The sequence below is a fragment of the Podarcis liolepis genome (assembly GCF_965112155.1).
Source record: "Podarcis liolepis genome assembly, chromosome: 7".
NCBI lineage: Eukaryota > Metazoa > Chordata > Lepidosauria > Squamata > Lacertidae > Podarcis > Podarcis liolepis.
In genome coordinates this window covers 37812887-37884975 of record NC_139561.1, presented here as the reverse complement: position 1 = coordinate 37884975, position 72089 = coordinate 37812887, and the positions used below count along the sequence as shown (strand labels likewise).

Genomic DNA, 72089 nt, shown 5'->3' with positions numbered 1-72089 from the left:
ACCTTATGACTCAATATAAGTCAGGTTTGCATGCCCATCTTTTATTACACCCTTTATTCAGAACCACATCTGCCTTGCATGCAGAAGGTCCCAGGTTCAATCCTCAGCATCTCCAGGTAGGATTTGGAAATATTCCTTGCCTGAAACCCTGGTGATCCACTGCCAGTATAAACAGTACTGACCTAGCTGGACCAAATGCTCTGACTCAGTAGGCAGCTTCTGATAGTCCTAAACCTGTTTTATGTTTTCATTGTTTTGCAAAATCGCTTCGAGCTGCTACCAATGAAGCAGTTCACAAATGAAATAAATATTAACAAATAATAGATTGTGGGGTAGATCAGACTTTAAACACCAGTAGTTATTATTTTTCTTGTTGTTCTTTATAATTTCATTTCATTTATGATTCACTTTCTATGATGCACCTTGCAGGGATTTCACAAAACAGTTAACACAGTCACATAAACAGAGGCAGTACTCTGATATTTATTTTTATTTTTATTTTCTAACAGCAGATAAAAGCTCCAGGAGCATCGGCCAATTCTGTGCAGGAGATGGGAGTTCAAGCCTGGGCTGGCTGCAAATATTTAACTTCCACCCCCCCAATACACACACACACACACACACACACACACTTTCTGCTTCCTCTGCATCCAGCCACCAAATAAAATACAAATCTCCAATGCTGAAAAGTCCTTCCTTAAGCTAATAAAATCTGTCAGCTTCCATAACGGCTGACGCGACGAAAGTCCACAGGTGCGCAGCATTCTGCTCTTTGCGGCTCGGGGAGCCGCGGCTTATAATAAAAAGCTTTCCGTGTTACGGCCCTCCTTCCCCATCAATTCACATCAAGCATTATTAGAGTCATCTGCCACCTCCGTGGTGCTTCCACTGTGCTCAGAGCTGCAGAGGCAACAATGACATTTCACCGCTCTGCAGGTGCTGCCGTGTGTGGTCGAGAGAGTGTAAGTGTGGCCCTCTTTTCTTTCCCACCAGCACTTTGATCTCCATCACAAAAAGCTGCCTAGCTGGATGCCCTGATTCATTTCCCACTGATATTCAGAGAGCAGGGGTGTGGGGTGAAGGCGGATGTGGTGGGGCTGGGGGTGGGGGAATGGGCCAATCCATAATATTTATTTCAACGCCTGCTCCAAATCTCTTTAAACATCATAAGAACATGGCTCATTAAACTACAACAGCCCTGAAATTGCGTTATAAAACCGCAAAACAAAAAATCAATACATCTGCTGGGGGAAGGAAGGAATGGCTATATGAGAAAAGTGGCTTGCATGAATCAAAAGAATATTATGGGGCATCACATCTCATTCCCATACTTAAAAGTTAACCAGCTTGGGGAGGGGAGGGGAGGCCACTTAAGCAGGTGCTACAAGGTAGAGCTTAGCAAATAGTCAGCATCAACTCGCATACATAAACACAAACACACACACACCCTTCTCCTATAAATAATGTCAGCAGGAGCAAGGGAAAGGGCAGAGGGCTGCGTCAAAGGAGATCAATTCAACACATATTTGCTACCTGAGATTTAGCTGTTGTATTCCTTCAAAGTCTAATCAATACACTGGTCCATAAGAGCTCAGTGGAAAGTGACAACATCACTGCGATGGCTCGCCGTGAGTTTATTACTAGGCTAAAAGCATGTAGCTATTTCTAATTTGAAATAAAGATTAATGCTAGGAACCAGCAATTCTGGCGCTGTGCAGTGGCTTTTTTCTTTTTAAGTCACCAACAACTAAGTTATTTGTCTCCATCCGTTGGATCTTTTCCAGACTGACATTTCTGGAAAGTGGGCCCAATGGTTTTTGGGGGGTGGGGGGGAGAGGATTCTCACCCCACCACCAAATTGACTTTCAATACGGCTTATCACTCTGTGAATGAAACCGAATCACCAAGACAATGGGTAATATTGGAGAAGGCCAAATATTTGGGACCAATGTGCTCAGCCCAACTCAGGACCGAATGAGACTGAGATGGCAAATACCTTGTTGGGAACCATATCTGTGATGTGCTAAAAAATTAAATTATAGCAGACATTTGGGGGGACGGGCAACATATTTTGAGAGGACCAATTCCTGAAGGATAAGGTGACCAGTGGCCATTAGCCATTTTGGCTAAGCTCTACATCCATTGTCCGAGGCAGGTTTCTGAACACCAGTAGCTCGGAATCACAGGAAGGGAGAGCTCCACTTCTGCTCAGGTCCTGTTTGCAGGTTTCCCTCGGACATCTGGTAGGCCTCTGTGATAATAGGATGCCAGAATAGATGGGCCTTTGGCCTGACCCAACAGGGTTCTTCTTGTGTACAGTTTGTCAACAAGAGAAGGCCAGCCATTTTCTCCCCTTCTATTGGCCTGGTAAAGACTACCTCCCTCAACTGCTGTGACCCCAGCACAAAAACGTCTGCTGGCTCAGTGGAAACCTGTGTCTCTGTGTGTATGTGAGAGAGAGAGATTCATGCAAGAAAGGTTTCCTTTCCTTGCATGCTGTGCTCCCGACAAAACTCTCTTCTCTCGCAGCTCTACCTGCACCTTCTGCCTGCTCTACTCTGACCGTTTCCCTCCTTTGGCAAGCCTCGGTGCTCACCCAAGACTGCCAGTGCCTTGATGTGCATTGCTATGGTGTCCATAAGGACCGGACTTGGCTGGTGGATAGAACACCATCTCTTAGATTCTACGGCTTAGAATGGCATTCAGAGGATGCTTGAATCAGGGCCCGGGAACCTGTCTTACCCCCCAGTAATGGACAGTAATAGGGAGGTCCTCGCCAGAGGATGGATAACCGTACAATTACATTATCTGACTCAGCAAGGGGCTCTTGAATAAATCATGACTCTGGGAGCCAAGAGCATCTCACCTCACGCAGACATCCATTCACACACACTCAACTCCACTGGCCCACTCAGCAAGATAAATCGGCGTCAGTAATGAGGCCAGGCAGCTGAAGGAAGGGTTAAGACATTTAATTACATCCCTGAAGATCGCTTTCCTAACATTCTGATTACACCCAGGAAATGTGCCCAGGCCATTTTACGCTCTGGGGAATCTAAAGTAAAGGGTTGGGGCGGGGGATAGGGGCAGCATTTCGCTTCTCTCATCTTTCATTTCAGGATGCGCAGGGTTCTAGCCCTCATGACGAATTTGGGAAGGAAGGTCAGAATATGCTCTCTGAGGAAGGACAGCATCAGGCAAGGCTTCCAGATGTTTGGGGGCTTATATGAAGCACATAGCCCTCTCTCCTCTTTGGGTCAAGAGGTCAGGAGCAGCCCAGACCCTGAGATTTCAGGGGCCCAACCTGAAAACTAGGGGCAGTTCCTGGCGATGTTACAGGGATGGGCCCTGGAGACAGAAGTTAATTGGGAGAGGGGAGGACAGCAGACCCCTGACACACACCCCACCACCTCAGCATGTCTGTACTATAATTTGCAGCCACTTTGTGTTGGGCTGAAGCTTGCACACTTTCTAAAATACATATATATCAGTGATGGTCAAACTTGACCCTCCAGCTGTTTTGGGACTACAGTTCCCATCATCCCTGACCACTGGTCCTGTTAGCTAGGGATGATGGGAGTTGTAGTCCCAAAACAGCTGGAGGGCCAAGTTTGGCCATCACTGGTATATATTAAAGGCACTCTCACCCACCTGCAGATTCCAGTCCTCCACCTGGAGGGAGCCAGGAAACCTGGAGACTTCAGGTCAGACTTGAAGGTCTGCCAACCCTAGCAGCAGCTCAAGGCTTGCATTATGATGGGAAATTGGGGGGCTGGGGTGCAATTTTAGCCAAATCCATACTTCTCCAAACCCTAATGAAAACAGTATAGGGACCCTCTGCCCGCCCTCACCCCATAATTAAAACACTTCAGGGGGTTCCCCTAACACCACCAGCTTTTATTTACTTTTTAAAAGTGAAAAGCAGCTGTACTGTGGTTGCAAAAGTCCTAAGAGGAGCCATGGAATGCCTGCTTAATCTGTTTTTTTGGGGGGTTTTTTGCCCCAGCTGTTTACCCATTCCATCCTCTTCCTGGACCTCCCCCCCACCCCCGAGAAAGAAAGGGTCTGAAAATGATTTCAAAATATGCAAATGATGTTTTGAAAGAAAAGAACTGAGCAAGTTACACGGGTTTGCTGTGGGCCCACTGAGTCGGCCTTCAGATGGCAACAGTAAATGGAGATGACAGCGCAGACAGGGCAGCAGTGAAGAATGATGGTAGTCCAGAAGGAATTGGGGGAGCAGATGGCCATTACTGTAGGCAGTAGGATGGTGTGTTCACCTTAACACCTTAGAGGGCAATACATTTCGCAGCTCTTCCTCCAACTGTTCACATCAGCACAGCTTCATTAGTGTCAGATTCATTGGAGAAGGATGTCTTGAGGCTCTGCAAAAACACTTAGGACATCTCAGAGAAAAAGTGAGTTAGAGGTGGCCTGACATATATAAAATTTTGCATGACATGGAGAAAGTGGATAGAGCAAAGTTTCTCTCCCTCTCATAACACTAGAACCCATGGACTTCCAAAGAAGCTGAATGGCAGAAAATTCAGGATAGAGTGGGAAATGCATTGTTAAACTATGGAACTCCCTCCCAAAAGGCTGTCAACGGCTGCTATCCATGATGGCTCTGTTCTGCCTCCATGGTCAAAGACTGCAATGCTTCTGAATACCAGTTGCTGGAAACCACTAAGAGGGCTCTTGTGCTCGGGTCCCACTTGCAGGTTTCCCACAAACATCTGGCTGGCCCCTGTGAGAACAGGATCCTGCACAAAATGAACCACTGGCCCAATCCTGCAGGCACTTCTCATGGCCACACCTTGTCTAGAGCCAAATAAGGAATGGCTCCAGTCAATGGGAAGCTGATTTGAGTGCAATGCATCAAGCAGTAGGATTTTATCAGCCTACCCAGGTGTTTAGCTAGTTGGTGTGAGCTTTAGTCCATTTTAACTTTTTGAAAACTTTGCTTTAGGAATGAGGAACCTGTAACCTTTCAGAGGTTCACGGACTCCAATTCCCATCAGCTTCAGTGGTTAGCATGACGAATGACCATACGAGTTGAAGGTGGGAGTTGTAACTCAGCAACAAAAGAAGGGCCAAAGCTTCTCCATACTGACATAGATTCAGGAGAGTTAGAAGGAGGCTTGGAAGCTATCCAGTCCAACCATCCAGTCCATGGAAGAAACCAGAGCTACAGAAGGCTGCCTGGCCTCTGGCTGGAGTCCTCTGGGATCCTGGCTTGCAACAGCGGTCTGGCGTGTGCTTCAAGCAAGGGTCTTGCAGTTGGAGCCTGAAAGGGTCTTCCCCTTACAACTTAGTAGATTAGAGTGTGGTACTGATAACACCAAGGTCTCAGGTTCGATTCCCATAAGGAGCAGTTGCATATTCCTACATTGCAGGGGGTTGGACTAAGCAAACTTCAAGGTCTCTTCCAACTCTACAATTCTGCCTCTCAGCAGAACTCCAATGAACCAAGTCAGGAGTTTATAACACCACTAAAACCAAGAACTGCACACATACACCAGAGGGGAAAGTTACATGTTTTGTTTTTTAAAAAAAACTTTTAAAAGCATTTGGGCTGAAAAGACTTTAGGTAACCGAATCCCCCTCCCCAATGCCTTTTGCCTTTATTTTATCCATTTGACAAACACCGATTGATTTACCCCCTCTGCTTAAAGGCCTTCGAAGGCTCCTTGAATGTGTTGTTTGCTTTCTTCTATGCACGCTGGCTTTTATTGATGGTGCCAGCACGAATATGCACAGCTCCAGGGAGAGAAGGTTGGTTAATTACTGCTTTGACAAAGCCAGCAGAGAGAGCACAGCCCATTGTTGTGCATAGGTCAGCCCAGGAATAGAGAGCAGCCCTGCGCTGTGGGTGAAATTCTGGCACTGTTTATAGCAAAGCAACACTCTGGCCTGGTTCACGAGACTCCCTACCTCTCTCTCTTTTCTTTTCTTTTAAAAAAGGGAAAGAATTTGGGATAAAAATAAATATAATTAATGATTCCCAAACTGTGTGGTGTGCTCTGTGTGGTTGAAGTGCTTTTTAAAAGCCATGCAGAATAAAACAGAGAGCACAGAAATCACAGGGGCTAGAAGCTTAGCTATTGGTTCATACATGCATGGGCACTGATCTTCCCCATCACTTGATTTTTATTGCACCCATTTCCTAAGAAGTGGAGAGTGACATATACTCTGTTCTTCTGTCCTGCCCTTTTGCTCACACACAACAAGCCTATGTGGTAGGTTCATCTGAAAGATGCTGACTGGAGGTCCAGTTTGTGAAATTTCCCTCCATTTGAAAAGGAGGAGGAGTTGCATTTGCACAGAAGTGGCGCAAGAACTCCATGCTCAGAAGTGACAGCGCTTGCAGCAGGGGAGGCCCACAACCCTGGATCTCCATAGGGGAAAGGCCCACTGCCCACCCAGGATGCCTTCCTGCTCCTCAGTGAGCTCTTTCTCTCTTACCCAGGCCAGGTGCGGACCTAGACCACGCCTGACCAGCTCCCACAGTTCAGGTGCTCTTGGGACACTCGCCGTGCCAAAAATAATCGAGAAGGATCCGGCTGAAATGGGAACGGCTGCCACCTGATACTTCCAGGTACAAAAGCACAGGCCGGTTGAGCCTGGAGTTATTTCACGACCTTCCACATTCTTCGCGTTGGGTGTCATTTGTTTGTGTTTCCTGCCCTTCTCACAGATGCTTCACTCGAGGGAGCAGCACCTGATCACTGTGTCCAAAAAGTAGCTGCAGGCGCTTTTGTGCTCAAGCCCAGCTGGCATCCTGTGCCAAGGATTTCAATAGAGCAAGGTTTTAAGAAGCAAAGGAACAAAACAAAACAGCTGCTCTCGGAGCAGAGTCTCCTCTACATGTGAATTGTAGAGAGCCACTGGTGGAGCAGCACCCATCATTTAAAGGCAGGAGACGTAGGAAGCTCCCTTGGACCCCAAAATCTATGTAGCCCAGGATTTCAGACAGGGGAGCTTCCCAGCTCACCAGGCACAGCCTAGAGCCTAGGACCTTCCGCATGCAGAGCAAGTGCCACTGAGATACAGGCTCACAGAACTACAATTCTCAGAGTGGTTTAAGCAACTCCAGGTCTCTTTCCAGGGAACTTTGGGAATGGGAACGGGGCCTCCTAACAACTCTCAGCATGTGTAACTACGACTCCCAGGATTTTCTGGAGAAAGTGACATCATAGTTCTTTAAACGTATGTTGTAAATGTGGCCTCTATTTAAAAACCTCCCCCCCCCCAACTTCCACATTTAAAACAATTCAAACTAAGGGTGCTTAAAGATGGTTGTGTATTGCAAGACAGGAGTTCCTAATGCATGTCGGGGTTTGGGGTTTGGGGTGGTACAGAGCCCACAAGATGCCACTGGCATCCAGACACAAATGGATTTTCCTTCCATTTAATCCATTTCTGGGGTAAATCCAGTAAGTCCTTTATTTATTTATTTTGTTACCAATAGACCCAGCTGAATACACATTTACCAGCTTAAAATGCAGCTGAATTTCTCTTCTGCTCAGTTCAGATCGAAGCTGGTTTGTGGGGAAACACAGTGTTTCCAAAGAACAACAGAATAGATTTGGATTGTGGCTGCTGACATGCTGCTTCCCAAACCAGCAGTGGGAGCACACTGGATGCAGAGTAAATGGCAGTGTGTAGTCACAGCCCCATATCTGAATGACCTGTTGCCAGCATTAAGTCCCCACCTGGAAGCCCCCAATCGCACTTTGAGTACATCTTCTAGGAAGTGGGGGCAAGGGGAGCAGAAGCTAAGTGGTGGACCTTTCCCCCAAATACTTGCCTATTTTAAATAAATAAATAAGCAGAGTCACCAGTTACCTCTTTTTGCATCACCCCAAAATGCATTGTCCGTTCATTTCATTATGTCGTCTTCCTAGTGAGAAAAGGGATCAAAAAGCCATCTAGAACTATCAAGCACCCTAAGCCTGTAGAGAGAGCAACTTATGCAATTCACAGGACAGAGAGAGCAGGCAGGGTTCAAAAAAAGGAGCATGGAGATCAAAGAGCTTCAGATGACTCAGGACAATGAGCCAGGCTTTGTGGGAGAGATAGGCAAAACCAAAACAAAACCACACACAGAAAGCCAAAACCCAGAAAGCATCTGGGCAAGAGTCACCCTTCTCTAAAGCTCTACAACATATTCCCCCCCCCTCCAGTAAAAGCAGTTGGTGGGAAGCCACAAGTCTGTCCCTTTCGAAGAATTCAGAAAATAAGTTGGAAATGCCTTGTGTCTGATGTCATATATGATAGCCAAAATAGCCCTACAGGGCGCGGAGCCAAGGATTGCCCCATACTTTATTTAGACAGTATTAGTAGATTATAAAGTGTCTCTGGAAATAAATGATCAGGAGACAAATGCAGTTTTACTTATCAAGGAGGCTCTGAAGTCATGTAAGCACTTTGCACCCCTTAGAGAAGCCATCCCAGTTTCTCATTTGATCCCGGAATGTTCCGCTTTTCCTTAGAATGTCCCTATTTTCATTAGAGAAATGTTGGAGGGTATGGAGTTATCCGACCCCCGAGCCATTTGAAGGCAATCCTGTATAGGGAAGGGGTTTTTTAATGTTTAATGTTTTATTATGTTATTATATATGATGGAAGCTGCCCAGAGTGGCTGGGGCAACTTAGTGGGGTATAAATAGTAAAATTATCGTTATAGAATAGGATGTCCCTATTTTCATCAGAGAAATGTTGGAGGGCATGCGTATGCAGCTGCTTCTGAGGGATGTGGGTACCCTTAGGCGATATCTAGGGGAAGTGGGGCAGGAAACTGCAGTGGGATCCAGCTTTAGCAAGGGGGGAGCTCCACCCACTCCCAAGTTGCCTCATTTTCCTCAGTTTCCCCATTTATAACTGCAGCTTTTCCCCACCCAGAAGTACCTTAATTCAACAAGTGCTTCTGGCCAATTTGTATAAATAAGGCATCCTCACAACTGCATCAGCTCATATTGCAAATAGTTTGTGCCCCCCACATAAATACAGTGGTACCTCAGATTACATATGCTTCAGGTTACATACGCTTCAGGTTACAGACTTCGCTAACCCAGAAATAGTGCTTCAGGTTAAGAACTTTGCTTCAGGATGAGAAGAGAAATTGTGCTCCGCTGGCGCAGCAGCAGCGGGAGGCCCCATTAGCTAAAGTGGTGCTTCAGGTTAAGAACAGTTTCAGGTTAAGAACGGACCTCCGGAACGAATTAAGTACTTAACCCGAGGTACCACTGTATTATATTTTGATCCTAATCAAACTGATGGACTAAAGGTTTGATTCACAATTTCAAAAAGTACAATTTGATCCAGATTCAAATAGGAAGAGTAAGAGCAGGCATTTTCTGCTTTCCATTTCCCTTTTTAGCATTTGGTAATTGTTTCCATATCATAGGATTTAAACCTTTAAAGAAAGAAAGAAAAACACCCACACGTCATAGAGCAGAGAAGGCAATCCTCAACACTTGCCAAAGCCTGACACAAAGGTGGAGGATTTACCACCAATTCTTTAGCACATCTGTGACAAGTGTTCTATCTCCGCTGGCTCACAAGAGCTCCTTCGGCAGCCAGATTTGCAAACTGGAGAGCCAAAACCTCTTCAGAGCTATTAACACATGTGAAAAGCAGTCAGCTCAACATTTCACTTTGCTCAGGCCAGGTATAGTAAACAGAGGGCCAATGCATTGAGTACGGAACTTTTCTTTTACAGTGGTACCTTGGGTTACATACGCTTCAGGTTACATACGCTTCAGGTTACAGACTCTGCTAACCCAGAAATAGTGCTTCAGGTTAAGAACTTTGCTTCAGGATAAGAACAGAAATTGTGCTCCGGCGGCACAGTGGCAGCAGGAGGCCCCATTAGCTACAGTGGTGCTAACCTGTTTCTCTGTGCCCAGCATAGAAACTTAAACTTACTAGCCTCTTACATAAAGGTAAAGGGACCCCAGACCATTAGGTCCAGTCATGGCAGACTCTGGGGTTGCGGCGTTCATCTCGCTTTATTGGCCGAGGGAGCCGGCGTACAACTTCCGGGTCATGTAGCCAGCATGACTAAGCCGCTTCTGGTGAACCAGAGCAATGCACAGAAATGCTGTTTACCTTCCCGCCGGAGTGGTACCTATTTATCTACCTGCACTTCGTGCTTTCGAACTGCTAGGTTGGCAGGAGCAGGGACCGAGCAACTAGCCTCTTAGCAAGCATGTAAAAAGGTAATTTAATCAAATAGTGTACATAAGAAGAGCCTTGCTACATCAGGCCAAAGGCCCATCTATCTAATCCAGTATTCTGTTCACACAGTGGCCAACCTGATACTGCTGGGAAGACTGCAAATAGGACCAGAGCACAGAAGCATTCTCTCAATCTGTGATCCTCAGCAACTTGAATTCAGAAGCACCCTGCCTCCAACAGTGGAAGTAGAATTTAGCCATTATGGCTAGAGGCGCCTGATAGCCTTATCCTCCATGAAGATCCCAATATACAGTATCTGAGGACAAGGGCTGGGAGATATCTGGTTTTCGGCATCATGATATATCACCAGCTAAATATCACAATATACCAATATATCACAATGTCTGAAATAAGGATGGAGCTATGTAGAGCCATTGGCTGGCTTCACGGTTTCTTCCTGCATTGTGACTTTTGCATAGCACACATACACACACGTACTAGGGCTGGGCAATGTATTGATACATTGTCCAAAATCGGTTTGACATTCACATTGTGGTAACTGTTTCATAATATTCAACACTGCGATATATTGCAAATCATGATGCTTGGGTGTGCTATGTAAAAAAAAGTGTGATGTGGAAATAGCCGTGAAGCCAGTCATTACTTCTCTCATGATTCCTTCTGTCCCTGTTCCTCTGTTCTATAAAATAACAGTTGTAACGATATGTTAAAGGTAAGTAATAATGTATCAGTTTTAGACCCCTAGTAGTAGCAGTTTCCAGGACATTACCCCATTTACCTCTGCATAGTTACATCCTTATTTCAGACATCATGATATATTGGTATATTGTGATGTTTAACTGGTGATATATCACAATGTTGAAAGACATCGCTCAGCCCTAACATACATCATGATTCGCAATATATTGCCAGGTCAAAAATTACAAAACAAGAATCACGATATGGACTTCAAACTGTTTTTAGATGATATCCCTATTGAGGTCATTCAAACATCCATCAAATACATCAATGTTTGTATTCTTAGGAAGGCTAAGAATCTGTTAAAGTTCTTGTATGCTCTATGGAAAGTTCCAAACTACTTTCTGCTCTAGAGAAGCCTTGTAAAAATGTCTATTCAAGTTAGTAGCCCTTTCAACACAATGCCTGCTTTGGTCATTTGTAGCAGATTGACTGCCCAGGTGAAAAACAATCCAATCAACTTTGGTTGTCCTGAAGGAAATTCTGACTAGCCACAAGTAGTCATTTACAAGCCTACTCAAGAGCAGTGTTTTTCTCATTGAGGACTGGGGCCTGCTAGGGAACCTTCGCTTACTTTCAGATGGAACTCAGCTTTGTGGTCCCATCTGCATAGCTTTTGGGTGGGCCAATGCAAGCCATCACAGCTTCCGATATATGGGTCAAATAGGTGGAAGCTGGAGAGGGTGGTTGCAGCTTACCAAATTGAAGGGGAGTAAAGGGGAAAAGGTAGAGGAGACAAGAAAGGCAACGGAGGGAAGATCCACATAAGTGGAAGGGAAGGAAGAGAATTAACTGGAAGGAGAGAGACAAGGGACGGATGGATTGAAGGAGAAGAAAACGGAGAAGCCAGTCCCAGAACGGGATTAGACATAAATAGAAAAAGGTGGGTTCTATCCAACCAAATTCACTAGACCGAAAGAAATTAACAGACTTAAGTGAGTCATCTCTCAGACTCCAACTCCCATCATCCTTCCTGAACATTGGCCATGAAGGGGTTTTTTTTGGGGGGGGGGTAGTATACTTGCACGTACACCTCTCTGTGTAATGTCATATACCACATCCCCTTATTTTCTTAAAAGGAACATACAACCCAAAGGGCCACATCCAGAGCCGTTCTGGAAGAAAAGCCCCTCACTTTTAAACACAAACACAGAGAAAATTACCAACGTCATCTGTTGAAAAAAAAATGTATTTGATTACTCGCGTAAAATTACAGTATCTCTGCTGTTAGTTAAGTATTAAATGTTAGAAGAAACTGGACCTATTTCCTTTCAGTTATCCAAGAAAGTGCATGTAACAGTCCAAAGGATTCTTCCCACTCACCCCCCCCCCCAGACCTAATACAAAATAAAACAAACACTATTCTTGTTCTCTCGGTCAAGAAGCTGGGTTTGAGCTCACGGGGAACATATGTACATTTTAATGAACTCGAGATTTCTCATCGTATATACAGGAGCATCTGAATTTGTCCATGGAAGGTTGATCAAGATGCTTTTTATAGCAGCACAATGTCCAGCACTTTCCACCCCATTCTCTCTGTCTCTCCCTCTATGTGAATATACCTACAAGGCAAAATGTTTCAAACTACCAAAAACATTTTTGGACCTCCTCTAATCATCTGCTTGCTTGTTTACTGTACAGAAACTTATTAACATCTAAGACAACTTCAGTAAAAAAACAAAACAAACCAAAAACCTCAAGCACAGTATGAAGGACAATTCAAAAAGGAGGGAGAAAGTTAAGTCTTAACGCACACACCCTCCCCACAAAAAAAAAAACTGTTTTAATTTTAGAATAAAAATTTCAAAACCAAAAAACAAATCGAGCCTGTTGTGGAGGATGCATATAGTTGAATTTTATATTGTCCATTTTCAAATCCTGTGCGCAAATCTGTTTGGAGAATTAAACAACGTATTTGCCGATAAATCTCTTTTCCCCATCGGGATCGAAGTATACACATATACAGACTTTTTGTTACGAGGGGGAGGGGTGATGGGTGGGTGGGAGAAATGGATTACGGAGGCACTGTGTCGCCCCCACAAAAAGTTCATGTTAAACTGGATATAGAAAATAAGTTAAATGCCAGAACGAGACCACCTAGCTGAACAGACTTGCATTGCCATAAATGTTACAGCACTCTAGTCAATTAGTATTTAGTTCAAAATACAGAAGACCAAAGTTAATGCTTGCATGTGTTTGCAAAGCAAAAAAAAAAAAAAAAAAAAAGTTATATCACTAATAAATAAGCTGTTTTTAGAACTCTAGATGTCGAACAGGGTACAAAAGAATGTCTTTTTTTAATGTCACTTTGTCAATTCGCCCCCACCCCCCAACTTCCAAAGAAAACAAAAACCTGAACAACCTTAGGTTGCAATATCTGCCGGAATGTTCGTAACACGTGTCCTAATTGGTTACAATCTCTTTGCCGTCTTCCACAAAGCGCGTGAAGCGGAAATTAGTCCCATTATCGCTGCCTGCCATTTTCTCCAGACCAGCTAGAGGCGCGTTAGGTTCCGAGTTCTGGAGCTTCTCCAGACTGCCCGTCAAGCCGCTAATCGGGGAGCTGCTCCCATTGCCCAGGCTCCCAGGAATTGGAGGGATGCCACCATTCTGAATGACCGAGATCTCATTCGTCTTCATCGCCAAGCCGTTAGAGAGAGCCGCGGCGTACTGATTCCAGAAGCTGGATGGGTCTCCATTTCCCGACCTCACAGCCAACTCTTTTGGAAAGATGTCTGGGAACTTTACAGGGTTGCTTCCGAGAAAAGTCATGGGGCCATCCACAGAAAGCCGTCTGCCTCGCCGGGCAGGTGTGCTGTTCCACATGTGCGTCCCCATGTGAACCTGAAAGAGAGACTGGTTAGCAGCGGCAGGCGTTATTTTCACGGTGGTCAAAAATACCTGAAAATACTGCATCTCCACTGTTGGTTCTTGCTGTCTACAGAAGGGGTGGGGAATAGCTTTTGAGCCTATGGGTCACATTCCCTTCTAGGCAACTGTCCAGGGGCCACAAGCCAGAGACCAAAGTAGGTGGAGATATATAGAAATATATGCACAGTTGTGCAAAGTGGGTAAGTTTCTACACACAACTCTCTCTCTTGGTCCTCAGTCCAGGCAAGTGAGAGGCATCATCAGAGAGGAAGGATACATTCTAGCCAAGCAAAAACAACCCCTAAAGGTGGTATCAAGCAATGCTGGTGAGGGTTATGGCTTCAGAAGTAGGGATATGACTAAAGGAGGGTGTCCTGTGGCAGTGCATATTTGGGCCTTTGGTCTGAGATTCCCCACACCTGATCTATAGCAGATAGATGGCCAGCTGGCAGGCTGCGGGCAGTCTATGGCACCTCAGTTTTCCCTAAGCCTAGTTTGAGGACGTATGACACAGGCACCTTGTTGAAGCTAAGTAGGATTGGCTCTGGTTGGTGTCTGGACCATGTAGGAACTCTGCCAGACTTCCCTCAAGTTCTGTGACTGAATAAAGGTGGGAAGGGAAAAGAGGCAGCAAGCAAACACCAAGAGGAAGGTTCAAACGGCCCGCCTACGCTTTGCACTTGCCAAGGAAGGGGGTTGGGGAAACAACATTGAAAGTTGTGCAAAAATAGAGCTAGTTCACACCTTTAATGAGACATCATTCTTTGGGATTTCAGAGGCAAGAGAACCGTTGAAGTACCTGTTTGCTGCGCATGCTAGGCCTGGGTTCTGATACCAGAACAGAGCACCACCCAGCTCTACTGTGGAGCTTAACCACTTTGCAGGGGAGCCCTTTATGCTGCAATATGCACTTTCATTCCCCAGACCATTGCCTGGGTAGCAATGTGTGTGTGTACCCCCCTCCTAGAATACAGACATTGACCATTCCCATTCTAGAAGGCCATGCGAAAGGCTAAAAGGTTAAAATTCCTCATTTTAATCAATAACCAACGACAGCTCATCTGGTTCAACTAACAGCCTAAGTTTCTCCTGCCTACAAGATGGACTTTACAACCCCTCGCTTTTATTAAATGTGTTTCGTTTAGCGTGGCCATGCACAGTTCGATCTATTTTCGCCACCCACTGCCATCACAATGCCAACTACTTTATTAGACACCCCTTTCCCCTATAAATGTCCAGTTAAACTGGTTGAAAGAATCCTCCACTAATTGCTCATTGGAGAGCTTAACATGTGCAGGCCGGATGCCCTGAAAGTAGTTATTCATCTTGTATCGCCTCTGCAAAAAATCTCTAGAGGAAAAGACCATCAGCAGGGGGTGGAGGGGAGATGCGCATTTGAAAGTGCTTCACCGATGTAATATACAGTCCTTTTTTCGGGGGGGGGCAGGACGCACGGGTACACATACCCCTAAACATTTTGTGAACTTAAGTTTGGCCTCACTGAGGGGCAGTATTTCAATATGAGTAAGAAAATGGGAGTACCCCTAAACATTTATTTATTTATTTTAGAAAAAAGCACTGGTTATATAAATGAAGCGCATTTGCTTTTTCAACACATGCCAGTAAGAAACATCAGCTAGATTTGCAATTATAGCTAGGATCTTGCTCATATTTAGGACTTCGTGGTGCTCTGCTTTAACATTACGGAAAGAGTAATTTAACTGTAATGAGAGGATTCTTTTGCTGTTCTGAGTATATATACAAAGTACACTTTCTGACTGTCTTTAATTGGGGAGTCTATAAAATTCTGTATTCACCAAAAAGAAGGGGGGGTGAAGTTTGAAAACACAAAACATTGATTAGATTAACACAGATCTATGCAAATATGCTTCTAGCTGTTATGCATGGAAATAATTGGCCAGGAACTGAGAATACTTTCCTGGGTGCAGCCTGAGGTGGAGGCACAGGAAACCATCATCTTGCTAAAGCTAAGGTGATTAGTGCCTGGATAGGTGATGACTTAGAAGCCACATGCACACTCCAGTGTTAGAAACTAGCCAGGCACCAGGTGTGTTTGGTGGGTGCAATTGCGACCACGTGGAGATATCTGGATACCAGGTTAGTGACTGGGGAAAGCAAAATGTCACTAAGAGAAGGATTTGAAAGATTTTCCTTGAAGCTTGTATTTGTTTTCTGGATTGTTTTATCTGATGTTTTAGCGTGTTGTAAACCACATTGAGATTTGTTCTATGAAATATAAATAGGTAACCAAAAGAAATGAAATAATAATGGTGATTTTAAAAAATCAATTGGGGTGGGGGGAATGACACCTAGACAATTCATTGTGGTGACTGTAACCTAGGTTTAAGGTGCCATTTGGTGATTAGATTATATATCTTAGTTTCTAACACTGGTACACTCCCATGGGTAATGTAGGAGAATAAGTTGGGTTATGAGAAAAGAAATAAACATTTTTGGCAAATGAGGAAAAAGATTAAGAAATTCACTGTGCAGAATACTGTTGTGTGCTACTTTGAGTGGCCTTCATCTGGAAAGGCAACCTATAAATATTTTAAAAGAAATAAATAGCATAGTGGAGGGTTAGGGTTAGGGTCCACTAGGCCAATCTGGGACACTGTCTGTCAACTTCCTACTCTTTAATCTCAGTGTTGCCCTTACAAAACTCAACAGGGAGGAAGACGAGGACAAAACTAGAATTCCTTGGCTCTGCCAGTCATCAGCTCTGACACCATATCCTGTTGGGCTCCTTGCCTTCTGCCCCACCAGGCACCTGACACCATTGATACCATATCCAAAATCAGTAGGGATGAAGGATACTGAGGTCTGGGAGCCTTATCTTCTGACTGATGGAAGCAATACCCAGATTACTTTTCTAACCTGGAGTTTCAGCAGAAGCAGAAGCTTTCCCCCCTCCCTTTCCCATTTCCCAAAAATCATAATTGAAAGTCCTGGGGAAAGCAAACCAATCCTTCTCTTTATAAGTAGATGGGGCAACACATGGTATAGTCATACACACATATTGACACCCCACACAGCTTTTGCCTTAGCATCAGTCCCCAAAACAGAGCTTCCTGCTCCTTTATATTTGCCATCAGGCATCAGTAATCTGAGGGCAATGCCCCTCCATTGCATGCAGCAAGCACCATTGCTGGGTATGCACATCACAGAACCATAAAAGGATTGAAGAGGTCCATCTAAGAACACTTGCTACAAAACACAATTTGGCCCAGGTTTCCATACATGTGAAAATGAGTGTATTCTATTCACAATTTACATGGGAGTATCAGTGTACAGGAAGGGTTTAGGCTTGCCATGTAAAAAATGTGGCGCTCTCCTGGAGACTGCAGACAAAAGACAGGATGCACAGCCTGAAATGCAAATGCCCAATTTACACATAATGCTAGACCATAATTTATTAAACCATGGTGTAGTGTCATGTGTGAACCCTGCCCAGCATGTTCAGTTTGATTTGTTTCCTGCCAACAAACCTGAATCTGAAGCCATGACTCATGGGTGGCTTACAACCTTTGGTTTCTTTTAACTGTTGCTTGGCCTTACTGTGCTAACCCAGCACCCTTCCCTTAACCATGGTTTGTTTGACCACCCTACCCAAGACACTCAACCAAACTACAAAGGAATAAGTGAGCAGCTGGAAAACAAACAAGAGGTGGCTTGTTTTGATCATCTGTGGGAAAACTTGTGGTTTGTTGAATAAACCACGGTTATGCACAAACCAGGCCCAAATATGTCAAGTGCAACTTGATGCCAAAAGCAAGACAGAATATTATGAATATAGAGGTGGGGAGGGAGGTACCTTAAGATTGCCTTTTGTTGTGAAAGCTCTTCCACATATAGTGCAGGCAAAAGGCTTCTCTCCGGTGTGAGTCCTTTCGTGGATCTGCAAAGCGCTGGAGGACGAGAAGGTTTTCCCACACGTGTTGCAGTAGTGCTGCTTCGGCGTTCTTCTGGGGAGAGCCGGAAGCAAGACTGGCGATGTAGCTGAAGGTGGCAGAGGCCCTGAAGGAACCAGGGCAGGCGACATCTCTTTGCTGTCCTGAGGAGCGCTGTGTACAAAACCGTTAACCTCCGTCTTTATCAGAGACGAGAGCGAGTTAGCGGGCATCGCTGACGAAGAGTTCTGATTGGGGCCAAGGGTTGAATTGGGTTCAAACAGCTGTGATGGTAGATCTCGCATTTGATGTGTCAACATATGCTGCTTCAAATTACCCTTTGTGGAAAAGCCACGATTGCAAACTGTGCAAATAAATGGTCTCTCTTTGGTATGACTTCTGTAATGAATGTCCAAGGCACTCTGACATGCAAACGTTTTGCCACAAATGTCGCAGGCCGTGTTCTTCAGCTTGCCTCTGTCTCGGAAAGGAAATAGCATGCTCAAGGACTCTTCCTTAATCATTTTCTCGGGGTTGCCAGACGTCAAATCCAAAGCACCACCGTTTGCAAGGGCTGGAGGCCAACCGTTGGCAAAATCGTTCGGTAACATTTTTGGTGGTTTCTCTTCGATGCACGGTGACTTGTGGTACTCAGCCGTGCTGTTGGAAGGGGACAAGGCCTGCATGGAAGAGGTAGACTCTGAAATAGCAGGACTCCCAGCACTTTGGCTTTCCATATCGCCACCAATGGATGACGAATCATTCGTCATGATGTCCCCTTCCACTGACCCATTCTCAACAGATTTTAAGCTTGCTTGAAGCTGCTCAGCAAGCCCCGCATTGATCATCTTCATCTGATTTTCTAAAGCAGCAATACTTGACATTTCCAGTGGCAATGGGGAAGATGATAAGCTATCTTGAGATGCATCAATGGATTTCGGGGTATCTGGTATGCTGCTGTCGGGACAGTCTTCCATGTTTTCATCAGAAAAGTTATCCAGATCATCAAAGTTCTTCTCATCAAAAGACCCCGTGTCAGATTCCATCGACTCGGGATAGTTTTCTGTCACAGGTGTGTTGGGTATCTGTCCGCCCATGTGCATCCGGATGTGCTGCTGTAGCACAACGGCATTGGTGAACTTTTTCTGGCAGATTGGGCAGGAGTGTTGCACTCTCAGTGGGGGCATGGCACGGTGAACACTGTAATGGGTCTTGAGATTTCCTTTTGTCGTAAAGGCGCGGCCACAGATTTTGCACTTAAAGGGCCTTTCACCGGTATGTGTGCGATAGTGCATTTTCAAAGCACTCTGGCAACTAAGAACTCGGTGGCAAATGACACACTCATTGGGATCGGTTGCCTTTTTGTCAATATTTTCCACTAGCTGCTGCAGTTTGGAGGTCTCAGAGGTCGGCGTTGCGTCCAGCAGCCCCCCAAATGGAAACTTGGCCTTAAATTGCTCCGACATGAGAGGCATCAGTGGATTGGTGAAAGTGACCACATTGATGGAACCTGAATCTGCTGCCGGCGAGGTTATGGAACTGTTAAGACTAGCAGAGGCGCTGGGCATCTGGGTGCTTTCCTCTGGCTTGTCATTGGAGGAGAGCAAGGGGCCCGCCTCCCCTTCAACTAAATGCCCATTGGAGTTTTTCCCAGCAGGATCAATGGACCCAGAGTCGCTTTTCACAGAACATGGGGGACTAGATGAAGGGTGAGTGATGGGAATAGGCTGAGGCTCCTCTGTTTTGATAAAAGGGGTCAAGCTCGGAATTGTGGGAGGAAGCGGTAAGCCAACTGATGTCGTCAAAGTGGATAACACTGGCTTGCTGTCCAGCCAGCTTGTTACAGGCTTCTCGGGCGGTATTGACATTCCATACGGGATACCTGTGCTTGTGGGAATGTTGTCCAAATGCTCTGGCACTGGGTACGGGTTCATTTGAATGTGAGGGTATTTTTCTTTATGACGCTGAAAGTGGACTTTTAAGTTCCCCTTGGTGGAAAACCGGTTTCCACAGATGTTGCATTTGAACGGCCTCTCACCGGTGTGAGAACGCAAATGGATCTGCAAGGCACTGTCGCTCCCAAACACTTTCGCACAGAACCTGCATTTATGCTTGAAGAATGCTTCGTCTGAAGCACTTTTCGCTTCGAAGGTGGCCAGGCTGGGGGGCTTGCTTTTCCTTTGCTGGGCCAGGGCAGCCAAGGAGCTCAAATCCTCTGCAGGTGTTCCAAGACCGGACAAAGGATTGGGGAACACAGAGTTGCTAGGGGTGGGTTGAGGTAGAAGAGGGTTCGATACAGGGCTTAATAGACTGCTTATTGCAAAAGCTGGTGAGGACGCCGCTGTCACTGGCGGGCTGCCAAGCTGCGGGCCACCAGCATTTGTAGCCCCTTTGTCAGAGGATGGTGCCGTAATTGCCACTGCAGATAGGTTAATATTTGGAGATGAGCCGCTACTGGATGGAATTGCCGGGTTGCCAGGATTGCTCTGAGGTAGCTGTATAGGGGGCAGTTGCTTCACACCACTGATGCTGGCAGACTGGCTAGCTAGGCTTTGTGCCAACCCAGCCGCCGCAGCCAGCTGCTGGGATAAATGGGAACTTAACGTGGACAAGGGGTTGGCAGATGTTCGTAACGTGCTCTGAGAGGGGCTGGGAGACGTTGGCAGGTCCACGTTCTGCGAAGCCAGCAATAATATTTGGTGACGAATTTGTTCAATCAGCTGCAACTGGTGGATCTGTTGCTGCTGCAATGCCAACAGTTGCTCCATGAGGGAAGGGATGGCCAGCTTGCCAGCCGAGGCGCCATTGCACCGCGCTTCCTGCGAGAACTGGGCGACCGCCACTTTCGTGCTCTGAAGGTTTTCAATGATGACGTTGCTGTTGATGACCGAGAAGTTGCCTAGCGTTGTCAGGTCCCCTATTTGAGGTAGAGAGGTTGTGATAGCTGAGGTACCCATGGTGGAGCAGTTACCACTCACAACGCTATCGCTGGCGCTCTGGGAACTGCCGCTAGTGCCGTTACTAACGCCAGAAGCCTCCACGTCCATGGATTCTTCTTTGTCAAGTTTGTTGTTATGCTCAGGATGGCTGCTGCGGTCTACTTGATCCATGTTATTAACTGTGTCATTCCTCTGCTCGTCAGGATTATCAGTAGGGGAGCTGGGAGGGCAGGCTTCAGAAGGAGAAACAGGATTTTCATTCACAATTAAAACTAATTGATTTTTACTACAGTTCTTCTTGTGTTGCAGGAGATCCGATAGTTCAAAGAACTCAGCACAGCATCTGCCACAGACGTGGGCATCCTTCGCCTTGGTGGTTCGATTTGTTTGACCCTTCTGCGTGTCTCCTAAAACATCAAGGCAAAGGGAGGGGGGTAAGAAAAAGAGCAAGATTAGCAACTGAGCAGAAACACAAATCTGGTCTATAGGATAGGCAATGTTAATATTTGCTAGAGAGCACCTATCTCAAAAAGGTTTCCTGCTTAGTCTTCAACCACCCCCTCACTTTCCTAGACTCTTTGCTTGTGTCCCCCAAGATCTCCCTGATATTTCTGGTACCTGTCCATGATAAATAAGTTACTTTCCCTATTTCGTGAGTGACTTTAAAAAAGTCAATGTGCAGCCACATGGTCTTAAAGCAGGGGTAGCCAATGTGGCACCTTCCAAATATTTTGAGCTACAACTCCGATCAGTCCCACTTGTCATGGTCAATAGTCAGAGATTATAGGAGTTGCAGTCCATCTAGAGAGCAGCTTGTAGACTGCATTTGGCTTAAACTCTCAGGCCCCTTCTAGATGATCCCTAGAAATTAAAATTCTGGATGAGATGGGGCAAAAGATGCAATTTGACTTCTGCACACACGGAGGCGGCCGAAATGAAGAGCGCCATTTAGTGCACCAGGCACCATTTCGCGTGTTGTGGTTGATTATGTTTGTATTCAGCGCAACATATTGTTGATTCGTTCTATTTTTCCTCCATTGTTAGCCTTGTTTTTATGTTATCAGGGCAGGCTACTGTAGAGTAAAGGAATATTGCACACAGCATGCACATAACAGCCTTAACTTGGTCTGCAAAGGAAAGTGGGAGGTTCAGGCAGGCAGTACTGGTGCCAGAATTGGGGTGTTGGAAACTACCGAAAGAGCATGCAAATTTCCATCTAGGGATTGTGTGTCCCGCTTCCCTAGCCTGTAAATATCGCTTCCTAGCAACAGTGCATGGCTTCAAGCACCAGAGAAGAAACCTGTAGGCCTTGCATTGCATCTTTCTTTCTCCCTCCAAGACGTTTTGGTGAGATCTGCCACTTTCTCCCACTACCAAGACAGACCAAGACTGGCCATACATGTGAAAAAAAAATCAATATTGTGACTTCACAGAGGTTGCCCATGACTGATTTTTAAGACTGTACAAGGGGTGCTTTTTATGGCTACCTGTGTCTCAGATGATCATTTCCTCCAGATAATCCATCAAAAGATAAAATAGTATGAACCAAAGACATTGGGGCATAATGAAATTCCATAGCAAGGTATTGATTTCCAATGTTTCATACTGCTTATTGCCTAGTTGTCCACCGAGTGGCAAATCAAGCATTTGAAGGACTCATTAGACTCTCAAGCTCCCCATCAACCTTGTTCATCCTCAACCGATTCAAAGATATCAGTGACAGTCACCCCGTCACTAAACTAATTTGTAGTCGTTCAAGGTCCCAATCAGTTGCTGACAAGAAAGAATGGGGCGGGGGGAGAGAAGGGGGGAGGGGGGGAGCACATATCACCCAAGCTTCAGGTTGACATGAACGAGAAACAAACAAACAAGCTAGCTTTCCCATTCCTGCATAACTCAGAGCTAACTCTGATCCTCCTACAAAGCATTGGTTTTCCCTTCCAAAGTTCACCCCACAGCATCTAAAGCCTTTGTTACACATAAAATGGAAAAAAAATGAGAAATCCCTTGTCAAAGAATAATATTCATATTTTCACAATCAAGCATTTGTTGCCTAATCCTACTTATGATGCTTACTTGAAGACCGCAGAGTCCTTTCCACTCTGCTATATAGCTCCACAAGCCCCTAAGTCGCCCTCAACATGTTATGCATTTTTTAATTTGCTAGTCAATTGCTTCATCCAGAACTGCAGGTCCCCAGCACAGATTTCCACGCTTACTCAAAGTAAGCCCCACTGAATTCAATGTGGCGACTTCTTCATAAGAACGCTTAGGACTTACATCCAACTAAATGTGCTTAGGATCGGGGTGTTGAGTTGCCTTTTATGATGCCAATTCTAACCTCAGTGGTACCAGTGTAAATCTCTGGGTAACCCCATTGTGAGTATACAAGATCCCACAACTGCCTGCAGTCATTGTACTTTACAACCATGGAGATTAGATCAGAGTATGACCTCATATCTATAAAAGCAGCATTAAAAACTTTACATTTCTGGGAAAGGGGGGGGGAGAGAAACCATCAAAGGGGGGGGGAGAGAAGATGAGCTGTTAAGAGAAAATGTTTCTATACAATAAGAAATCAATCTGGGTTGTTAAGGTTGATAACCCTCTGCAATCTCCCTTGTCTGAGTGCATATCAAAACTATTTGCTTTTAACTCTTGTCAATTGTTTAGCAGATAACTCGGAACCTTTCATTAGAAGAAGCCCCTTTCATTTCATGTTTGTTATCACTGGTTGCTCCCTTTTCTTATCGCTGAGATCCATTTGTAAATTAATCGTTACAAAAAGAAGAAGAAGAAGCCTCTGACTTCAAACTAGTTGATCTTATTCAAAAGAAAGGATGGTTCCCTATTGTTTTCTCAGCATGAGGACACAGAATTTGGTTGTACAGATTGTGTGTGGTCAATTTAGAAAGCCAGGGAAGGGTGGGGGGAACTCGTTTAATTCAAGGATTACCTCCCTGCCTGTTTTGCTGCAACACTAAAATCAGATAATAGGTAGTTTCCATGACTTCCAAATTAAATCTCAGAAGAAAACGAACATTAAAAGTGCCTGGGAAAAAAGGGGGGGTGAAGAAGGGTTTGCTTTTACAAGTTAAAACTGATCCAAGTTTACACAGCCATTGGACCCACTGAGAGAGAGAAAGAACTGCACTCAGTTTCCTTAAACAGCAAATACTTTAGAGTTCTGCATTTATACAGAAGAGTAAATGAACTCGTTTTGAGATATACTATGGAGCAAATATGCCATACAGTCTTTGCATTGTTTTCTTTTTTTAAAAAAAATAAATGGATACCCCTCTACAAAAGTTTTTACTGGGAAAGGATAATTATCAATCCATTTTAAAATAATAATATTTGGTCGCCCTGCCTCTTGTCACATCCTAGCATATTAAGGCTGCAATTTTGCTACTTCGCTTCATGGGCGTAAAAAAAAGGTAAGGTGAAATATTAAATGCAGTCTATTTGCATACACTGCTTTAGTTATTTCCCTGTTTCGTGCAGAATAAAATATATAGATCCATCGTGACAAACATTCCATTTAGAGCATTGTATTTTGACAACTAATTTCAAATGAGGCATCCATTTTAGATGCTTATTTTAAAACCAGGGAATCCAATTCTGAATATAGCCGACTGAAAATGTTATTCCTTTCTCTCTTCCACATTTCCATATGTAATGGTGATGTTTCCATCTACTTTTACAGCCAATTATGAAGGAACAAAAGCTATTCTGTTTGTTCACACATTTTCAACAAAATGCATTAAAACTATTATGTCAGCATGTTCTATTAAGCTCCACATTCAGTCGAAAATACTTTTCAACCAGATCACATTTATCAAAACATAAAGCCCACTTTAAAACATGGTTTTGCTTGGTCAGCTGTGCTTAGACAAATAATGACAGATTCAAAACTAAATAACTTGCAGGGGGGGGAGAGAAGAGAGAAATCAGAAAACCAACTGATGAATTGTACACATGACAGTGGATTTGCTTCAAATATTTAGCACGCCTGTACTGAAAATTAAAACCTGTTCCATTTCCCTTTCTTCACCCTTGCAGTAGATTATTATAATCCTGGTTTACAAAGGCCCTGTTATTTTACCTGCCTGATACTCCGCTGCACACAAAATGCAACACATGTCCTCCATGTCAAGTTGCAGCGCTCACTATTCTTTCACTACCTTAAGTTGCAATGCTCAGCACAACATGTTCCAGTTACAGGATTTAAAGTACCCATCGCTTTTTTAAAAAACAAAGTAATATTATACTGCACTCATAAGGGTCAGTTAAGAAGAAACAAAACTGTGAGATTTTCTCACAAAACCTGTACCAAAAGACTTACGCTAAGGAAACTTTATTTCCCCAGCGTTAATACCTAGCGATTATTTTGTTCCTCGACAAATTTGATATGTGCATGCTAAATATTCTAAAACTGACACTGGCATTGTCTCCTCTTACCACTGTTTGGCACACACAGGGGAAAAGGCTCACATGCTAATCAGGAATAACCTAAATTCACAATTGCTTCTCAGGTTCATTAAAAACAACATGCTTAGAAATTTCAGAAACTGAAATACATTACAGCTTAAAGCAGCTTCGTCTTTAAAGTCATATCTTTTTCAAAAAAACGAAACCCCGAAATGAAACAAAAATTAAGGCAGTGTTTCCTTAACGGCGTTTTAATCAGAGTAATTGGCGACATGATGAACCAAAGCAACTGTGCCTATCACCTGACAGAAAGATTTAATCTTTTATAGATCTTGTTAAAAAGAAGCATGATAATATAACTGCAGGCAGCACTTTTGAAATGGAAAATTCAAAGAGATGTATTTATATCAAGATGTATTTATAAGAAAATGAAGTTTCAACAGCAGACGCCTATTTTTTAAAACAGAAAAAGAAAAATGCCACCCAGGGAACGTTGCTTTCCAAGGCCTACATCCACCAATCAAGAGCGGGATCAATAGGTTCCTACAAAAACTGCAAGAATTCTGCTGCTAACCTTAACTATTCATGCCAACTTGATTGCTTTCTCCAAAGGGAGAAATTTTGAACTGCTTTGAGGCAAAAACTTCAGAAGAAAAATTCAAACATTCAGTCATCTTCCACAAATCTTGGGAGAGAGACAATCCCTTTAGCTCTAAGTGTCTATCTGCAAAGCAATGAGATTGAACAAGGCCTTTCCACTTTATGAATAAATATTCTTTGGAATGCATTTCTCAACATTCACAGAACAACTTCACATTGATATTTCCATTACAAGAATAAAGTTTATAGAAAGGTTAGGATACACATATGCAAATCAAGGTCAAATGTAGTCTCTTCCTTCTCATATGTAATTTAAAAATGAACTTTGGGGGGGAATCACAGCTGTATTTATATTCAAACATTAGTAGAGGCATTATAGGGGCAATATATTAAGAATACATACCCTCTCTCCCCAACAGTTTCCATCCTTCCCTACAACAACTAGCAAACAACTATTGCTACCATCCCTTTGAAACCCCTCAGAAAAGGATTCTTCCACCCGAGATCAAATACACAGACGCGCCTTTCAATTAACCCAATTGTTAATTGATTTGCACTGTTTAAGAGCATTTCTATTTTTAAAAGCCGGGAGACGGACCTACCTACGTAGCTACTTAAAATAAAAGAACTCTTTCCTACGGTTGAATCAAAACGAACACTAGGTGGGGTTCCTGCTGCAACAGTTTCTCCCAAAAAGTTGAGAGCAGTTTCATTGTTCCAGTGAGAAACCAAAGAGAAGGGGAAAGAGAGGTGGGGGAGAGAGAGAAGCAATATCTAAACTTTGGCTATGCAAACATTGGCAAAGGAACAAGAAACCAAATCCCTGTTGTTTGGAGTGGGGGGGGGGGAGGCAAAGGCGCTGTGGCAACTGGCTGTCAATCCCCTCTTTGGGGGTCTGGCGTCCAAGGGGGTGACAAGGGAATAAGAGTTAGCAAAAGCAGCGAGGCTGATAAGGTGAAGCTAAAATAAACTAGCAGCTTCCTGCTAAGCGCCTGGTAAGACTCTATTTGGGGGTCACCGGCAAGATATTGAACTGCATATTGTGATCTGAACTTTGTCACCTTTGACTGGAAGGAGGCTGGCAAAGGTTAAAACATCCAAACACTTCGAGATTTCCCCCTAGCACGGATTGGCCAAACACCCCCAACTAATAGCCCTCTGAGCAAAGCCACTGCTGGGAGACAAGTCTGGCTTTTTGGCTCCCCCACCCCCCAGAAAAAGGACCAATATATATATATATATCTGAGATATCACTATCCACTTTTGGAAAAGGTAGAAGAGGCATTGACTGGGGCCCTCTCTCAGGTTGCCTTTACCAGCGGTTATCTGGAAGTTTCTTCCCACAATCACTCTCCACCAGCTTATTATCAATTTATTGCATCTCTCCCCTCCCTTCTCCAGCTGATACGATTTGCCACAGTGATCAACAAAAAGGATGTTTCTACACCTAAGAAGTCCACCCTTCTGGAAAGGATCTTTATCAGGAGTCAATCGGGGAGAAAAGGAAAGGAAAATCTATTGAAACAGCTACTTTTGGAAGTGATTGCACAAAAGTTAAATGAGGTTTCTGAGGACGCAAAACATGCAGCTCGGAAAGGGGCAAAGGACGATATTTCACGAGCACAACCCCAGACTCTCAAAATTGTTTCACACTGATTGTATAACTGCAACTTTAACACATCTGTACAAAAGCAATTGCCATTCATTTAAAACAAGATTTACTTCTGAATCAAAGTATTGAGGGCCGTTCATGAATTATTCTTAGCATTTCTGCCTGTGTTGAACTCGTCTCAAATATTCTATTTTGTTAAAATGTAAGTACATACACAATTGTCCAAAAATAGTTTGGTCTTTTGAAAAGAAATGCCTTATCCTGTAATAAAGGGGGGGGGGGAGGAGAGAGAGAGACACACCATTGTTCAGCAAGCCTGATTTCCAATGGTGTTAATTGAAAATGTAATTAATTATAACTTGGATAATTATGTCAAATGTGTAGATAGTCAGGGTAGGTTAATAGTTCACTATGAATCCCAGAGTTTGTGTTTCCCATGCCCAAAGGGAATTGTTAGCACCTTGTATCCTCTGGATTATCCTTCTGTCCCAGTCTTTGCAATAGACTGAATAACTCTGCTCCAGAAATACTGCTTGTGTGTTAAGATTAGGCCATTACCCTCTTTAAAAAAAAAGCTTAAGGGGGGGGATATACAGCCAACTCTAAATGTAACAAGTATTCTAGAAACCTTAGACAGCAGTGCAATCCCACACATGTCTCCTCAAAAACAAGCTAAACTGAATCTGAAAAAGGCTGTCTCAGGTAAATGAGGATAATATTAGAATCCTAAATTTCAAGAAGCAAGTCTTCAGCTGTATATTTTCCCCAACAGCAGCCAATGACTTGTTGAATACAATTTATGTCTGGAACTCCAGATGTTTGCTCTACCGTTTCCACTGTTAGGGAATTTTTTTTTCGCCTAACAGCACCAAAACCGTTCCTAATTTTTTGAGCAGCACAAATGAAAAGAATGAGAAAAGGCCAGCAGAAGTTTTAATAGCAAAGCGTCAGAAAAGGTACCTGTATAAAATTCTCAAGAAAAGATGGATAAAAACTAGGCCACAGAAGGGCAAGTGTTTCTTTAAATAAATAAAAGAAGACAGCTGCAGGTCGAGAAATTTCTGAGATCTGAATTCTGAAACAGATTACTAGAGGGGGGTGGGGAAATAACCAGAAAATGAAACCAGCTCTAAATGGGCAATTCTATGACATTTTATTTGTAAGATATATAATTTGTTTTCACAGCAATTATGTCTAGATTAACAGTGATAGAAAACACCGTGCTTTCCTGAGCTTTTAATTACCCTGCCTAATCTCAGCTTGATAAGAGCGTATGTGTGTCTATGCATGCATATATATATTTATACATATATGAAAGGCTGTGTACAATTTTAGGGCATCAAAATATAGGTCATATAGTGAAGGAAACTGTCCGTATTGAAGGCTTTAGCAGCACCATTGTATACCAATATTATTACAACACTCAATCCTGTTAACACTATTACAAAATATAGCCTCCAGGCAACTTAGTCAAACTTATTGTCCAAGCATGTAAAGGGAGCCATAACCTAAATCTATTACCAGTAAGGAAGGGGAGGGGGGAGAAGAAGAAAGACTAAGATAGCTGTTAGAAATACTAACTCTTACAAATGCTTTCCCGAAGAACAATGAACTAGCAAAAAAAGAGGGGGTTGAGAAAAACTGGCTTGCATTATATAGTTAATTCAAGTGAGCTAGTGACTAAAAAGAGCTGGACCAGTATTGTCTTCGTATCATTGTGCTTTGATGAAATCTAGTTATTTTAAGCACATCAAGTTAGCAACAGGCATGAAAACTCCCTAAGATGAATTTCCTCCCTAACTCTGCAGCAGGGTGGTTTTGGAAGAGGCGTACAAAGAAAATGAATCCAGAGACTAAAATATAGAGGGTGGAGAATTGTAGCCAGCTAGGTCCTAACAAATCGAAGATGCCTTGACCTATCAAAGAGTAGTAGAAATTTTTATTTTTGTGGGGGGAAGCAGTCCCCTCTCTTGCACCCAACAAAGTAAAGATAATAAATTTGCTTATTCCTATCCCTGATCCAGCTTGAAGACCACAGAGTTCTTCTTTTGGAGCTCTTGTCGAGAAATAAAGATAAAAAGAAAAAGGAGCGATCTAAAGTGTATTCTTGAAATTTCAACCTGGAGTTGGTGGCAGAAAAATGAAGTTGCAAAATATATGTGCCCGACCGATTTCTGAGAAGAGAGTTTAGATAATAAACTGAAGGGACATCAACTCATCCAAAGTCGAAAGAAGAAGGTCAAGAAGTTTTCTAACAAGAATTCCAATGCATGTCAAGAATTTGAGAAAGGAAAGGACATGAATTTTTGTTTGTTTGTTTTTTAAGATGCCAGAAAGTTGCCTTATAATAAAACCACCAAGGGACACTTTCTTTCCAGGGAAAGAGAAACTTGCTTGCAGTTCCTTTGGCACAATTTGTTGCCGAACTTTTCTAAGGTCTCTTCAGTACAAAAGGGGGGGGGATGAGGGATGAGGATATGGTAGCTGATGGAAATGGGGAGAAATACTAAAAAAAGAAAGGAAAAAAAGTGGGGTGGTGGCATAAAGCTGGCATGAAAAGGACAAATGAAAGAACTTCCATGCCTTCCGCACTGGCTGCCCTGATCTGGGTGATGCTGAAAGGTTCGGGGGCTAGAGGGGGCTTGTCTGTTGACTGCTACTTTTAATGACTAAGCTGGGGGTTTAAATGGGACTGTGGGAGAGGCACAGCTTCTATTGGTGACTCACTCCACACAGACTCTTGCAGATCACCCCCCTGGCCAAATCCCTTAAGACAGACAGAAATTTGCTCTGGAAACGTGCAGGGTGTTTGTATATGTGTGTGAAGGCAAGAGGGGGTCGGCAGGAAGAGTTGTTAAAAAGGAGGATTAAGACTGTTTCCTTGCAAAAAAAAAATAATCAAATTGAAGAGCTCCTGCACGATATATATATTCTTTCTATACAATCTGTATTATTGGAAACACACCATGGTCACCACCCTTCTGTGAAGATTTTTAGAGTCAGCTTTTATCAGGCTGCCCACTGTCCTTGGAAGTACCACCCTAACTGCACGTCTGAAAAAGAGCTGGGCAGGGCAGGCCATCCTCCTCCACCACCAATTTCTCTCTTTTTACAACCTCTCTCTACCCCCCTCCCCACGGAAAAAAGTGCAAAGCAACCACGCATTTTGCATACTTTACATGTGGACATTGAATCCACTGACAAATTAACGCGCATTATCTCTTGTGTATAGAAATTGAAGGAGATGAAAAAGATTTTTCCAAAACACACACGCACGAAATAAGAATTACCACAATCCAATTCGCACTTCTACAACTGCCGTGAACTCAAGAAAGGTTTACTCCCGAGTAAGCCTCCTTGGGAAAAGTACTCCATCCACAAACATCCTCCTCTCTCTTGCCATCCTTCCCTAACGATCCTGACCCCCTTCCATTGCTTCTTCGGCGGAGGAGGAACGGAGGGTCGCGCAGGGACGCTCTCCGTTCTTAGGTTTGCCACAGTGCCTTCTCGCCCCCTACTTTCCTCTGCTAAAAACAAACGGAGAACTTTGTATCTCCTGCTGACGATGCGAGCATATCGCACCCCCAAACGCCGCCACCCCCCAAAAAAACCCCCAAAACAACTTTGGAGCAAGAGACACGTTGCTGTGCCCTCCTCCTCTGCCCACAGGAGAAACTGACAAGCCTGGCATCGAAAAGAAAACTTTCCCTTGGATTCGGGGCTTTTCCACAACAAGCCCCCACTTTCTGCTGATGATCCATGCACGCAGCGACAGGCCTCTTCGCTGGCTTCGCCGCCCCCTTCCCCAAATTCAGAAACTCACCCGGTTTTCACAGGCACAGGTAAAAACGGGGGTCCCTCTCTACCCTCCCCCCCCCCGCATTATCAATACCAAAGGCATTAAAAAGCAGGCCGCCACATACCGAGATACGCGCGCGCACAAACCACTTTAAATGGAAATTTCCCACGATCGCCAAAGTCTCCCGTGCGCGCAGAAGAACCTTTGGCATACACCCAGCCCCCCAAGGAAATCATAGCCGAAAGGGACAAACTCGAACACAGATCCGCCGCGACGATATGAAAATTCAACGCGAGAGTGGAGCCCGGCGGAGCAGAAGCTGAGCCGGCCAGCTGGGCACGCCGAGGAGGAGAGGGGGATGAAGGAAACGAAAGAGGAAGGAGTGCAACGCGCCGGGTGCCAGGAAAAGGAGATCTCGCTCTCACTCACCCATCGGGGCCAGCCGGGAGCGAAGGAGGCGCTGCCAACCCCCCACCTACCCCGCTGTTGGAAAACGTGGGATTTAAAACAAAACAAAACCCTTTTTAACTTCCTCTAAAATTCACGTTGGAGAGAGGAGGGGGGAAAGTTGCAATATTCCAGGGCAGCTCTCTCAGGCAAGGCTGGGAAGGGAAGCCGAAAAGAGACTCCATAAAAAATGGGGGTGGGGGAGATCTTTGGATAAACGATGTTTTATTTTAAGATTCAGGCCCCCAGAGATGCACCCCCTGAAAGGGAAGGGGGGGCGTCAAGGTCCTGCGCATCTTTCCCCAAAGGGGAGGTGGGGAAAGAGAAATCCCCAACTCCGCTTCCGATCAACGTGCGAGTGGCAGCGTGCGTGTTCAGGGAAGGGGGGCGGTGCGGCTAATTGAGAGAGATCCGGTCTCCGCTTGCCAGATCGAAAACGATCCAGCGAGGGAAAGATCCACAGAGGGCAGCGACGGGGCTTGAGGAGGGGGGCGGGAAGAGAGGAGGAAGGAAACCACCCAGGACTCGAACCATCCGCAAGAAGTCACAACTCCAGCTGATCAACTTCACGCTCTTGCTTCCAAAGTCTCTCTCTGACTCTCTCTTTAAACCTCTCTCTCTCGCGCTCTCTCTCTCTTTCTCTCTCCACCGTCTCTAACCCCGAAGGTAAGTTTGTTCCGATTGTTTGTGGGGGGGATCCATAATCGCTTTAACAAGAAAGAGATAGACAAATATCAGTGTTCTATGGGTCGGAAGTGAGGGAAATCGCGCGCAGGACAGAGCGAGCGAGAGCGATTTCTTCCTTTTTTTCTTAAAAAAAGGTCCCCCCTCCCTTAAAAAAAGCCACCCCAACAGGACGCAACTGCTCACCCCCCCTTTTAAAAAAAAGCTCACCATTGCGCTGAGATCTCGAGACCAGCTCGGGGTCGGTTTGGAAGTGCTGCGGCTTCGCCTGTTTCCTCCGCGACATGCTGGCGCAAACATCAGCTGGGGCAGAATAAAAAATTACTAAAAAAAAATCTTCTCAAAATTACGGAAATCGAGCCTGGCCCCCCTCCTTCTCCTCCTCCTCCTCCTCCTGGCGCTTCCCCTCCCTCTCCCGCCTCCTCCCGCTTGCCCGATCCTCCGCGCACCGCGCATGTGTCTTACTATAATTGTGATTATCAATAATGCATTGCGATTAATCATACAGGGGGCTCTTTGAAAGGCGATTGGCACAGGGCCAGCTCTATTCAAACGAGCTCGCCTTAATCAATTAGCCGCTGATTTGCTGGAGACCCTTGTCTCTCCGCCGCTCCCGCCCAATGAGCCGGCCCATGTGGCAAGGGTTCCACCCGCTCCACCCCCCCTCGCTCTCTCCACCCCCCCCCCTCGCGCGCTCTCCACCTTCCCCAGCCTAACCAGAAAAGCTGTTTGGATACAGTTTTTAACCCTCTTAGCAACCAGCTGGGACTGAGCACGCCGCTCCTGTTACTATAGGAATGCGCTCCAACCCCCCACAACTTTTCTCTCTCTTTGGCTGGGGATGCTTCCTCCCGTTTCCAGGAGTTTTGCTTCCCCCCCCCACCTTCCTCTCTTTTTTCCCAAGGGGGGGGGATGTTATCCTATTTTAGCCAACTTTTAAGTGTTCAATGTTATCCTATCTTAGCCAACTTTTAAGTGTGGGTTCAAATCCGGTGCCCTGCTTACTCAGAAGTAAGTCCCACTGTTTGCAATGGGGATTGTTCCCAGGTAAGTGTGCATGGCATCGCAGCATCTTGGGGAGGAGGGAGGGTTAAAAAACTGACCCGATCTCACCCTGCATGTTTTCTCTCGGGAGTCTCCCGGGCTTCAGGGGGACTTACTTCCGAGTAAGGATCGTATCTTGTTAGAAGAGCGTTCGGCTTTCTTTTGATGCAAAAGAAAGAAAAGTGGTTTAGGCAGAAGGCGAATGATGGTCTCCACTTAGTTAAGACCTCGGGAACGGGGGGGTTGGTCCTGAGAGGCGACGAGGGCAGCAACAGAGAAGTGGGGAGACGGGCAAAGGGGTCGAGGAAGCATCTCTGCTGCTGCCCCCATCGCCTCGCCATCGCCCACGCTGGAACAAACAGCACCGATTCATGGATAGCTGTCATTTTAAAGTTTCGGTCTCAGAGCAATATTTGAGGACTTTCGAAGCAAAGCAACCCAATAATACCTTTGCTAAATCATCTCCGGTTTCCTCTTCGGTAAGGATGTTTGCCTGATCTTTTGGCTAATGCCGCCGCAAAAAACAAGAAAAGGGGGAAAGTTCCATTTCTAGGATTTGGTATGTGTGTGTGTTTTTAGCAACTCCCACCTTTGCTCCCTCCCCCCTTCCTCCTCGCGCCCCTCCTTCCTCGCCATCCATCACGGGCCCCGAAGGGTGCTGAAAAGAGGAAGCTCGCCCGCTCGCCCTTTAAGCCTCGCGCCCTCCCAGGACAATCGCGGCAAACTTTTTCGCTCGCTCGCTCGCCCGGCGGCGGCCAAGGGGGCGGGGCCACTTCCCCGCAGCTGCGGCTGGCGTTGGCTGAGAGCGGCGTCAATCACCCTGAGCAGGCGGCTGGACGAGGTTGGTGGCGGAAACGACCGGGCTCGTCTCCCTGGCGGAATCCTGGGGAGGAGGGGGCGGGGCCAGGGAGGAAGGGGGCGGGGCCTCGAAGGGGAAAGGCGATGGCGACAGCCGCACGCTGCACTTTTCCTTCGCTCTTCTTTCTTCCCACTCGTTTGACAGGCTGTGCCATCTTCTACCTGCTTACTCGGGCGTAAGCCCCATTGAGCTCAGTGGGATTTACTTCTGAGTATACATGTGTATTGGATTGCGCTTTGAAGTGTTCTTTTGGTTACATATTAACTGACTTTCCCTTTTTGATCATTTCCCCTCACTTCCCGAGCAACAAAAGTTTCTTTGCTTCTCCTAAACTTCCTTTTTCTCCCTTTCTTAGCCTTGTTCATTTTTCACCTTTCTTTCTCTCCTTCCTCCTTTTAATTATCTGATGTAAATTTCTCCCATAAGTGTTAATAATGGGTTGGTTTTTTAAATCGCTGAAGACCAATAAACTGATGGTGGACCGTGTGTGTCTTGTGTGGGGGTGTGTTTGTATATATGGTGCCGGACATGTTCCAAGAGGAGACTTTGCTATCCCTCGGGCTGTTCCTTATCTCTTCCCACTATCTGCACCTTCCCTCATCCTCCTCCCCAACCCCAAAGCATTGCCACTCCTGCAAAGAGCTGCTTTTTATTTTATTTTTTTAAAAAGCCACAACTTCGGCGTGTGTTTCAGGAAAGGAGAGGAGAGGATCCCTTTTGTGCCTAGAAGAATAAAAGAGGGTTGAAAACCTGGCGATCCTCAAAGCGCTTAACTCTTAAGCGGCCTGCGCCTCTTCTGCTCCGGATTGAGTGACTTGCGGGTCGCAGCCTGAAACGGCCGCGTTCAGACAATTCGAATTAACGGAAAACTTTATACGATTTTTAATTTTTTTTATGGGGCAGGGAAAGCCTGCGAACTTAATTTCCCCTCCTGATATGGTGTGCTTTTGGGGGATCGATTCATACCGTGTTGGGAATCGCCCTGTGCGCTTGCACAGAGGGAACCGATCCTCCGGTTGAAAGGTCCCTAACGCGCTTTGGGAAACGCGGCGTCTTAACCTGGCCGCGTAGCGCAATGCTGAGCGCATCGGCCTACTGGTAGCCGTCTAGGTCTGGATTCCACACGCGCGCGCATCCGCAATGGGTACCCGCCATCTCTCCCCGTCTCCTGATCCAGCCTCAGGCTCCCAACGCCAAAGCATGTGGGGCTGGACCCACGGATCCCCTCCTACCCTCTCCAACAACCGCCACGCAACCATCTGAGCCTCAAAAACGCTCAGCGCCTTCCAGGCTCCAGAACTTTGGGCACCGGTTCCCCAAAACGCTGGATGCTCAAGGTTTTTCGTAGGGGGGGGGCCTCTCTCCTTTTCTTCCCCCCTCGTCCTGTACACAAAATAACCAGCCTCTCTCTCACACACCCCGGCAGCAGTTTAAAAGAAAAAGTAGATTTTCGATCCGTTCTCAACTCGCATTAAGCCCCGAGCTGACACTGGGATCCTGGTCCTGTAACCCTTTGGAGAGGTCCGCTCCTCTTTCCTCACCCAGCCACAACTCCGCCCTTCCTTCCTTCTCCTCCTCCTCCTCTTTTCCCACCCTCTCCTCCGGCTTATTTACTCTGTGATTGAAACGACTTCTTTCCCTGGGTATCAATATTAACAAACTCTCTGTAATAGCAGACGCTTGATCAAATACAACTCATTACAATTTCAAATGAGCCGGTTAAAAAAGGGGGAGGGGGCTGGGTGGAAGGAAAAGATTGCCCTCCTCAGTTGGCCCAGACTTCATCCCCACCCCCATTCCAAAAAGAATCCTCGCTTCTTTTAATTTAAAAGAGCTAAAACCCTGATAGCGTTTACCAAGTGGGTGGGAGGCGATGCGCACCTCCAAAAACATAAAGGCGTGCTGGCCATTGGATAGAATTGGGCGATGCCTCTCTTGCAAGTATCTCTCTTGGAAGTGTGTGTATTTCTCGATATTTCTCGCTTCTTCTCCTCCCGTCTCTCCCCCCCCCCCCAACAGCGGTTTCTTGGGTACAGTAAGAGTTTGATCAAAAGACAAACGGAGCCATCAGCTTGAGAAGATGTTGAAAAATGAAGATAATAACGCGCTCTTCGGATGTCATTATTTTGCACTGAATATTTAAAGACATGCTTCGGCAGAGATGAATATACTCGGGCAGGGAATCAGACACCACCTTCGTCCTCCTGGGCGCGCCTCTCTCCTCCTTGTCAATTTCAACCGGCGGAGAAACTTACATACTGTTGTTCCCCGTGTGTTTCCCTAGACACAACACTCTTAGGAGCAGACAATGTGTATACACCTATTTACACACCAGGTCGGTACGCTTTCCCGATTAGGGATTGCCTTTGGCCAAGCAAGTCTTTAGGTCACTTCCAAGTTCTTGCAAGCTAGAGACGCGCTAGAAATTAACTCGCATTTGCAACCACATTACACAAGGTTGGGGTTTTGTTGTTGTTGTTGTTGTCAATTAGCTTGTTTCCCCCACGCCGCCTCTTTTCTTTCCCAAAAGTTCTTCCCCATAGGATGCAGATTATCTTTCGACATCGCCCCGGTTGTTTTTTTACTAGACATGACAAAATAAAATTTCCAAAAAAGTGTATTTCTGATTCAGACTTCCCAGGACGCTTAAAATACGACCAAAGTTCACAATGGCCATTAATATATATACATATATCGATCTATTTGAGAGAGAGATCTCCAAACTCTCAAGAAAAATGAGAAAGCTGCAGAAAGCCATTTAAAGTGAAAAACAAGCAATTGGAGAAAGTTGAGGTTTTTCTTTTTAATCATTTCCCAGCAGAAAGAAACAAATAAAAAGAAATTGCCTGGTGCTTAATTTAAGGCTGCAGATCCTGCGCGGGCATCCTCGGGAGAAAGCCCATGGCATTCCGTGCGATTTACTTCCAAGTAAACATGCCTACGTTCGGACTACAAGGATGGTTATTTCTTGCTGGTTTTTCTTCCCTTTTGCTTAGGGTATGTCTGGGGGGGGGATGAGGGGGGGTTGCTCCGAGGGAGGGCGGGGGGTGAAGGGCTGTGTGTTAGGAGAAAACAGCGCTGTTTTCACGGAGAAAGAAGAATCGGCCTTTATTGTATCCTGCGAGCAATCATTCAATTAAACGTCATTGCTTGGAACAGGAGTTGGAAGTGTTTACACACGTAAAGACCGCGATCTGGTCCCCTCCCCCATCCCCCAGGGAGATGGCAAAATGCAAGAGATTTCACCCCCTCTCCAAGATCTCCTCCTCCTTCACCCTGAGGATTTGATGGGTCTGTGAAGGTGGGATCACTCTCTTCAATGCAAATCAAGCCCGCGATAGGAGAGACAGCCGCACTGGGGGATCGATCGCGCGGAGGGAGTCTTGGAAGAAGCCTGCAAACACGGGGATAATTTGCAGCTCAGGCCGGCGGAGAGAGGCAATGCGACGCACCTTTGCTCCGGATCATTGTTCTTACGCTTCGGGATCAGGCAGAGCAACCTTTACCGCTCAGGGGTTAAAAAGGCACAGAGCCCGCGCGGAGTTTAATAATGAAGGCATCGCTCCGCGGCCAGAGAGGGGGTGGGTGGGAAAGCCCATTGATTTTCCCAGGGCGATTTCCTACGCCGCTTCCCGGTCTTGAAAAATTCAGCCGCGATTTCTGGCGTTCGTAGAAAACACACTTCACTTCTCTCTTAAGTTTCCATGCGCCTCTAGCAACTTCTGAGGAAGACATCTTCCGGTTGACTTCAAAATGTCAAAAACGTTATTAATACCAACATATCTATATCTATATATCTATATATACACACATATCTATACATATACATATATACATATTATAAAAAATAAAATAAAATACAATTTTCAAATTTTGAATTTAAAATACGCACACCCCGAAACTGCACACATTTCCACCGAAGCGTTTCTACAGCCGCCTCCGTCGTGAAACAGGCGCTCACGAATCCCGCAAAGCCATCAGATTAGCTCGTCATCGCCGCTGAGCAAAAATGGGAGAATTTATTGGCATTTATTTACTGAAGTCATTCCGGACTACATTGCGGGATATGTCAAAAATATTCCACGATGCCTTTTTCAAAAATTTTGCGCATGCTAAACCTCCATGTAGGAAAATATATACTGTGCAGTATTACCGGTATTTTGTAAAATATTTTTCGCAGTTATGTTAGCGCTTGGGGGAACAACCGCGTGTTGTTAGTTGTGGTGGCCCAAGAGAGAAATCCTCCCCTCAAAAACAGTTAAGCAAAATCTCCATATCAATATCTGGTTTTGGGGGAACTTTGGACAAATTTATTATTCTGCAGTGCTGAATTTAACCTTAACTGTGCAAAAAAAAAGACCTATGTCAGCCTCCGTATCTTGAACAGACAAGAGACTTCCAATATAAAGAGAGACGAATAAATAAAAATGGGAGCTTCGGCGCTTTCAAAGATGCACATCAAACTTCCACGAGAGACTTTGGAGTTTGCTCTGTTGCCATCCCAGAAGATGCAACGAAAATTGTTTCCTGAAATTGCCTGTTTCCCTATCAATCTCCTGTGATCAAGCGGTTCATTTCAGCCCCTCGACTTTGACATAGGAGGGGTGGGGGAGAGAAAAGGGGGCGGGAGAGATGACCTCCCCCTTATTTTAAGCGGGCCGTCGATAGCTCCCCTATCCCCCTCCCGTCCCGTCCCCCCCCCCACTCTTTTTGATTTATTTTCTAATGATCATCCTGCAGAACGCCAGGACCAAAATCGAATGCTTCGCCATTATTACTGACAACTAATAATTGATCATTGCCCAGCCAGCTCAGCTTTTAGCCTTATAATTGAATCATAAGCAATGTCAATTGAGGAGAGGGAGAGGGAGAACAGGTGGGGGAAGCACCCAAGTGAAGGAGGTGCTTACCTAAAAAAAAAACACGAGAAAGGGATGAAATTGACCAGTGTCATAAGCACTGAAGAGTGAAAGTATTTTACTCAGTGGCCTCTTCCCCCCCCCCGCCGCCCCCTCTTGTTGGCTTTTCTCGCTTTTGTTTTTTGCTTGCTCGTTTTCATACCTCAGCTGCCCCCGGATCTTGGATGCAAACTGATCATCTGGAGATTTACAGCTATCACATCCGACCTGCAGAGGGAAATAATCAGATCGGCCCAAATCAATCAGACTCTTGTACGGAGCCTTCTTAATTTGCTCTTTTCCGCTGTTTTATTACAGTTCTGGTATGGAATATGCTTGTTTCAGGTGAGGAGGCAAACGTTCCAGAAGGACGATGTCAGTTTCAAGAGGTGCCAATTATGGGCTAGGCAAATCAGCTGGAATGGGAAAAGGCTTACCTGCGGTAAAAGATACTTTAAGAAAGTTAACTTGGGTCCTTAGGTTTCTTCACAACAACACAAGTGTGCTTTCTGATGAATGTGAATGTCAGTAATAAACCAACCTGGGCAGAATCCAAAAAGCTGTGCAGCCCATCAAATTGGACTGCAATCCTGCAAGTTTGTTTATGTCATTTATATTCCACGTTTTCCTCCAAGGAGTTCAAGGTGATGTGGGGATTAAGGGAGAGAACCATGTACAATAACCCTGTGAGGTAGTTTAGGCTGAGAGGCAGTGACTGGCCCAAGGTCACCTAGGGAGCTTCATGTGGCCAAGAGAGGATTTGAACCCTGGTCTCCCAGCTCCTAGTCCAACCCTCTAGCCACTACACCACACTGGCTCTCAATTCTACATGTTGCTAGGCTTCTTAAATTAATGGGGGATAATTCAGCCAAAAATCAACCACAGTTACATCTCATGGACTTAAGATAGTTACAGCTAAATCCAAAACTCTGGTATAGACAGTTGACTGACATCATGTGTATCAAGTGTGTATATATATAGTGTGTGCGTGCTGTTTGATAATTTAAATTATGTAACTTTGTATGTTTGCTTATTTGTTCTGGAAATTAAGCCAGTAAATTAAGAGCAAGATTCGTGGCTCAACTCTGGTTGAGGTTTTTTCCTTTCTGTTCTGTTATGGCTTATGGCTTACCCAAATAAATTATTGTCTGCCTAACTGATTATATATGTGTTTATTGAGATGAAGTTCCATTTAATTCAATGGGGCTTATTCCCAGGTAAGTATGGCTTACTCTTGAATAAACTGATCCCTATGCTAGCTCACAAACTGTTTCTGAAGCTTCTCTCATCTTCAAGAGAGGTTTTGCTCTGTTCAGGGAGATTTGCTGGCCCATAAAACATTGCCCTAAGATCTTGAAAAAAATTACTATTTGCAGCACCCTTTGGTGCCATGTCATCTGCATCTCTTCCACCTACCCCTCTTGCAGATGTTAACAATGCAATGACATCAACTTAGAAGACGGGTGCTAATAGCTCCATCAAGACTTCTGGGTACATTGGTCCCTGTATCAAAACTCTCACCATCATTTGAAGGGGATCAGAATTCTCCTTCCCTCGCCACTTTGCCTGATGAAGAGGTCAGGTTACCCAGGTTTTTATGATGTCCTTTTTTGCCAGGAGGGAAGTTTCCAACCTCCCCTGCAAAATGGAGTTTGCCCCCCCCCCATGTTGTCTGTTGTGTGTGGATTTCTCAGCTCATGGCATTCCCTTTCCCTGAATTCCATATGTTGGGGAGAAGCAAGGCTGTTGGTAACCTCCATGCCCAGTTTCTGTGCTTCCTGGAGCTTCCATCTGGCTTGCTGCTGGAGGAAGCAGAGCACCAAACGAAATGCAACTTTGATCTAATCCAGCAAAGCTGATTTATGAAGCATAGCATAGTCCTCCCCACCATACAAATATCTCATGCACTATAGGAAGCATTGCTAGTTGTGCTGGCCCATAAAAGGGGACAGCTCTCCAAAATCCACAACTGGGGAATACTTTTATTAGAAGCAGCAACAAAAAATGTCACAAAAGTAAGTTTTCATGTTTTCCAAAAACTCTTCATCAGGCAAGAGGTTCCTAGAGCAGGAGAAGGGGTAGAGGTAGGCACAGAAATTAGGCTGGGTGTTGTAGCCGTAACATGAGCTGTTACACTTCGTTTCAAAGAGTGGAAATAAAAAGGAAAATGGCGGTCTGTATGTTAGCAAATCCAGAAATTAATTTGGGGTGGGGTTCTAAGTAAAAGAGTCAATTAATGTGTTATCAAATGGTTGGAGCGGAGGGTGCAAAGCCCCACTTCAGGTGGTAGAAAATCATCTTTCTCTGGCTGCAGTTTCCACCCTGAATGGTTAGAGGTGGTATTCTCAGCATCATCTAAAGAATTAACCACAGTGTTTCTGAGTATTTAACATTAAACTTTGAGACAAATGTCAATGCAGCCTCAGCTTTTGTAAGCTGCCTCTTCAGGTGTTCTGATTAAGTTTACAGATGCAAAACTCATTTTCTTTTGTGTGTCCCCCCCTCATTAATTTGGCCAGCATGATTATTACTTTGTAATATTGATTATGTGGAAACCGTGATATTCCTCCTAGACAGGACCATCCACTGATTAAGGAGCTTTGCCCGCCAATTGATTGCCATGCTTTTAGCCAATGGATCAATCTGTGCTTCTATTAAAATCAATGCTGCAGTCAACAGGATAGGATAGTTAAGTGAGGATATTTAATAAAGCTAAGTTTCCTTTGACTAAATAACAGAGAGGAATAATTTGTTAACGGTTGGGGGGGTAGGCAAAGTGGATCATCTTAAATGCATTGTCTGAATCAGTAGAAGCACATAGATTATTTACAACAGTGCTCTTCAGTGCTAAAATGGCATTTCTCAAGGGACAACTCCAGGTTAATATGTGCTTTAAAAGTCCGCATTTTAAAATATGTGATTGTTATGGGGCAATGCTAAAGGTGTACACTTTGGAGTAAATCACACTAAGCTTGGGTTTTTGTTTTTTTACACCCTGGCATGTTTTTAGAATGCTTTCAGGTGTTTTAGAGTTAAAATAGAATCCCAGCACATTTTTAAAAAGATGTGTTTGGAGAAGCAGAACAGTAAATATAACCGAGAAGATGTCTGGCATCATACAGGAAACGTGTTCTTGGTCAAAGACCACAGTCCAGCATACTTGAGCTTATTGATCCTGTTACATACTCCAAGGGCACACCATACAACTAGACAGATGAAGCTAAGCAGGCCTGGATCCAGTCAATGCATGGATGGGAGACCATGATGGAAATCCCAGCTATGCCCCCTGGAGAAAGGTGACATATTAGTTAACTAATTACAAATTAATGTCTTCGGGTTGTATCCAGCACTAGTCACATTCAGAGTAGATCCTACTCTGGGGCCATATATACCCTATATCTTTATAGCATATAGCTTCCCCCAAAGAATTATGGGAACTGTAGTTTATTCCCACAGTACCCAGCACACCAAATAAACTACAGTTCCCAGGATTCTTTAAATCCCATGCTCTTTAAATCTGCTTTAAACAACTCTGTTTAAACAGAGGGACAACTCTGAGGATGAATCAAATCAAATACAGTCCTGGGTGTGCATGCACAAAACATCTCCCAGAATCCTCTGGAATGTGAAATGATTCCTCAGGGTCAAGCCAACTCTACCATTGGGCAGAGTGAGGTGGCTGCCTCAGGCAGCAGGTGCTGATGTATCGTAAAGGGCCAGCAGTGACCAGGCCCTCTGGGTGTTCCTTTTGAGGTCGCAGAGCATTCTGCTTTGCTGGAAGACAAAGCTGTGTATGCCACATTACATGCCCTGCACTCCGAAAAGTAGGACTGAGGAAACTATTCTCTAATCAATGTTGAAGAAAGATCCAGCTGCCAGTATAGCTGGCATCAGGATACGATGTGGGTTGAGGTGTGGAGACAGCACTGTCTTCTCCTCAGTAGCATAATGTCTTTGGTTGACTGTGGGATTCCTCAGCTGAGATGCAGGACCCTGCCAAGTCAAGCGAATGGGGGAAGCATTCTCTGCAGGTAGGAAGGCTGGAAACATCTATGGACACTCATTTCTGCCTTCAGCAGTCCAGAAACAGTTCACTTCTGGGTGACATCCAATGATAGTCCTACTCAGAGTGGACTCATTGAAGCTCATGGACATGACTACCTTGGGTCCATTAATTTCAGTGGGTCCGCTTACTTAGTTTGTTTACTGCATTTGCCACCCATCTTTCTTCCAAGGAGCTCAAGGTGTTACACGTGGTTCTCTTGGCTCCCCATTTAATCCTCACAACAACCCTGTGAGGCAGGTTAGGCTGAGTGGCGGTGACTGGCCCAAGGTAAACTTCATGGCTGAGTGGGGATTTGAACTTTGGTATCTCCCAAGTTTAACCACAAACCCATACTGGCTCTGGATGCAACCCTCTATTTGCTTTAAACATAGCTCTGTTCTGCAAAATCTGAAGTGGGCATCATTTTGCTTGCCATATCTGAGGCTGCTTCTTGTTCTTTGAAAGTCTGCAAGGAGCAGTAACGTCAGATGGGAAATCCTCCATCTCTTCCTCCTCATAGATGCCGGCCAGGTGTTCCTGAGCCACTGCTACATAGCTTAATTTAATTGGTGGATCAAAGCTGCAGTGGACCTTCAAATCACAACCTGAAATGGCATCTCTCCCCCCTGCCCCCGCATATATACAATGCAATTGCTGGAAATCAAATCCCAGATGAAAGACATTATCTGAGGCTTGTGCATGTCTCACCTCACAAAGTAAACTTGGGAGGATGATGACGATGGTGATGATGATGATTAAAAGCATGATGCAGACATACAAATGTCGAAAAAAACATCTATGATAGCAGTTTAGGAGGTGGCTATTAGTCCCTGTTGATTGTAACATTGGAGCGCTGGGCTTCCGGCTGCTCTGGGGGAAACTCCACCACCCCAAACAGCATTTGGCATTTGCAGTAGATTATGATCTGAATTGGATGTGAGGTGCAATCCTGTCAAATGAAGCAAATGGGCAGTGCACTGATTGCTCACTGCAAATTAAAACTAAACCAAAAAACCCTTGCACTTTGGGATGGAATATAATAGTCAAATCCGTCCCCAGCCAAATCCACTCTTGTGCTTCTACTTGCAGTGGGTTAAATATTAGAGCATCTTAAAAATGTGATGCCCCTCCTCCCCACAGTAATGGTAGAGTCCATTCTGCCACTTGCAGCATTTTACTGCATGAAAAATTTACGGTGTGATTTGACCTGCACCTCCCATTTTCATCATGTCCAGCTGTATTTATTAGAACGCAAGGCCAGGGACTTTTGCATTGCTTCACTGTCACCCTGTGTGGGGGTTACAGGGCAGAGCCGCAGTGGGGGAACCTTGAGCATCCTCAGAGGGAACCTTCTAAGGTTGGTTTTCCTAATAACTCTCAGCACCCTTGATAAACTACAGAGAGTCCTGAAGGTCAGACAGAGAGACCTGGAAGCCCACATTCTGCCCTCTGGACCGCCTGGACAGAGCAGTCCTTGTGCAATAAAAGGTTCATGAGCTGCAGTGGCCCCATAGTGGTTACTAGCCATAATGGGTATGCTCTGCCTTCATAGTTGGAGGCTACAATGCTTCTGAATACCACAGGATGGGAGAGTGCTCTCATGCTCAAATGCTGCTTGCTGTTTTCCCACTGTCCTCTGGTTGACCACTGTGAGAACAGAATGCTAGACTGAAGCAGGCTCTTCTTATGTTCCCCTGACCAGGAAGATTACAAGAGTTTCCTGCCTGGGGAGCAACAGACCTCCCTGCTCCTGGCTTCTGCTTGATGGGTTGCCTATGATATTAAGTGAGACAGTACTTGATTTATGCTTTCAAAATGCCCATTGTGCCTAGGGTGAATATGAAACGGCAGGACAGGAAGATCTCCCGGTAGAAGGTGGCTTAACATTTACAACTAATAAAGTGAACCTAATTATTTTTGCACATTTTCTTAAAAAGTTGCACTGAATTCAATATAAATGCATTGTTAAGTGCCGAAACTGTTTTTGCATAATGTTAAAGGTGGCAGGCGTTTACAGTGCGACAGCTTTTGTACTATTTGTGTCAAAACAGGAGACTCTTTTAAGAGTGTTTAGTTTCAGTATACTAAACGTGTAACTGTTAGAGAGACCCACACTCCCCCCCCCCCGCCTTGCCTTGCCAGAGGTCAAGATAAAAAAAGAAGGCATTGTATCACATGATCTTATGTTCCAGGGCAGCCAATATGGTGCCTTCCAGATGTTGCCCTTGATAGTTGATCAGCTGAGCTGGGGCTGAGCTAGAGTCCAACAACAACCGGAAAGCGCCATGTTGGATTCTCTTGTGATATGCAAATAGCCAACTCAGTTCTCCAACTGGGTTCTTTGTGTAGACAAAATAGCACCATCCGCTGACAAGATGGAGGCAGCAAAAAGCTTGGAGGCACTCCAGGGTTAGCAGAAGTACAAATCATATTTAGAAGCAGAAGAGGTCCCAACCAAACTCTGAGGAGGATGAGACCTCTAAATACAGTGGTACCTTGGGTTACAGATGCTTCAGGTTACAAACGCTTCAGGTTACAGACTCCACTAACCCAGAAATAGTACCTCAGGTTAAGAACAGTTTCAGGTTAAGAACGGACCTCCAGAATGAATTAAGTTCTTAACCCAAGGTACCACTGTAGTAGAAGCTGGACCAACAGGGGAAATGCAGCACTGCCCCACTAACCTCAGCCAACCCCCCATCTGCATTTGCCGAAAGCTGTATAATGAAGATACAAGACACAGATCTGTGAGGTGGGAGATCCCGAACTTATCACCAAGAATGCCCTCTCCAAGGATCCTCCAGCTTTGTCCCACATCTCTGCCAGTATTAGTAAGTAGGTATATTTTAAAAATCATAGCTGATTTGGAGAACAGAAACATGGCACTCTTGGTTTCAGTTGTCTCAGAAAATGTTTTAAATTTGGAAATGGAAAAAGGCCAGAGCTGGTCATGTACCACCTCCTCCTCAATCTTCCTTCTGGTTAGACTGGGACCTTGGAGACTAGGGTTCAAATCCCCACTCAGCCATGAAGCTCACTGGGCGACCTTGTACTAGTCACCATCTCTCAGGCTAGCCTACCTCACAGGGTTGTTGTGAGAATGAAATTGGGAGGAGGAGAAGCTTGTATGCTACCTTGAGATCCTTGGAAGATAAAGCTGGTATATCAGTGTAATAAATAAGTACATAATAAATAAACTTCTTCTCCTCCTCCTCCTCCTCCTCCTCCTCCTCCTCCTCCTCTTCCTCCTCCTCTTCCTCCTCCTCCTCCTCCTCCTCTTCCTCTTCCTCTTCCTCCTCCTCCTCTTCCTCCTTCCCTTCTGTGTTTTTCTTTGAAACACTTTCTTTCACAATCCCTTCTCTGCCACCAAAGTCACTTCATTCAAGTATTGCAAGATGTTATTGTGTGGAAATTAAGACGACAATCTTAATTGCAGGCAGGGTGTGTGTGTTATAATATACATTTAAAACACACGGCTTCCCCCCCAAAAAGTCCTGGGAACTGTATTTATGCCCATAGTGCTACAATTCTTAGCACCCTTAACAAAAGACAGTTGCCAAGATTCTTTGGGGGAAGCCCTGTGCTTAAAATGTATGGGGTGGATGTGACTTGAGTTCTACTTAGAGTAGACCCATTGAAATTAACGGGTCTAAATTAATTTCAGTGGATCTACCCTGGACAGAACCCAGGAAGATTAAGCCCTATTCAAACTCAGTAGGACTTACTTCTGAGTAGATAGGATTGCAGTGTAAAGGGTGGCCCTTCAGATGTTGTTGGAATCCATATCCCACCAGCTTCTGCTGTGTGGCCATTGGACAGGACTGATGGGAGTTGTAGTCCAGCAATGTACTGAGGGTTGAAGACCCCTCCCCCCACTCCTGAACCTATCACACAATGAATCAGTTGAAAGCCAAACGTTTAATTGGCTAAGAGATATTTAATTGGCTGGCAGACCTTCCAATAATCCTTTGCACATATGAACTGATTCCGTCTCCGCAACTGTTCTTTGTTGTTGGCAACATATAAATCATTTTGCATTAACACTGTTGTAAACGATGGCGTATCATTTGTAAGGGTCTTAGCTTGTTTAAACATTCCAAATAATTGCACAATTTGTATCTGGAAAGAATTAGGCTTCTGAAAGGACTTATTAACAGTGTTGGAGGTCTCCTGAGTTCCTCCGTGGTCTCCTTTTAATTTTCCATCTTGGGGGTGGGGAAGTCAACTGAAATTATTTTTTTATTTTTTATTTCTAAAAAAAGTCATACCCTGCCATTATCTGAAAGTTTGTGGCAGCTTCTAAAGCATAAAACAGCACAAAAAATACCTTACATTAAATACTCCCACAATATATGGTTTTTAGCACTGGACTTTTTGGAACAGAAAATTAAGCATTTGCTTGCAAGGCAAGAGACATGCCCCTGTCACAATGGTGATGGATAAACCCAATTTTGGACATTGTGCCTTTGTGTAACCCATGAACGTTTGGGTTCTATGGAGCTTAAAAAAGGTAAAGGGACCCCTGACCATTAGGTCCAGTCGTGGCCGACTGGGGTTGTGGCCCTCATCTTGCTTTATTGGCCGAGGGAGCCGGCATACAGCTTCCAGGTCATGTGGCCAGCATTACTAAGCTGCTTCTGGCAAACCAGAGCAGCGCACAGAAATGCCGTTTACCTTCCTGCCGGAGCGGTACCTATTTATCTACTTGCACTTTGACGTGCTTTCAAACTGCTAGGTTGGCAGGAGCAGGGACTGAGCAACAGGAACTCACCCCATCGCGGGGATTCGAACCACCAACCTTCTGATTGGCAAGTCCTAGGCTCTGTGGTTTAACCCACAGCGCCACCTGTGTCCCTCTATGCAGCTTAGGAGGAATCAAAATAGCAAATAGTTAGGAAGAACCATAGTTATACAAAACAAAAGAAGCAGTTGTCCACAAAGAGCTAAATGCAAAAGCCATCTGCTAACACATGAAGGATGCAGGAGTTTCTCTGAGTCAAAAGAGAAAATAGGTTAGGTGTTGCTTGCAAACTTCTAGTAGCATTGCACGCCAAAACCTGTTCCTGCATGTACTATAAATTTTGGAAAGTGGTTTGTCTGTCTGTTCTCTCTAGGCAAGTTCAAATGCCTCTTGACATATCTCCGAACTTGACATGAGTCTTTCCAAGGTGAGGGCAGCAGACGTTGTTGATGTTCAGATGCTGAGCACCATTTTGAATTAAGATGGTGGATCAAAACATGACTTTGGTGTGACACCACCAATTTGGGGACATAGATTTGGGTCGCCTCTCTTGGTTGCCAAACTCGGCACAAAGGTTCCCAAGTTGCGAGTGGCAGACTTCGTCACCACCTGGGTGCTGGGTGCCATTTTGAATCAAGATGCTGGACTGAAATGTGACCAACCAGATACATGTAGGAAACCTGCAAGCAAGACCCAAGCGCAAGAGCACTCTCCCCTCCTGTGGCTTCTAGCAGCTGGTATTCAGAAGCCTTGTTGCCACTGACAATGGAGATAATGCACAGCCATTGTAACTAGTAGCCATTGATAGCTCTTTCCTCCATGAATGTGTCCAATCCTCATTTAAAGCCATCCAAGTTGGTAGCCATTACTGCCTCCTGTGGGAGTGAGTTCCATAGTTTAACCATGTGTTTCATGAAGAAGGATTCTCTTTTATTTGTCCTGAATCTTCCATCATTCAGCTTCATTGATGCCCATGAGTTCTAGTGTTATACAAGAGGGAGGAAAACCTCTCTCTCTCTCTTTCCCATGCATTGCATAATTTGATAAACTTTCATGTCATCTCTCACTTAGTTTTCCTCTAAAGCAAAAAGTCCCAAATGCCTCCTGCTTTTGTCATAAGGGAGTTGCTCCATTCCAGAACTCCCTGGGAAGAGGGGTTGACTGTTAAACTTCTGACAACTTTAGCTCTGTCTGAGGCTTCTCCTAACAACTCTCAGTACCCTTAATGAACTACAGTTCCCAGGATTCTTTGCTGTGATACGAATTGGTTCCCCAGCCCAGCAGCAGGCAGCTTTGCAGCCTCCTATAGTTGATTCAAGAAGAAAGGTTGTGGCTTTGGGGTAGAGCACATGCTGTGCAAGCAAAAGGTCCCATGTTGAAATCCTGGCATCTCCAGGTAGGGCAAATATGCAAAATGTTTTGGGCAACCTAATTTCTCTCAAATATGTGCTAGAGTCTTGGGATTCTGGTGGCATCTGTCTAGAACTGTCCAGAATCAAAGTCACTTTAAATGGGTTACACTTTACAAACTTCCCAATGAAATCGTCACTGTTGATAGACATTTCTTTCTGCATGTGTCTATCACTTTGATGTAATATGCATTTTCAGTGAAGGTAAATGGGGAGGGGGGAGGTTTAAGGTGGCAATTTAGCAGCAAGACATGCTGTGAATTCCAGATATCAGAAAATATTCGGTTTTCAGTTGCTGGCATGTATAAATAAGCTAGGAAAAGGGAAAAGTTTGACTCTCTCTCTCTCTCTCTCTCTCTCACTCTCACTCACACAGACACACACACACACACACACTGCAAAGCATGGCCAATGTAGTGAAAACTTTAAAATATTGTATCTTAGGATTCATTTGTTTTAACTTGCTCTTCTTTCAAATATCTCAGGCTGCTTTTTTGCATATATAGCATTAACCCTTAGAGGCAGACTTGGCTGAAAAAGAATGACTTACTCAAGGCTTAACCAGAGAGACCATGTGTAGGCAGACACCTGAATCCAAGGTCTTCTTAAAAGGTAAAGGGAACCCTGACCATTAGGTCCAGTCATGACAGACTCGGGTTGCGGCACTCATCTCGCTTTATTGGCCGGGGGAGCTGGTATACAGCTTCTGGGTCATGTGGCCAGCATGACTAAGCCACTTCTGGCGAACCAGAGCAGCGCACGGAAATGGAGTTTACCTTCCCGCTGGAGCGGTACTTATTTATCTACTTGCACTTTGACATGCTTTCGAACTGCTAGGTTGGCAGGAGCAGGGACCGAGCAACGGGAGCTCACCCCGCTGCGGGGATTCAAACCGCTGACCTTCTGATCGGCAAGTCCTAGGCTCTGTGGTTTAACCCACAGCGCCACCCTGGTCCCCCAAGTCTTCTTAGCCCATGTCCAATATTGCTTTCTCTATCTATATCTATTGATACACAAATACACACACACACACACACACACACACACACACACACACACACACACACAGAGCTGTCATCCCTACTTGCTCCACTCATCAAGCCTGCCTTTCACTGGCCCCTTTGCTATCACCTCTTCCCCCACTCCTGGCCAGCTGCTTTTTCCCTTAAACCTGCCCCACCCCCTCTCGCTTTACATCTCACCCGCCCCTCACCTACCCCCTTACAAATTGCCCCACCCTCTTCCCTCACAGCTCACCCCAAATCCTTCCTCCCCCCTGCACAGCCTGCTCCTAGTTCCACCCCCTTTTAAATGAGGTGGGAGGCACTTCAGAGAGCTTTATGGACCGTCTAAACACTTACTAAACTTCAAAGGTTGCCAAAAGCTCTACTTATTTTGATTTAGGGAAATGATTTAAATTAATTGCTGGCGGGTTTTGCAGAGAAATATGTAATCCAATACATTTCTCTGTGCCCAGCTTTCAATCACTTACAGACCCATCAACCACTTTGCTAATGTTTCCTCTTTTGAAGAAATTAAATGCAACATAGATATGAAATGCATGAGGGTAATAATGGGAAAGCAATATTACCTGTGTTTGACTGCTTATGATCTGGCCCAACTGTCAGCACATACTGTATCTATAAATCTTGGATGGCCAGATGCCGCTTATTCTAAGAAGTTATTATGATTGCCACAAGTCTCTTTGCAAAGTTGCTCTCTGCCTGTCCCAGAATATCTATATCCCATAAGAAATAGAATACGGTTCCAAAGTTTCCCTTACCCTGGCGTAGAAATTTCCCCCCTCGCAAACACAAGATCATTTAAAGTCCATTTATAGCACATTATTTCCCCAAAAGAATCCCAGGAAATGTAATTTGTTCAGGGTGCTGGGATAATAGCTCTCTGCAGGGATCTGGGATTTAAATATACTTTATGTGTATGGTGTATATACATCCAAACGTAAGCAGTGCCTTGTGTGTAAAACTAGAGAGCTCAGAACACCATGATTCTGAGCATTTTTATGGTGCTTGGGCTCATCCACATTTGTCCTGTGCCTAGAAAGCATGAGTCCAAGTGGTTTTCTGCTTGCCCTATGCTTTCTAGGCATGAGTCTGTGTATTTTCTTTTATTTGTCCCACCACTCTTCCCAGGAATACCTGCTGTTTACCAGTGAATCCAAACATCCATAAACAGAAAAACCAATTGATTCAGCAGTACTCATGTAAAAACAACAGACAGGCCCCACAAATAACCCAGAGATACATTTTAAATAAAACGGCACATTCTACTCATATAAAAATACACTGATTCCCGGACCGTCCGTGGGCCGAATTTAGAAGGCGATTGGGCCAGATGAATGTGGCCCTCAGGATGGAATAGGTTCCTGTGAAGTAAAGCACTGCATTGGGTAAAAAATCAGATTATCAGCATGATTCTTCTGTGTCTTTCCTTCCCCTTATTTTACAGAGAGATTTAAACTATATATGCCTTGAATTCCCTTGACAGCAATGTCTGCAAATTTATCTGGCACCCCTCATGTTGATAAAGATATATCACTTATTATTATTATTATTATTATTATTATTATTATTAATAATAATAATAATTTTGATTTCTTACTCTCTCTTCACCACTAAGTCTCAGGGTGCACTGCAACAATGCAAACCTACAATATTAAAAACAGTTCAAACACTTAAACAACAACAACATGGTTCGCTTAATAAGACTCCTCAATCTTCCTAATGATAGGACCGGCTCTGAATGCCATCACAGCCCTTGCCTTGCACTCCCTGAACAGGATGAGTTTTCAAATATCCCAGAAAATAAAGGGACAAATGCGAAGAGAAAACCCACCAGGGAGGGGGGCACTGCCCTGCACTTGAGATGGTTTATTTGCTGCAATCTGGACGTGGGTCTGGGAGATGTTTATCAGCAGCCACCAGACATCCATGCAGAAGAAGGGGTCTTAATTTCTGTCGGAGACAGCCTCTTACTGCTATTGATGGCATGCGCTAGTGTCCATCCTGAGGAATGGCTGGGCTGCGGGCAACTTCACTCAAGACGCCCTATTGATCGACTGCTTTCTTTCCCTCCCTCGAGCGAAAGACGAAAACTAAAAAAAGAAAAGGAAGAAAGATGGAAGGGAGGGGAGGAAAAGGAGGAAGGTGGCCATGGTGGTGATGAGGGTGAAGCAGAAGCATCTTGTCGGAAGAGATGTGTGTCAGGCTGCCTCTCGCTATCATTCAAAGGAAGATGTGTTTGTGCATGGATATTTCTGATCTTCAGCACCGGGGACAGCTGTAAATCACATTCACAGCAGCAATCACGATATGTTGCAATGTGCTGGTAATGCTCTCTCTAGAATAGATATCCCTCGGATTCCATTTCTCACCCCTCCCCCACCTTTTGCGGGAAACTTTTAAAATATTTTTTGGGGGGAGGTGGTGTTGAGGATGCTTTTCTCCACCCCCCTTTTGCCATTGACTTTTTGCACATCGCCGAAAGCATCCCTGACACAATCAATCCAGATCATAATGGGAGGACACGGCTGTTCATAAATAATACATATTTTGGAGCCATTCTTACCTGCATCCTGCAATGACGATTTAGTAGGAAGGCTAGGGGAGGGCAGGGTAAGAGAAAAAAGAAAAACACACTCACCTTTCTCACAACTACAGGAAGAAAGATAGGAGGGTGTGGGAAAAGAAATAAAGACCCCTAAGTTCTTATGAGACTACAGTGGTGCCTCGCAAGACAAAATTAATTCGTTCCGCGAGTTTTGTCGTCTTGCGATTTTTTTCGTCTTGCGAAGCACGGTGTCAGGAAAGTTTTGGAAAAGCTTCAAAAATCACCAAAGTCTTTAAAAACTTCAAAAAAGGCTACCACACCGCGTTCTATGAGTTGCTCCTCGAAGTCAAGTCGCAACTGTATTAACAGTGTTAAGAAAAAGGAAACAAACTTGCAAGACGTTTCCATCTTGTGAAGCAAGCCCATAGGGAAAACCGTCTTGCAAAGCAGCTCAAAAAACAAAAAACCCTTTCGTCTAGCGAGTTTTTTGTCTTGCGAGGCATTCATCTCGCGAGGTACCACTGTATATAATTATGATCAATTGATCAGGTCCTTGGCATCTCCAGGGAGAGAGGCCTTCCTGAAACCCTGGAGAGCCTCTGCCTGTCAGTGTAGACAAAACTGAGGTAAATGGGCTAGTGGTCTGATTCAATATAAGACAACATCCTACGGTATGTCCCTATCTTCAGTCATTACTTTAATGGGAAGATGCTCTTGAGATGGTAATGTAGATTACTAGACTTCGAAATGTGATAAACATGTGATAATTCTGAAGTGGTTTAACAATCAATCCCTCTCCTCCACTAACTCTGGGAATAGGGGGCCTCCTAATAACTTTCAGCACCGTGAACAAAACTACAGCTCCCAGAATTCTTTGGGAGGTGGAGAACGCATAGCTGTTTAAAGTGGTATCATAATGCTTTAAATGTATGGTGTGAATGTGGCCTAAGTGTTTGGCGGCTGCTTCATAGAAGCAAGAGGATTTTAAAAATAAATGAGTTGTGTGGTCATGGTCACATGGGTGTATGTCTCAGGGGTTGAGTGGCCATCAGCAGTACCATGCTGAGGGCCTTTTGAAGTCTGGAGCCCGCCATGTTTGTGTATATATGTAACTGCTGTTGTTGGAGGGAGGGCAGCGATGAAATTTACTTATTTATTTCGTGCATTTATATCATATGCCACACTGAACACAGGTGCAAGATGAACAGGTGTTTGTGTGAAAGAGCATACCCTTGTTGATTAGTGCTGCTCAATGATTTGTATACACAGATTGTACACTCATTGAACGTAACGTGTGAACACCCTTTCAGTTTTGAGCAATCAAGAAACCGAATGATAGAGCCCTTTAAGAGATTGCAGGTACATGCATTCTATACATTTAAAGCACACGACTTCCTACAAACTTCCATTTGACCCTCACAAAGCTACAATTGCCAGCACATTTAGCAAACTACAATTCCTAGGATTTGCATTTTTGGAGGGGTTGAGGGAAGCCACGTACTTAAAACATGCTTTAAATGTAGGGTGTGCACACTGTGCAAATCGACATGCAAAACCGAATGTGTGGCTGCAGCGGTCCGTCTCTGCTCATGAGACATACCATGCAGATACCTCTGAATTAAGGGCCGCATGAGACATAGGATGTGAGGCCTCAGCCCAGCTCACAGAGAGCTTGCTGCCAAAATGGTTTGTGCAATGACTAGAGCACTCTGAATGCTGAAGATGCTCTCCTGGAGAGAAGCTGACACCTTACCCTGTGGTGGCGTTCCAAGGCTCAGAGGAACACCCTATCCAATCAATCATATTCAGGGGGAAAAAATCTTCTCAGGTCTGCCAGGAGCGCTTCAGGGAATACATAAACGCCTGCATGTCAAGAAGACTGAGAGCAAGTGAGAAAGTTCTGCAGGGTTTGCTGGTTCTTCTTTGATGGGAGAGAGAACTTTGGATGTGCAGTCAGGGGCCTGCTGGTTTAATTGACTTTGCCGTGATGTAAAGTTCTGCTGTCATTAGCATTATCAATATCGTTTTGTTTTCACCCTGAGATATTCTTGATACAACTGGGAGGCAGACATATTTATCTTTATGTTTTAAAATATATACCACTTAATGTCAAAATAGGTATGGAGAATAGAGAGGTGTGTGTGTGTCTCTGTGTGTGTAGAAATTAGACTACTGTATAATGGTTAAAAAATTGAAAAATGACCGGCCTAGCATGTTGCAAGTTGGTGCTTACCATCTGCAGCATTTATCAGTTCCTAAATGGCTGTAGCTCAGTGTTAAAGTATCTGCTTTGCATGTTGAATGTCCCAGGGTCAGTCTCGGGCATCTCCCGATAGGGCTGCAAATGCCCCCAGAGTTGGAAATCTAACAGCAGGAATCATTTGGTTTGTAATGTAAGGGTTAATTCTATTACAGTGGTACCTCAGGTTACAAACACTTTGGGTTACAAACACTTCGGGTTACAAACTCCGCTAACACAGAAGTAGTACCTTGGGTTGCGAACTTTGCCCCAGGATGAGTACGGAAATTGCATGCCGGCAGCACGGTGGCAGTGGGAGGTACCATTAGCAAAAGCGCACCTCAGGTTAAGAATGGTTTCGGGTTAAGAACGGGCCTCCAGAATGAATTAAGTTCGTAACCCGAGGTACCACTGTATCAGTAAGTCAACTAACAAAGAAGGTGGTGGTTGTGCTGCTTAGCAATCAAGCAGAGTGGCATGATGTTTGCTGAGGTAGCACTTGCCATGATTGGCTGTGTAATTCTGAGGGAGGTTCTCTCTCTCCCCCCCACCCCCAGTATCATTGTCTGAATGTTTCCCTGCTGTGTACAAGGCCTAAAGTAAGAAAGGCAAGAGCCTCCTGGTCCTTTCTCCTCAAATTATACACTGCTTTTGTTCAGTTTTCCTCAGTACAGCTACAGCAATATCAGGGTTTTCTCTGACCCTGGACTCCATCTGTATTATTTATGTGACTTTGCTAAAATCCAGTGTTGACAACACTGAGCTGAATGGACCAATGACCTGACTCAGTATAAGGCTGCTTCTTTGTTCCTCTGCTCTGTCTGAAAAATAATCCTTAAACAAACCCAAAACACTGCCTGATTACCATGACACCTTTGTAGCTGATTGCTTAATTGGTTTAAACACTATAGCCCTAACCAGGATCCATGAAACATTAAACAGGTTTGAAACGTATTAAAATTTACAGTGAATGTATGAAATGCACACAAGCGTCTGCAGACAAGGAACTTGCTCATAAGCCCTGGCAAACCAAAAGCAAAGTGTGGGGATGGAAAACCAGTTGTGTGACCCCAGGAACTGATTGTTTTAAGTAGAATAACATATTCTTCTTTTCTGTTTTAAAAGATAATTGACAGATGCTTTCATGGAATCAGGAAGACGACTGAGATTGGAGTGGAATAATCTGGAGAAAATGATGAAGGAAGTAAAGGGTGTGAGGGAGAGAAGTCCCTTAGGGTGATATGCGATAGGATGCTTAGCCAATGTCGGGGCAAAAGGTTAAGTGCAAATGTGATGAAGGAATGGTCAGCAATACTGTCCGCTCCAAGACAGTTAAATAAAACAAATACACAAATCTATGGCTAATGCGAAAAAAGCCCCCGTTTTAGAGAATCAGAGTCTTCGTCAAGATTCAGGGGGTTATTTTATATATCTAGAGAACCGTTTTCAGTTTCCACCATGCAGGGCTTCCAAGAAAGACAGCAGCCGAAGATGAAAACGAAAGGGAGAAAGGGATGGGAATAGATTTGCATTTACATTCATGCCTCAAAGTGTCCAACACAGACCTCAAGGATTTTGGTCTGGTATTGAACATCTGGTGTGAACTAGAACAGCAACAGGTTGTGGCAGCATAGACTCAGGAGAACCAGTGCTAGAACAAATGTCCCACCATGTTTTCCTGAAGTTCTGGGCAGGTTTCTCTCACCTTGGGAAGAGAAAAGCCATAGCGCCTTGCATGAAGAAAAGTCCTCTGGAAACCAGCTCTAGAAGTCCTCTGAGAACCAGGAAGTGTCCCCTGGGAATCTTTTTGTGTGGTGCACACGCGAAGAAGTGCGAAAGTGTGCAAGCAGCCTGAGAGCCTCTTTGGGAAGTGGCATTTAGCCAACTGCTTCAGGCCCCCATTGGGCATCTTACAAGGAACTTCTTAGAGAAAGGTTGAGCAAGAGGTGACATGCCCGGTGTTTATAAAAATGTGCATGACACAGAAAAGCAGATTGGGAATCCCACCCCCCTCTAGAATTCATGGGCATCCCATAAAGCTGAATGTTGCAATCAGGACAGAAAAAAGGAAGGACTTCTTCACACAGCTCTTAATGAAACTATGGAACTCTGTGTCACAGGAGGCAGGTATGGCCACCAAGTTGAATGGCTTTAAAAGAGAATTAAACACATTCAATGGCTACTACTAGCCAGGATGTCTATGCTCTGCTTTTGCAGTCCCAGGCAGTAATGCTTCTGAATACCAGTTGTTGGGAATCTCAGGTGGGGAGAGTGCTGTTGCCACGGTGACAACAGGATGCTGGACAAGATGGGCCATTGGCCTGATCCAGCAGGCTCTTCTTATGTTCTTATGAACAAGTAAGGAAGTGAGCAAGCAGGTCCAGAGCTTCACAAGGAAGTGTTATTTTAGCCAATTGTTAGGGCGCCATTGGGCATTTTACATTTTTTTGCTCTCTACCATGTATTGAGATACGATGTCCTGTTCAGAGCAGACCCATTGAAATGAAGGACCCTACATTAGCCATGCTTCTCAACTTCAGTGGGTCTACTCTGAGCAGGATTAGCACTGGCGACCACCCATGGTTTGCACAGTCATTGTGATTAAAGGTTAGTTCCCCCCTTTTTAATTCCTTGTGGTAGTTGCTCTGTTTCCTTACTTGCTGAAACCCTTGATTTTCGCTCGCAAGAGCAGCTAGGATGCACTTGTCATCCTCGAGAAGGTGATTTTAGTTCTCGGGTGCCAGGAAACCTTTCCCACTGATCAAAACACAGCTGCACACAGCCTTGCCTGATCGGTTAATGGGTGCCACTGCTCAGGGGTACGTCTGCCTATACCTGTGAAAATAGATATAATTAGTATAACAGATATCATATGTATATGCAAATCCTGGCAGGGAAAAATGACTTTCGAGAAGACAAGGTTTTCATTTGCTAAACTCAAGCCAAGCTACCGAGAGAGAGAGAGAGAGAGAGAGAGCGAGAGAGAGAGAATATCTATGACTTACATTCAAAACATTCCTATTGTCTCAATTCTGTTTCACCTTTTAAATATTTTTATGGCATTTGCTTTCGTCTGTTGTTAATTATGCACAGGGCTTTTTTTCAGCCGGAACTCACCGGAATTCAGTTCCGGCACCTCTCAAGTGGGTGTTATTGCCATTATAAGAGAACAAGATTAGTTCATGATTAGTTCCGGCACCTCTTTTTCTAGAAAAATTGCACTGAATAAATAGTTCTTAAATTGTATTCCAGGATGTTTTGTTTTTGGAAAAAATTGTGGGGAATTTCTGTGGTACCCTATCTATATTTAGACTGCCCCACAGATTCACACACACAAAAGTAATGCAAATACAGTGGTACCTTGGTTCTCAAACTCCCAAACCAAAGCGTTCCAAAACCAAGGCACGCTTTCCCATAGAAAGTAATGCAAAATGGATCAATCCATTCCCGACTTTTAAAAACAACCCCTAAAACACATCAATTTAACATGAATTTTACTATCTAACCAGACCATTAATCCATAAAATTAAAGTAATAAACAATGTACTGCAGTCATACAATCAATCAATCAGTAGCTGAACTGGGTTCCACACAGCCACAAAAACAAAACAAAAAAGAGCTGCAAAAGCAAAAACGCAAAATAAATAGCAAAAACAGACAAAACAAAGAAGAACTGCAAAAGCAAAAATGCAAAATAAGTAGCAAAAACAGACAGACCTCAGTGTACCACTCAAAATGGAAGTGTGGCACTCAAAATGGAAGCGTAACACTCAAAACGGAGCATGTTTGGCTTCCAAAAAAAGTTCACAAACCAGGACACTTACTTCTGGGTTTGCAGAGTTTAGGTTCCAAGTAGTTTGAGTACCAAGGTGTTTGAGAACCAAGGTACCACTGTAATCAATGATGGTATGAACGCTAGCCAGTAAGTACCCTAAGAATTATACAACCCCATTCTGGCCAGCGACCCAGGTCTCAATCCCTTGCCTACTGAACAAACAATAGCATTTCCCCCTTGTGCTTTTTCCAGATATGATCTCTGAACAAAGTGTATGGCTCCTAAATTCCCACATGCCCTTTTCATGAAGATCTGGCCACAGAAACAGCTTTAAACAGCAAGCTGTTCTGGGCATCTGACTGTAGGAGAAGGTCCTCCCTGCTTTCAGAGCTTCAAGACGTCTGACAGTTCCTTGACCCTGCTTGTAAAAAGCTCTGTAGTCGCAAGCCATCAGGATCAAACCTTTTCATGGTAAACAAATAACGAAATGAAAGTTAGTTGAGAAGTTTGCAGCACTATTAAAACATTTACCATGGCCTGGAGGTACAGTAGATGTTATATCCAAAGTTGCTGTTTATTGGACTGCCATGAAGAAAAGAAAAGAAAACCAGCACAAAACTCCAAAACCATGATCAGAAGCCTCTTTTGTTTTTGAGATTAAATAAATGGTTCACTTCTTAGAAAAGAAGCTGTGCAAACAGACTGTGACTCTTTTGTTGCTGAAAGAAGAAAACAAAATTAGTGAGAAATAAGGTTTTACTCAGATAAGAGATTTTGACGCCAAAATGACTCCCAGAAGCTGAGATGCTGCTATCCTCAGAGCAGCTTCCTTTGTGTAAATTATTGAATTGCATTTTTATTTAAATATAATTTTATAGAGAAAGATTTTACCCATAGAAATATAAAAAGAATGTAATGCAAAACCTGAATAAAATTCTAAACATAACTTCAAACATAAATCTGACTCGGTTCCAGAGACTGATAGACACAGCAGTAATCACACAATTTCCCCCCGTACATAGAAAGATAACAAATGTCCCTATTACATTACTTCTTAATGCTACTATAGCAAAAATAAACAGCTTTGAGTTCCACAAATTAACATACCAAGATGGTGACATTACACTACTCATTCTGCGACCTGTGGGTATAGAGCTGTATATAAATTTAATAAATAATAATAATTATCTTACTCAAATGCTTTACAAAACCAAACCATTCCAATTTGAAGTGATCTCTTTTTTTTTTACTTCCCCTAGCCAAATGCATTTTGTCAACTTTTCAGCCAAAGCTATATCCCATATTATTCCAATATTCTTTAGTTGCTCCTGACAAAATCCTTAAAACAGGTAATCACTAGATTTGCTACCATTAACAACTGACTTATCAGTGCTTTATTTTTCAAAGCCTTATTGCTATTTGATAAAATGTTTAATAAAGCGCAGCAGCAATCTGGCTCTACATTATTATTATTATTATTATTATTATTATTATTATTATTATTATTAGCTTAAAGCCACTCTGATCTGACAGAAGAATAGCTTGTGTGCAAGTAGGTACTGGGCATGGGTTTGTTCTAGTTACGGTAACAATTTTTAATTTAAGGAACCTGAGAGATCTGCGAGATCCAGCCCAAGACCCTTCTAGTCTCACAGTGACCGACCAGATGCCTGTGGGAAGCCTACAAGCTGGATATGGAGGCAAAGGTGTTCTCTTCACTTGAATCTAGAGACATACTGCCTCCAACATTGGAGGCAGAATATCAGCATTGAAGCTTATAGTCATGGACAGCCTTATCCTCTACGAATTTATCTAATCCTCTTTTAAAGCCATCCAAGCTGGTGGCCACCATTACCTCATTTGAGGGTGAATTTCATACTTCCAAGTATGCACCTTCTTTCTTCTGTCCTGAATCTCCAAGCATTCAGAATCATTGGATAGCCCTAAGGTCTAGAGGGGAAGAACATCTCCCTAACCACTTTCTCGACACTATGGATAATTTTATACACATGTTCCCTCTTGCCTTAAAGCTGCAAATGTTGTAAACTTTCCTCATAGGAGAGTTGCTCCAACCCCTTCATCATCCCTCTTGAGGCATTCCCTTATTTGGGATGATAGCCGCTCATTCTTAGCCTACGTTCCAAGCCAGATCTAGGGGACCTTTGACCTCCTGATGTTGCCATTGGCCATGCTTGCTGGGGCTGATGGGAGTTGTGGTTCAGCTGCATCTGGAGAGCCATGCATTCCACACACCCAAGGCAGAGGTAGCGTGATGCCTTCTGTATGTTCTGGCCTACAACTCTCATTATTCCTGACTATTCATCATGCTGGTTGGGGCTGATAGAAATCAAAGTCCTAAACATCTTGAGAGCACCACATTGGCTAAGCCTACCTTAAGGTCCCACGGAGACCGTTTCCTGGAGCTGGTCAAAGTCTGATCTGGGAGTTAGCCCTCATCCAAAAATCCAATTAAAAGTGGGGAAGAAGGCATTCCAGGCCCTGGAACTTCATATTTACTGAACATGACTGGAGGTGGGAAGAGAGAGCTGTAGACAGTAAAAGAAACAGGGCACATTTTTGCAGAGGAATTTCACTGAGCTGTGAGGGCGTGCTCTTGGTTTTGAGGGATCTGATTCTGCTTTAAAGATCAGCTGATTGTCTGTGTGAAGATGGGCAACATTTGTAGAGGGGAGGGTGCCACTTAAAAACATCCTCAGTACTTTTAATACAAATCTGCTCCCTCCTTCCTGGTTTTGCTCTGAAAACCCCATTTTGCAGCTTTTCAGAGTGCTTCAGTTTAGATGGAGCAAATAAATAAGCACAAAGGCACCCTAAACCTTCTGTGTTCTCCCCGTAGAAGAAAGCTGATGCTGTAAAAGGCTGCCCTCCTAGAACTGTCTGCTATATGGGGAAGTGAGGCCCACAAAATTAAGCCAAGTCTCCACCCTGAAAGCAAAACCAGAAGGGACAATGTTACCATGCTCCAAGTTCATGCCCTAACTTTGGGTGTCGAAAACCCTTCTTCTGCTTTTATTTCTTGCAGACACTTCATCCAGACAGCATCAAGGGAAACTGGCTGGTCCCATCAGTTCCATAAATAACTTTTTCTCATGGCCAAGAGTCTGTAGAGAGTGCCAAGACATATAAGTATATCCTCGGTGGCTCAGGGTGCATCAAGACGCTATATGCCCTGAAAGCCTCGTTCAGCATTGCTGATGAACACGGGTTCAGATCTTTGTCGTTCACCTTGATGCTGTGAAAGCCCTTGGGAGACAGTTTTTCCTAAGCAGTGGCTTTCAAGCATTTTACTTCAAGGTGAACTTGAGAATCTGCCCCAGAACATGCCACAACCTTTTTTTATGTGCTTGCACATTGCTGGTGAAGACTGTTAGTAGTGGTAATCCCCCACCCCACCACTACTGGGAAGCTGATGAGAACTTTCCAAGAAAGTCCAAGTTCTCCAGAAAGTTCTTCCAAGTTCTTTCAAGTTCTCCAGAAAATGATTGCTCAAAAACAGCATCTAGGCACTGCTTCATGTAATACATTTCTGGAAAAGACCTGTAGGCCTTGCATGCCTTCTTCTAGAGCATGGCATGCTGGCACTGAGTGAACTAGAATAGTCTGGAGACTGATGAGCTGTTTCTGTTCTTACAGGGGTGTCACTAGCCAGTCACCGGACAATACTGGCAAACAATATTTCTGCTTTTGTTTCACTGACAAACAGGTCACATTGCCCATATGACTAGCTGGCTTGTGTATTGTGCTTTCTTTGAGCTCATTCTCCTAGCCTAGCAGCTGAGCCCAAAGGCAGATGAGTGGGAGCTGGGAGATGGGGACCAGGAACTGAGTCTAGAATGATGCTCCACAGAGCATCATTGCATTCAGGAACCAGAGCAACTTTGAAGCAAGAAGATGGACCATCCATACCTCTGAAGCTGTCGCTTTATGGAAACATTTGTTCTTTGTCTCTCTGGAAATTTTAATCTGTGGCTCCATCATCATGGAGAATTATTTCCATGTATCATACTGGCTGATCGAAGCTTGCACAATGCAGAAAGCAGGATTCTATGATTCATTAAATCTAATTTATTGCATGTGTAATTAGGCACCTCTTACTTGAACCAAGGTCTCCAGAGATAATAATACTTGGAACTTATATGGGTGTCTTTCATCTTCAAAGTGCTTTACAAACATTAGCTAATTAACAACATAATGAGACATGAAAGGACAGCGTCCTTTACCCACCAGGCTGCCTAACCTTGCATAATTCAGATTTTGATGTTTGGAAATGTAGTAAGTAGCTCTTTTCCCAATCAAAAGGGGAAAAAAGATGCTAATATAGTTACAATATAACAATTCTCTTGCCCAGTGCCATTTTTGCTCTCAATGGCAGTGAGGAAAGCACTGTGTTTCAACCATGAAATCCATTTCAGTCAAAGGACATTTTATCTCGGTAGTTCTGGCAGATTGTGTATTTTGCTTTATTCAGAAGTTTCTCATTGACTAGAAGAGGCTTGCATGCTGAGTGTGATTTACAGAGCCATAAGGTAAAAGCTACTCTGATTTTATTGACTTACAGTGCAGCCTTATGCATGTCTACTCAGAAGTAACATGATGCCCTTCAGATGCTTTGGGCTACAGCTCCCTTCACCAAACATGGCCATTTTCAGTGCTTGCTGGGGCTGATGGGAGTTGGCACTGGGTTTGGGGATGGTCTACCTCCAGCATGGTAAAAAGGCAGAACCCACCTGGAGTACCGTGCCCAGTTCTGGGTACCACATTTTGAGAAGGATACTGTATTGAGAAGCTGAAACATGTTTAGAGGAGGGTGACCAAGATGATGTATGCAGAGATAGCACACATACCACACATCTCAAACAAATGCAAAGCAGTTGGCTTCTCCCAAAGAATCCTGGGAACTGCAGTGTGTTAAGGGTGCTGCAAATTGTAGTTCTGTGAGGGGAAAACTGCAGTTCCCAGGATTCTTTCTGCAAGGAGATGGTGATTGGCTTTAAATGTATGGTGTGTACACAGTCACAAATGGGAATTAATATCAGCCCGCTAAAGAGAGAGGCCTGTACATCTGCCTGCTTGTTCCTTGCCTGCGTTCTGTATACAAGATGTACAGAAATAGCAATAACATCCTACTAGACATGTAAATAGGATTATGGGGCGGATTTCAATGTCTCTTTTGCCAATTTCACAATCCTCACCCTCGTCTTGTAGTCATTTCCCCTTTTATGAAAACTAAAAGGAGCCTTAGATATATAGATTTTTTTTAAAAAAAATGCCATTATTACTCACTCCCAGACTCTGTAACTCTAATAAGCTATAAACAGGAAATATATATATTTTTAAGTTGCTTTTCTAAATATTTTAGGAAATGCTGCTAAACGGCTGAGGTCTACAGTATCTTCTTTTGAATAAGGACTTTGTGACTCTGTGCAGGGTTACTTATGGGCAGAAACATAGGAGCCTGCCTTACACCAAATTAGACTGCAGGTCCATCTGGCTCAGCAATGTCTACACTGACTGGTGGCAGCTCTCAAGAGTTTCAGGGAGAGAGGCTCCCTCGGTCTTATCTGGAGATGCCTGGGACTGAACCTGGGACCTTTTGTGTGCAAAGAAGATGCTCTGCCACAGAGCTATGTCCTTTCCCTTTCGGAGTCTTGCCCTTTGCCTCAGGCAACAAAACATTGTGGACTGGCCCTGCTTCAGAATATCTTGTGTGAATCCCCACCCTGGTAAAAACACACACACCCCTAGATCCTGCCCTGCCTATCTTTCCTATATTATCAAACAAATCCTGGGATGCAAGGCACAATTGCACCTCTATCTTCTTAGGATTGCTATGTTCTACCTCCACTGTTGGAGGCAGTACCCCTTACCTGAGAACCACAGGTAAGAACATGAGAAACTAAGAAGCGCCTGATGGCTGAGACCACTGGCCTTTCTGGTACAGCACCCTTTTCTCACAGTGGCCACCCAGATGGCTATGGGGAACATGCACTCCAGCCACAGATGAGGACAGTGCTGTTGCAGGTTTTCCGCAGGCATCTGGGTGGCCACTGTGAGAACAGGATGGTGGTCTGATCCAGGAGGCTCTTCTTATGTTCCTACAACCGAGCACTAAGGTGTGGGGGAAGAACATACCTAAGAAATAAATGGAAGAGCTGAGTTTGCTTCAGCCATTGTCAGTCTCCATGAATCGGCGCATGGATTTGATCCGGCTTAGGGGACCAATCTTTTTTGTACAGAAAACAAAACAAAAGGGGAGAGGCCCTTTAATTTTCTTAAGGCAAGGATATGAGAAGGGAACCCTTTGTGGCCGTTGCAGATATATAGGAGGTGAATAATGAAAATCAGGGTGAGGAGGAGCCCCCTGCGGAGAAGAAATTCAGTTCTGCCATCCAAGTAGGAAATGTTTTATGTGTGAGTAATAATGCGGTTTATGGTTTTCTTGTAATGCATTGTCCAAACTTTAATCTCAAATCATTTATCAAAGTTTTCTATTGTGCTGTACTAATGGATCTCTTTAGCAAAGCAGTGAAAAAGTCTGCACCTCCAGCAAAAGTAGCAAAACTGCCATTTATCTTTCTGCAGCCCCTTTGGCAGGAGGGTGAAGGGGGGGGGGAAGAGAAGAGGAAGAAGAAGTAACTTACCAGTAACAATGACCCTGCAAAGATCTAATGTATGGATGAACCAGACCTCATACCTTGTTCTGATTGGGAACCTGAGAAGCCCCTCTGAGAAATGTTGCTGTTGACCCCCTCCTGCCCATTTTTGCTTCCCTTGTTTGTTTGTTTTAAACGTTTTGCCTGAGCTTTCAGAAGCTGGCCTACACTGAGTCAGACCCACTGAGCCATCTTGCCTGCTCCTGTCTGCATCAAAGGTGGGACAACTTTTTCAGCCTGGGGGCAGATATCTGAGGGCAGCGGGTGGGGTTATGCACCAGAGGCGGGTGAAGCCAGAGCCAAAAATGGGTGGAACCCATTAAAAGAGTGGTGCTGGAACAAGAGATGTGACTCTTGCCTCTGGACGTTAAGCTGCCTCCGAGTCATACAGTAATCAAAGATTTCTATGCTCAACCCCAATACCCACACTGCCTCTCCATTCATTCTCCATCCAGACAGGTGGAAGGCATTATCAGCCAGGCAAAATGACTCAAGGAGGGTGTGGAGCAGAGCCAATGAGAGGCATGAGTTGCGGGAAGGCGCATGGCCTGAGGACCAAATAGATAGGCATGGAGGCCCAGATTTGGACTGTGGGTAGGAGAACTTTTGGGGGTCACATGCTAGAGGTGGTTGGAGCCAGAGACAAAGTGAGTGGGACAATGTTACCTCTGTACAGTAGTTTAGTTTCTATAGTCACTCACTTGTGGCCCTCTCTGTCCTCCATCCAGAGAAGCAAGAGGCTGAGCAAGGCCACCTTCCAGCTTGGCCAAAACATTCAAGGCCAATACGAAGGCAAGCTGGTTAGGTGTGAGGTGTTGCAGAAAGGGAGTGTGGACTGGGGAGGGGAGTGAGGCCTGAGGGAATTCAAAAGGGCTGGACATAGAGGTCTGGTGGGTTGCATTTGCTCCCACCTGAGTTTCTCCAGCCCTGGCTGAGAGGAGCTTTCCATCATTTAGGTGAGAGCCTTTCCCAGCCCTGCTGGGAGATGCTGGGCATTAAACCTGGAACCTTCTCTATGCAAGGCACACGTTCTGTCACTGAACTATGGACACTTCTCCACCTAGGGGCAATCTACTCATTAGCCTCAGTGAGGCCATCATCTCAGGTGGCAGGATGGAGCCAGCTGGGAGGAGTAGAAAATCTGGGTCCTTGATGAGTGAGCTGCTCACTACCTCCTGCTCTTGTCATCCACAGCTGCCACCTGGGAAGAGCAGGGTCATAACTGAGGCCACTTGCCCCTCTCTGGACTCATATTTTCTCCACCACTGCCATCAGCACACCAGCACCTTCCTGCCTCGCCCCCCTCCAGTTGTCTCAGGCAGCAACAGAGGAGGAGGAAGAGGAGGAGGCAGTGGGGTGTGTGTGTTCTGTTTTGCCTCAAGTGGCAAAATGCCTTGGGCTGGACCAGCCCTCCCCCCAAGGACTAGGGACATAGGAAGCTAGCGTGTGCTAACGTCTTTGCAGGGTTCATGTGTTTGCCTACACAGAAGTCAGAAAAGCCTATTTGGTTTCCCCCAGACAATTGCATCCTTTCTTTACTTGTGCCGTGAAACCTTCATGGACTGAAGAGCAAAAGCAAAAAACCACTTTTCTCAGAAAAGCAAATGAATGAGAAACTCTTTCTTCTTTCATGGCTTAGTTACAGAGAGGTGGAAGGGGGGGGGAGAGAGAGACATATTTTTAGCACTTGGGTTTTCATGAAAATGTATAAAACACCTCCATCTTACTCCTGATTTATTATTGTATTAGGCAAAACCAACACACAGTACATAAAACAGTGAGCATTGGCTGCTCTTAACCTGATCTAGCTTGTTATCTGTGGTTCTGAGTACATTTTATAACCCTGGCTGTCGAATTGGAAAAGGGGAAAAAAATAAATAAAAGAGGGGGGTGATACAAGCATCAATCTCCCGGATAAAAATCAGACCACTTTCTACCACAGTTTGACCTTAGTGATGCCTTTGGATAGTCTTACTTGTCTAAGTCCTCACAGCAATTACCAAGGGACAGTTTGAAAATGGAGCTTTTATGGTGAGGTCTGGAATTACCAGCTGCAGCAAAGTCTTAAGGAACACACACACATGCACGTGCGCATACACACACACACAGAGAGAGAGAGAGAGAGAGAGAGGGAGAGAGAGGGAGAGAGAGCGCAACTTCCCAGCAGTAGGAAAAATTTGATAGAATTCTCCTACCGCCCAAAGAAAAGAAAGGTCTGACAAATCCCATATATAATTTTCTGCACATTTGAAATCTGAAGCATGAGTTAAATGCTCAGAAGGGTATTTGGGGGGAAGCAACAAGCAGGACTGGCAACTCGGGATATTTGAGAATTCTGACATGAACAGAACTGGGAGCCAAAATTGCCAAGGTTCACTTATTGGTTCCACGTCTGGAATAGAAATCAGTTTAGTGAACCTGTTTGCTATTCACTGTTGTTGTTGCATGGTGTAGTGGTTAAGAACGGTGGACTTGTAATCTGGTGAACTGGGTTCACTTCCCTGCTCCTCCACATGCAGCTGCTGGGTGACCTTGGGCTAGTCACACTTCTCTGAAGTCTCTCAGCCTCACTCACCTCACAAAATGTTTGTTGTGGGGGAGGAGGGGAAAGGAGATTGTTAGCCACTTTGAGACTCCTTAGGGTAGTGATAAAGCGGGATATCAAATCCAAACTCTTCTTCTTCAGCTCACCAATGATACATAAGAACAGAGTCTGCTGGATCAGGCCAATGACCCTTCTAGTCCAGCATCGTATTCTCATGAGGGGCCAACAAATGTTGGTGGAAACCCTCAAGCAGCACCCGAGCCCAAAAGCCCTCTCCCCTCCTGGGGTTTCCAGTAACTGACATTCAGAAGCATTACTGCCTCTAACTGTGATAGCAGCCATTGATAGCCTTCTCCTCTCAGAATTTGTCTCATCCTCTCGAGTCAAAAGTGGGAGCAGGCAAGTTTCCTGCCCCAATAAAAGAAGTCAAAAGTACTTGGAACCCAATTATGGGTCTAAAGCTGAGGTAAAAAGGAAAGGACTTGCCTAGATAAAGATGGCACTTGGAAAGCCTCCCTTGAGAGAGCATTCCACAAGCGGGGAGCCACCACTGAAGAGGCCTGCTTTGATATTGCCAACCTGCAGGCCTCCCAAGGCAGGGCTGGGTGATAAATAGCACTTTGAGCCTCGGAGGAATCAGACTGTTCCACGCTCTTTTTTCTGGAGATACCAGAACTGGAGAACTGGTGCTGGCAGTCATCCCTTATCTAAATTCCTAGTAAAATATTTGAAGCATTAAAAAAAATGCACATGGGAGAGCTAGACCAGGGAACCTTGACTATATTAAATTGCTTTAGAAAGAATTTAACAGGTCGAAGATCTGACACAAGGAATGTTTGAAGGAAAGACAATTTCCCCTTCATTTTTTTCAAACAATTTCTTCAAAGATAGTGACTTTATTTTAGTGTTTAATTTTACGCTCTGGGGAAAAAAACCTTGTTTTTAAAAATCGACAGATAATAACTGTAAGGGGGGGGGGAATGAAAAAGAAACGAGCAATTTTGAGCCCTTTTACTGTAGAGGGGATGATTATTAAGATAAATACCAGGCAAAAAGAATCTGGAGTTAATTATATTCCATATAATCAGACATTGGTTGACTTGTAATTTATTGCTCCCTAATTTGCATTTATTATCAAAGATAATCTATTTCCAGGAAGTGCAAAATAACATGATATAAGTAGTGATCAGGAAGGCATGCTTTTAGCTAACTTCAAAACTCTGCTCTAGTCTTTTCAGAACCAATTACATACAATTTCAGGAAATAACACACCAAAGGCTCTCAGGCAGCTTGTAATTGTCAGTGCAAAAAATAAAAATAAAAATAAAAATAAAAGAAGAAGTTCTTTGGGTTGGAAAATAGCGTGATTTCCAACAGAAGGTATTCATTCTCCGAGTGTTATAAAAATACACCAAAGCAGGTGGACTAATGTAGCTGTCAGAAGCAGAACATTTGTAGAGTTGAGGCCTGTGTTTGGATCCTGTTCAGGCACAAACAAGAAAAAAATATATCAGTAGAACTATAAGTTCTTACCAACAAAGCAAAACAAAACAAAATTGGCAAGCATCTCTGCCTTGAATTAAGACCTGCCTTCTATTGAAGACCAGCTAATTAATCTCTGCAGAACACCAAGGACTGCAGACTTTGTTATAACGTGCAAGCTGGGTTTGGCATGCAATGTGCTATCACCTTTTTCCTGGAGTGAATCAAGATAATAAAAAAGAAAAGAAAACCATTGGGGTGATTCAGTCTCTCCCAACTTTCTTCTGACTGGTGCATGGGATTGCCCTTCTGCCACCGCCTTTCAAAGCTGCCGTTACCTGCAGACAGCTGTGCCTGCCTGTCTGCATTTGCACTGTGAACGCCTATTATTATTATTATTATTATTATTTATTTTACATGACATAAGCACCGGTTAAGGCCTTTTGGGTTATCCAGTGAACTACACCGATAGGTTGCAAACGAGTCACACCAGCAGGAAGAAACAGATCAAACAGCGTCAAGCCTCTTCTTCAAAGAGCCTTACAATGTCATTCTGGTTGGAAGGTGGGGAGAAATAACAAATGGAGAGGGGCGGAGATGGGGGTCAGGAATCTGAGCCTGTGCAGTTCCTGGCATTCTTAGGCACTGTGGACAAACAGGCACCAATGGCCAGGAGGAGGAACACTCCAGAGGGACTCCCGTCAATGAGTCTGCTGGGTCGTGGGCCCTTGACAAGTGTCTATGGCAGCTGGACTCCAGGTAAACAGACTGCTTGATGATTGCAGCATCAACTGCATGCGCAAACAAGCCCTTATAGGCTGTAGACCAGGGATGGGGACCCTCAGCCCTCCAGGGTCCAAACGTAACCCTCCAGGCAACTGTATTTGGCTCTGGGGATTCTTCCCAGCGCAATCCCCCAGTGTTTATCTGGCTGCAACATATCCCTGAATGGGAATAATGCATACTCCTTCCTTGGATGGAAATATGTCTATGTTAAAAATAAAACAAACAGAAACCTCTGACTTTTACATGAGGAGAATATGATCTTTTGTGATAAGGGTAAAAGCTACATCCGTTTGCCCACATTGCAACTGACCCATCTCCCACCCCTGTTATGGGCACCCCAGAAAGTTGCCTGTGAAGGAATGCAGCCCTTGCGGGGGGTGGCTATATCCAATTGTTACTCATTTATATTCATTTATTATTGCATTTATATTCCACCTTGTTCACCAAGGAGCTTAAGGCTGCATACATGGTTCTCCCCCTCCTCATTTAAAAAAATTGTTTTTATTGAAGATTTTCTTGGGTTACAGTTCATAGAGTTCTTTCTACAGATCATTCATATTCGATGTGAGACACTGATGTTATAGACAGTATAAAGTTGAGGGAGAAGAGAGGTGGGGAGAGAGAGGGGGGTGGGGAGAAGGGGGTAGTGAAATATCATTCTTCTACATAGTGTATGTGTAAGATTTTTTTGTGTCAGCATCATTTAATACAAGAAATCTTGGGCTGGGGTATTGTTCGGCAGTTTTGTTTGGGGGCTGCTGCTGCTGTGGGTTTGTGTATCTTTACTTTAGATCTTTCTGTGGTATGTTAGGGTTGCAATATTCCAAAAAGTAAAAACCAGGACACCCCGAAAGTTGTTGATCCAGGACAAAGTGATGCATTTTGGAAATCCCGCCCCCCCTCCCCGGATGTCAATTCCGCATTTGAAATCCGGTAATGTCCGGGGAAATCCAGATGTATGGAAGCCCAAGTCAGACAGGATAATGCAAATTCTTGTTGCCCCATTTAAACAGCACATACAGCCCGCATTGCACAGGATATGCCGTTTGGATAAATCCACCCAAATTTATGAATCGAAGCTAATCATGTCTATTCAGTAGGTCTACTCTGAGCAGGACTAGCATGGGATACAATCCAATGACTTTCCCATCATGTTTCCAGACAGCAGTTCCCTTGTACTGATGAGATGAGGTGTTGGAAATGGATATCATCCATGGAATGAACTTCAAGCAACCAACTACCCATTCTCATAAGATTACCACCACTTTGTGACATTTATATACAATAATGCAATGTAAAAACTCAAGACCATCCAAACCTATACATTTTACTCAGTGTATATTTTTTTAATGTATTTTTATTAAAGATTTTCTTGTTTTACAAAAGTATACTCCGTGTATAATTATTGACAAAACATAACAATCATATAGTAACTTCGAGAAAATGATATACTGTATTATACCAAAAAAGCCGGTAAATGCAGCTTAACAGCTCCACGCAATTTACAAAAATGACATTACCAACAAACACTAAAGCAAAATGGTTTCTAAATACACAAACAAAATGCACTGCATATTGAAAGTCTGAAGAAAAAGTTGCTGGCGTACGGCAGCCCTATTTATGTGGAAATTGCTCCATTTGGTTGCATATTTTTAATGCTTTATTTATTGTTTATGAATACTTTTGTTATGTTGCAGTTATGTGTTTTTTTCATGTTGTAAGCCACCTTGAGCATGGTTTGAACTGTGGAAAGGCAGCATTCAAATAAATGACGCATGTATTCCTGT

At 44.4% G+C, this 72089-nt stretch overlaps 1 protein-coding gene across 2 annotated transcripts; it reads right to left on the bottom strand.

The window, feature by feature from the left end:
* Positions 1-12338: 12338 nt before the first annotated feature.
* SALL1 (spalt like transcription factor 1) lies at positions 12339-39056 on the bottom strand. Of its 2 annotated transcripts, XM_083513510.1 has the most exons (4): positions 33728-39056; positions 32446-32538; positions 17648-21069; positions 12339-13785 (listed from the first exon to the last, which is right to left on the bottom strand). In XM_083513510.1, the coding sequence occupies exons 2-4, from the start codon at positions 32519-32521 to the stop codon at positions 13345-13347; spliced, it is 3939 nt and encodes a 1312-aa protein (XP_083369636.1). In that variant the 5' UTR covers positions 32522-32538; positions 33728-39056; the 3' UTR covers positions 12339-13344. The 2 variants fall into 2 exon arrangements, with proteins under 2 accessions (XP_083369636.1, XP_083369637.1); XM_083513511.1 differs by lacking the exons at positions 32446-32538; positions 33728-39056 and adding an exon at positions 31534-31552.
* Positions 39057-72089: the final 33033 nt, after the last annotated feature.

Bases quoted from the DNA above. Each gene is read 5' to 3' on its own strand.
- SALL1 (XM_083513510.1), bottom strand. From the start codon at position 32,521: ATGTCGCGGAGGAAACAGGCGAAGCCGCAGCACTTCCAAACCGACCCC. The intron at 21,070-32,445 runs GTGAGCTTTTTT...TTGATGTTTTAG, and splicing joins CTCGAGATCTCAGCGCAATG to GAGACACGCAGAAGGGTCAA. The intron at 13,786-17,647 runs GTACCTCCCTCC...TCTCTCTTTCAG, and splicing joins CAACAAAAGGCAATCTTAAG to GTTCACATGGGGACGCACAT.